The sequence below is a fragment of the Mchenga conophoros genome, linkage group LG22 (genome assembly GCF_057382185.1).
Source record: "Mchenga conophoros isolate Kocher_MC1m ecotype Shallow Benthic linkage group LG22, M_conophoros_male_GT1.1, whole genome shotgun sequence".
NCBI classification, from domain to species: Eukaryota; Metazoa; Chordata; class Actinopteri; order Cichliformes; family Cichlidae; genus Mchenga; species Mchenga conophoros.
In genome coordinates this window covers 28,903,257-28,975,345 of record NC_140546.1, presented here as the reverse complement: position 1 = coordinate 28,975,345, position 72,089 = coordinate 28,903,257, and the positions used below count along the sequence as shown (strand labels likewise).

The window sequence follows — 72,089 nt, the reverse complement described above, 5'->3', positions numbered from 1 at the left end:
GGTCAAATTTTCATTCGCAAATGGTTTCCATGCATGACGATCACTGGTGATTGTCCTGGCCTCGTCGAGATTTATTCTGCGATTTCTGATGTCATCTTAGACCTGTTTTAGCCATGTTCTGTTCGGTGCCGTTCGTTGGATTCTCCACTGGGTAGGTTGTTTACGCCAGAGGAGTTGGTGTGGTAGTTGGCTCGTGTCCATTCAACACACATGGCCAAACCATCGCATTCGGCATATTGGTTTCATGTCTGTTTTCCACGGTCTCCGGGTTCTGGTCACTTAGGGAGGGCGACCTCTTCCTTTTGCAATTGGGCTTAGGACTGACCTTGACGGAGTTCTGACCTTGACGGAGTTCTGACGTTAGAAAACTATAACCTAAAAGACATCATAACACTCTGTTAATTTAAACCACTGATTATAGAGACTTGCTTTAACATTGGAGAAGGAACATGTTCTAGATCTGTCACTTAAATGTGGATTTTAATGAAGATAAAATTGTATATGAAGTAGGGCTGGGCAATATGGCCTAAAATTCATATCGCGATATAATTTGAAGTATGTGCGGTAACGATATATATCACGATATATTATTTTCTTCTGTATAACGTATTTTCCACACTATAAGGCACACTTAAAATCCTTTAATTTTCTCAAAAATCGAGAGTGTGCCTTATGTATGAATTCTGGTTGTGCTTACTGACCTCGAACTGATTTTGGCGTGCAGAAATCTGTTAAAAAATGTTTTAGTACAACTTTGGTAAGCTGCACTGCTTGATTGATTGTCAGAGCATTACGGCTGCTGTAGTGAGGAGCTTCGCGGAGTAATCTGGGTCCAAAACTCCGTCCCTTTAGGTCCCAAAGTCAAACAAACACTAAGAGTTAAAAACGGTCTAAATTCTTTCATCTGTAATTAAATCATCAGCGTTGCTGCTTTATCAGGTGTAACAATTAAATAAATTCTGTTTTCATGGATGCATGGATGTAAAAATCCATGCATCCATGAAAATAGAATTTATTTAATTTAACCGAGTTAGAAGTTAACAGGAAGTTAGCTCGCTAGTTTACACCTAAACATTTCATACCATGTTCTGACTGAGAGATTTTTGAAACTAATTCAAACGTACAGCTCTGCTACCACTTCCAACATAAATGAAGACAGAAAACTAAACAGCAGTGGCGTTTGCAGGGTTACTGAAGTTGGACTACCTGGTATACAATGTTGTGCTACGTGATTGCTAGTGACACAGCTATGTTAGCATAACATTAGCACAGTGAAGCTGGAGGATGAACGCCAACTTTTTTTCCACTCAATAAAAGTTAATGTGAGGGATTCTGATGGTTAGGGACAAATTCAATCGCATAGCAGGATGCTATACACGGGCCAAACTTCAGTCAGGAGAACAACTGAGATTATTCATCCACAATACGAAGTTAGTTATTAATATACTGCAACAACATAGGAATAGAACAGCTGCGAGAGAATTCAACATTAATGAATCAATTAATGTTACGGAAGTGGAGGAAGCGCAGTTTTTGGCTTTCCCCATATTTCAAAAGTGCTTCATCTCTTTGCTATGACTGTCACCCGCCATAATTTGCAGATGATAATGGTTTTAGCCGCTGCGATGCTTTTGACCAAAACAGGCGCAGCTTGATGACATCATCAACATGCGCTATAGCGATAGAGCGATATAGTCAAAATCTCTCTCGTTGGCCAAATTTATATCGTTTCTATCGTATATCGTTTATATCGCCCACCCTAATATGAAGCTGCTAGTCATTTCCATTTATACGTTTCCTTGAGCTAAACAACTAAACTTAAAAAAAAATTATCTTGGATTTCTAAAGGATAAGTAAAACCACCACTCTAATTCACTCTATTTTCACCATTTTAGGTCTATGACCGCCCATGGAGGCATAGTAAAAAACTAACAACAGGCCTTTAATATGTCTGTCACTTTTGAAGCCAAACAGTTTTGAGAGCAGATGCTGTCTTGACACCACAATCATCAGTAAAGTGGTGCTGCCAAATGACCATGTGTCCGTCTAACCAAGCAAGCACAACCAGCACAATGCTTTGACATTAAAACTAAGATCAGCGGGACAGCCATCGTGCCAGCTGCAGTCTGGTGAAATATGTTGCTTAATGATGTTGCAAGTAGATGATGTGATTTCCTCTGCCACTTTTAACACCTCCAGTGTTACTCTAATGGCCATCTAGCCTCTGATTAGCCTTTTACATTAAGTAAGACATGTAATGACTGACCCAGAAATAGCACAGAGGAACAAACTGTGAAGGCAAAGGAAGAGATGTATCCTGCAAAAAGTCCTATACAGCCAGACTAAAGTAAAGTAATAACAACAAAATAGACTTTGACCCCTCTGAACCCCAGAGAAGCAGAGCAATGAAGCAAAAGGAAGACAGTAGTTTCTCTGTAGAGTCAAGTTTCCTGACCAAACTAAAAACATTGCCACTGATTTTGTAAAATGCTGAAAAATATTGCTGAGTTGTAACTACTCAGTTTCCATAATTGTATTTACATCAAATCATAACTGCCCAATTGGAAAGCCCTAGCTTAAAAATGTGAGACCAGAAGCACTGACCATATGTTATGGCCAAAACCCAGCTCCATAACAGATCCACCTCGCTAACGTCTATTTTTCAGGAGTGTGAAAGGAAAGAAGGCTGAAGCTAATGCATCTCGACATTTCCCTCCCCACCACTCCATCTGCTGCGCCACTGATTAAGAGGCTTCCAGAAAAGCTCCCAGCTCTATGTCGGATGGCACTGTGGATTACAAGGCGCAACACATCACCATTTACAACATGGATGTAAGTTTGACAGCAGTAAGAGAATCAAAGATCAGGGTCTTAAAAAACTCCATGTACTTTCTACAGAGACAAGAAAACAGAAAAAAAAAAGAAAAAAAAAAGTTGCACACGTTTGGATTTTCCATTCTTCTGCACTTGAATTTGAAATAAATGTACATGTATCCAACATTAGAGTGCCAATCTCTGTGAGAGATATGCAATATGAAAAAGAAACTGATGAAAAAATATGCTTGATTTGTATATAACTGGTGTATATAACTGTGTATAACTGGTCTTAGCTATGATTTACAGAAAGGGACCCAATTTACCTTCGGGGTCAACCTTCAGGATCAATAAAGTTTTATTGAGTTGAATTGAACTGAAATAGTACTGAACTACAAACAGCATCAGCTCTAGCAGGCTCCTTTTGTCTTTGATTCAGCAGGTCGATAGTTTCACTACTTCAACCTGAAATGTTCTTTGGTTGCTTTGGCAATAGGATTGCTGTCCTGCTGAATGATAAATTGCTGTCCGGTGTGCTTTAATGCATTTGGATGAATTTGAGTTTACTACTGGATTACTTCTGTTACTTCCATCAGTACTGAAACTATCAACAAAGGGCCAGCTTTCTGGCAGCTCAAGCCATAATAGAAGCACCACTGCTTCTGACAGATGAGGTAGCGCTTTGGTTTATGAGCCGTTCCATTCAATCATTTAGAAATTTGTCTACAAAAGTTTCCTTTACAATTGTTTTTTTTTTGGTTCTTTATTTGTGTGTATGTAAATGGCTAACTTCCAAATGACTGCTGCTCTGTTCCTTGTTTTCCTGTGGCAACAATTTTTGTTCATAAACAACCCATGTACTTTTTTTTTTTTTTTTTTTTTTTAAATGACATCAGAAACAGCAGTATGCGACATTACGTGATGGCAGAGCTTCAGTTCATCATTTGTCTTTTTTTTTTTTTTTTTTTTTTTTTAAATAAATAGGACAGGGGGAATGAATGAGAGAAAGAGGGGGAGAGAAAGAAAGAAAACCAAAGGGGAGAAGAGACGGTGAGAAGGGGGGGGAAGAGAGAGAAAAAAAAAAAGAACTCCTGGGTCACCTGTATGGAGAAAAAAAAAACAAACAAAAAAAACAAACAGAGGAGACAGCAAACAACAAAGAGCAACATAATAATAGAGAAAACAAAGCACCATCACAATAAACTAGCTAGTCATAGATATCAATATTTACTAAATAATAAACGATATTGTGCAGCACGCAAGATAGACAGCGCACAGTGTGCTTTGAGGCAGCAGCCAAGAAAGCTTTAGTCCGCGTCTGTGAATACCCATGTGTGCATACCTGTGTGGATCAGCATGCTTGCATTCCAAAGGTTTCTCCATGTAATGATCTGCTAGGGAGTGTGGGGGGGCCACAGCCCCGTCCTCCAGGGTGTGAAGCAGGTATGGAGGAGATCAAAACTCCAGACATCCAGAGGCCCCCAGAACACAAGAGACCATGGAAGACCAACAGAGGGGCAGCCGCGCCACTGTTCCAGTAAGAGCTGAGGAGAGTCCCAGATGAGGGCTCGCCCAGCAGCCGCGGAGCAGAAGTCAGGGGGAGTTGCAGTGACGCGCCCGTGAGCTCCGCCGGCCCCCAGCTGTGCCTGAGTGACCGAGCCCCAGGCCGAGAGGCCGGGGGCACCCCACCTCCAAAGGGGCCCGAGCGAGCCCCAGGCCCCAGGCCCCGACAAGCGGCCGCCAAGGAGTGAGCCGGTGTGTACCCGGACGCCCACCCCCAGACACAAAGAACCACCAACACACCGACACCTGAGGGAGTCCGCCACCGGCAGGGGAAGTGGTGGTGGGTGGAGATAGGCCTCCAAACCTTGGAGGGCCTGAGGTGTCCCCAGAGAGGTGGCGTCTGATACCCAACCTGACATATAGACACAGACATACAGGCACACACAGACACAAACATCCATTCCCACCCTCATGCTCTCATATGCACTCACTCCACACTCAACCAACGTGGAGACAGACATAAAGAGACGCTGTACACACAATCACACTCCCCAAGCGTACTCTACAAACCGGGTCTAGGTACCCTTGCCCCTGGAGGGGGGAATTGCACCCAGACCCAGGTGGTGTTACCCTTTTCCCTGCGGTGGGGAGAGGCAGACCACCCCGACTCCGCAGCAGCAGGGAGGCCCCACACCCCAGACCGCAGTCGGACGGCCAACTCCTCCTACTAGCCCTCCCGCTCCAGCAGGCCGCAGAGAATGGGGGTGGGAGAAGACTCCAAACCTCCCTCCACCCGCTCATTGTAGTGTTGATGCATATGTGTTCTAAGGTGCAATTAAAATACCCAATTTACCTTCGGGGTCAACCTTCAGGATCAATAAAGTTTTATTGAGTTGAATTGAACTGAAATAGTACTGAACTACAAACAGCATCAGCTCTAGCAGGCTCCTTTTGTCTTTGATTCAGCAGGTCGATAGTTTCACTACTTCAACCTGAAATGTTCTTTGGTTGCTTTGGCAATAGGATTGCTGTCCTGCTGAATGATAAATTGCTGTCCGGTGTGCTTTAATGCATTTGGATGAATTTGAGTTTACTACTGGATTACTTCTGTTACTTCCATCAGTACTGAAACTATCAACAAAGGGCCAGCTTTCTGGCAGCTCAAGCCATAATAGAAGCACCACTGCTTCTGACAGATGAGGTAGCGCTTTGGTTTATGAGCCGTTCCATTCAATCATTTAGAAATTTGTCTACAAAAGTTTCCTTTACAATTGTTTTTTTTTTTTTGGTTCTTTATTTGTGTGTATGTAAATGGCTAACTTCCAAATGACTGCTGCTCTGTTCCTTGTTTTCCTGTGGCAACAATTTTTGTTCATAAGCAACCCATGTACTTTTTTTTTTTTTTTTTTTTTTTAAATGACATCAGAAACAGCAGTATGCGACATTACGTGATGGCAGAGCTTCAGTTCATCCTTTGTCTTTTTTTTTTTTTTTTTTTTTTAATAAATAGGACAGGGGGAATGAATGAGAGAAAGAGGGGGAGAGAAAGAAAGAAAACCAAAGGGGAGAAGAGACGGTGAGAAGGGGGGGGGAAGAGAGAGAAAAAAAAAAAGAACTCCTGGGTCACCTGTATGGAGAAAAAAAAAAAACAAACAAAAAAAACAAACAGAGGAGACAGCAAACAACAAAGAGCAACATAATAATAGAGAAAACAAAGCACCATCACAATAAACTAGCTAGTAATAGATATCAATATTTACTAAATAATAAACGATATTGTGCAGCACGCAAGATAGACAGCGCACAGTGTGCTTTGAGGCAGCAGCCAAGAAAGCTTTAGTCCGCGTCTGTGAAAAGCCATGTGTGCATACCTGTGTGGATCAGCATGCTTGCATTCCAAAGGTTTCTCCATGTAATGATCTGCTAGGGAGTGTGGGGGGGCCACAGCCCCGTCCTCCAGGGTGTGAAGCAGGTATGGAGGAGATCAAAACTCCAGACATCCAGAGGCCCCCAGAACACAAGAGACCATGGAAGACCAACAGAGGGGCAGCCGCGCCACTGTTCCAGTAAGAGCTGAGGAGAGTCCCAGATGAGGGCTCGCCCAGCAGCCGCGGAGCAGAAGTCAGGGGGAGTTGCAGTGACGCGCCCGTGAGCTCCGCCGGCCCCCAGCTGTGCCTGAGTGACCGAGCCCCAGGCCGAGAGGCCGGGGGCACCCCACCTCCAAAGGGGCCCGAGCGAGCCCCAGGCCCCAGGCCCCGACAAGCGGCCGCCAAGGAGTGAGCCGGTGTGTACCCGGACGCCCACCCCCAGACACAAAGAACCACCAACACACCGACACCTGAGGGAGTCCGCCACCGGCAGGGGAAGTGGTGGTGGGTGGAGATAGGCCTCCAAACCTTGGAGGGCCTGAGGTGTCCCCAGAGAGGTGGCGTCTGATACCCAACCTGACATATAGACACAGACATACAGGCACACACAGACACAAACATCCATTCCCACCCTCATGCTCTCATATGCACTCACTCCACACTCAACCAACGTGGAGACAGACATAAAGAGACGCTGTACACACAATCACACTCCCCAAGCGTACTCTACAAACCGGGTCTAGGTACCCTTGCCCCTGGAGGGGGGAATTGCACCCAGACCCAGGTGGTGTTACCCTTTTCCCTGCGGTGGGGAGAGGCAGACCACCCCGACTCCGCAGCAGCAGGGAGGCCCCACACCCCAGACCGCAGTCGGACGGCCAACTCCTCCTACTAGCCCTCCCGCTCCAGCAGGCCGCAGAGAATGGGGGTGGGAGAAGACTCCAAACCTCCCTCCACCCGCTCATTGTAGTGTTGATGCATATGTGTTCTAAGGTGCAATTAAAATACCCAATTTACCTTCGGGGTCAACCTTCAGGATCAATAAAGTTTTATTGAGTTGAATTGAACTGAAATAGTACTGAACTACAAACAGCATCAGCTCTAGCAGGCTCCTTTTGTCTTTGATTCAGCAGGTCGATAGTTTCACTACTTCAACCTGAAATGTTCTTTGGATGCTTTGGCAATAGGATTGCTGTCCTGCTGAATGATAAATTGCTGTCCGGTGTGCTTTAATGCATTTGGATGAATTTGAGTTTACTACTGGATTACTTCTGTTACTTCCATCAGTACTGAAACTATCAACAAAGGGCCAGCTTTCTGGCAGCTCAAGCCATAATAGAAGCACCACTGCTTCTGACAGATGAGGTAGCGCTTTGGTTTATGAGCCGTTGCATTCAATCATTTAGAAATTTGTCTACAAAAGTTTCCTTTACAATTGTTTTTTTTTTTTGGTTCTTTATTTGTGTGTATGTAAATGGCTAACTTCCAAATGACTGCTGCTCTGTTCCTTGTTTTCCTGTGGCAACAATTTTTGTTCATAAACAACCCATGTACTAATTTTAGATAACCAACTGCTAACTAAATATATTTCTTTAAACTGACCATATTAAACCATACCAGGAACTTCAAATACTTTGTCACCTTCTTTACTCTGTCAGACAACTGCACTTCAATCTAAGTAGCACCTCTGAATCAACACTAAGCCAGCGTTCATTTTTTATAGCTATATGTGAAAAGGTTCCACCTTCAAGACAGTTTTCTCTATATATTTATAACAAAGTTATATAAAAGCTAGGAATTGGTTCCATAATGTGAGACTGCACTAATAAGTCCATGCTGTGCATTTAAAATCCCTCAGAGAAGCACAATAACCCTGAGCAGAGTTTCAAGAGGAAATATGAATATACATTAAATGGACCGGCCTTGATGGAAGAGAGAGAAGGGAAAATTACAGCGGGCCGGATAGCATTCCTCTTTCTATTCAAATCTCGTAATTATATTTGCAACAATGCAACTCAACCACAAAATGATCAGCTCGCGATTCTGGTGTTTTTATTCTACTAGCTGCTAATCTAGTCTCTAACCTCAAAGCTGCTGAAGAGATGAGGCCCAGGCCAAAAAAGATGTCACCCCCTGAACTGTTTGTAAAACTCACCCACAGAGTTCGGTTAAATTCCTTCAGGCACTTCTTCTAAGATCACTTTAGTCTTTGTCCCAAACATTCCAATAATAGAAACTACTTTTTTCATATGGTGTAGAACAATCAGCACAGCTTTCCTTTAATTATGTGGCTCAAAATGTTTTCCTCATAAAAAGTCATATTTATTTGAAAGGAATACTCAGAGATACTGAGGAGAAATATGAAATGATTTCTAGTGGCTTTTTCAAAATGGTACATTCGTCACCTATTAAATGAGAAAAAGCAAAACTAGCAGTGCAGCCCCTTATTCATTTTTTCCAATTTACCAACGGAGACAAATGAAACTGAAAGCTTAATTTAACTTTAATAACACCCAAAACTAACATGAATTGTAACACTCATTATGAAAGGTTAAAGTTTCTACTGCAAAATATGTTTTAATAAATAATAAGAGGGAATTCAAAATCTCAATCCTAATTCTAAATCCTACACCCCGATTTTGTTAGGAACAGTGTAGAGTAGGCTAATGTGTATTATTTGTTTTGAGAATTAAAAGGTAGTGATCACCTAGCGCTCCAAATGTAACCTGAAAGTTTCCATTTGTCATTGAGCCTGAGTCTGAAAACAGACCTCTAGCTATTTGTCAGTGTAAGTCCATTTTTTTCCTTTTTATACAAGTAACAGAATACATGTACCTGTGTTACGTATTTAAAATACAAAATATGAGTAACTGTATTCCGTTACAGTTACCGTTTAAAAAGGTGGTATTTAGAATACAGTTACTTTGTTGAAATAAATGGATTACACGGCGGTACTTCCCTGTTTCATAGTGTGGCAGATCAGGACTGTTTGGGTTTTGTTTGACAGCTACGTTCTGTTGTTCCAGGCGGCAGCGTTACGGTTGCCATGGTTACAGGGTGACGCTCTCTCTCTGCGTGTTTCCTGGGTGAGAGAGCACCTTTTTGTTGTTGTTGTGCTAAGCTAATAGGCAGAATGCTACAAGCATAGCTCTAAAGAATGTAGCATCATAGGCAGTGTAGTCCATGCTGCAGGGAGAATGGACTGCCATACACGTTATGTGTCTGTGAGCGAGGGAGGGAGAAAAAGGAAAAGTACGAGCTGTCATCGAGCAAAAACGGGATCTGGAAGCATGTAAATATAATAATAACCACTGCAGCCAAGAAGAGAGCCTGACAAGCCCAGTTGTAAGTAAGCTATTAAGACTCGACTGTACACCGTGTTCATGTTTTCCTCTGAAAACAATAAGTTCCGTTGGAGCAGTCTTTCAACGCCTCTCTCTGTCTCTCGCAAGCAAAGTTGACCCACACAACAAAGTAAAGCTATTTTTTGGCTACGAGCCTGACACAGAACCCGACGTATTAGTCAGAGGTCCCTTTACTACGGTTCGGAGCCGCGGTCAGTAACAGTAATAAATCACAGCAATAGTACATTCACGTAGTTGTAAACAGCATGATAATATATTAAGTAATCCAAAGTATTCAGAATATGTTACTCTCATTGAGTAACGTAACGGAATACGTTACAGAATACATTTTGGGGCATGTATTCTGTAATCTGTAATGGAATACATTTTAAAAGTAACCTTCCCAACACTGATTATATGGCACATAAAAGTGAGTAGAACTCCCAATACAACTGTGCAACAGCCAACATGTGCAGTGGGACATATTGATCATTTTTGATGTTCATTAAAAAAACCCATGATGGATGCACAGGAGTGTAGTTATTGATTCAAAAATAAATGACTGTTGGATTGTATTAGATTGATCTAGGATTCAAGCAGAACTGAAAATGCCATTTAACTTGGAATTAAAAGCTTCCCTGTTGGGTACTCATGTTCCACTTACATTCAGCATTACCCACCAAAAACACTGTGTTTATTGACCTTTTGTCAAACCAAGATCGATGTATCCTGGAGAGATAGTCTGAAAATGTGCAATTATCTCCGCTGTTAAACTATGTTGTCTATCGCCCTCCTTCAGTCTTGATGAATGCTGGCATAAACCCATTAGATCTGATTGAGCTATGTTTCATCATGCTAACATGCAAAGGTAGAATACAATACTGTAGGTATATGTACAAGTCTGTTTACATCTTTATTCATGTATCTGGCAGTAAGTGAGCTGGTAAATTGAATAACAAATCCAAATGATCTACATCATGCAATTATAGTTGTGTTATTGATGTCTCCAGGCAAGAAGTTAAGATATTTTGAAATACTCCAGCAAAATGAATCTGTGAATCCAGTTTCATTTATGCCTTCTAAAGGAAGGAAACTATAGGTAATAGACATGGTATATGCCGCACTTTTCCCTTGTAAAATTGATCTAAACTTTGCACTCTGAGTTCTGCAGTTATGAACAGCAGCAGCACAATTAATAATCAAGGTAGTGTATCATATTCAGTGTTTTTCTGTATGTTGTGTTCAAGTCTTGCAAGTTCTGCTCTGCTTTAACTACTCAGTGATACGTAGCCAATCATCTTACAAAAGTAGGTAGCTGCTGTCTGAGCACTTTCATGCTCTTCTGACAGCAATTTCACGTCCCGTTTCCTGGCAACATGACTTCCATAACTAAATGGTATATGGACCACTTATTATATACTGCTTTTCTACTCTAACTGAGTATAACATGTGATAGGTTTGTAGCTTAAACCTATTCGCTGGAACGTTCAAGACAATTCAACTACACAGCAAAAGCATTGAACACCAAGTAGGCAAAGTTCTTTGTGTTAACCATATATGAGGGAGAGAACCACGACAAGCGCCGTTCCTTCGCTTGACCCCACTCGCCCTCGTCCGCTCCCCCGTAACACTGATCTTTTATTGAGGTTACATGAATATACATAGGTTCATTAACATATGACGTCTACATACAAACAAAGAGTACCTTGCCTGTGCGTTGTGTAAGTATCTCTGTGTGTGTGTGTGTGTGTGTGTGTGTGTGTGTGTGTGTGTGTGTGTGTGTGTGTGTGTGTCAGAACGTGAACCTGTGAAGCCCCCCCAAAGCTGGTGCCAGGAGTCTAGCAGTCCATCTAAACAAAAGGCTCTTATACTTAACCAGATATAGAGTAGGTGTCCTCCTATACCATAAATACCTGACCTTAAGTTCTGTATGCATGCCAAAGTGCTCTGGGAGGCACACAGAGTCTCCAGAGACTACTAAGGATCAAACCTCTACCAACATGACATTGATTATAAAACTCTAACCATATATGAGTAAATATTTCTAAGTATAAATGACAATCAACAATACAAATCTAACAACATGGCTCACACACCCATTCACACAAGCACTTTGTCTCTTAAGTCTGAACAGTACTTATCTCGGCGTGAAGTATCTTGCTCGCGGATACTTTATAGACAGGAGCAGCCAGGGATCAAAACACCAACTTTCAGTTAGTAGATGATCTGCTCTACCTCCTTAACCACCACCCATCCCCCTCTTTCTCCCATATGTTTTGACTTACATTTAAGTTGTTTTCAGTTTTGCAAGTGGTTGCTGATTCACATCCTCGTGCTGGTGCCTCATGCCAAAAACCTTTATACGTTTGTATTTTTTCCAACATATTTTTACTTGCACAGTAAGAATACAGTCTTACTGTGCATGTATTTATTGGCAACATGATTTTATAAAATCACATCCAAAAATATTCCTCTCAGTCCTAAATTTGAGACCAGTCTGTAATGGATACTTTAGCTGTTTTCTCTCAAACTCAACCTGGCAAGAATTTAGAAGTTAAAAAGGAAATGAAAAAACGAAAGAACAAAAAACACTAAATGCCACAAGGCATGTGAGCTATCCTGGCATGAAGGTGTAACTTGAAATGTTTACCTTTTTTTTAGTGAACCTGCCTGCAGGCTGTTGAGTCTGTATAACACAATGTCTCTCTGTTTCAAGAGCAAAAGGGAAAGTGATATACTGAGCTCTGACATGGACTCAAAGTGCCTGCTGCACTTGTTCTTTCTTTTAAATATTGTTTTTTTTTTTTAATATTTAAATATCTGCATGTTCCCCTAAGTATAAAGTTGCAAAAGTTCTGCGTAACCTCAGAAAAATACTGTTATTGGCAACACCCAAAGGTGTTAGCTAAACTGCAACATCACTCTGTTGTATGAATCTAATTTATTGAACAACACCTGGAAGACCAGCATCCATCAACTGGATTAGCATAATAACAATGAAGATGACTTGGATGTGGAGCAAACACACGCTGGAGGAAACTGATTACTAACTTCTCAGGTCAAAGGCACTGAGGACAATTTAAAAAAGAAATGGTTTAAGGTCCTTCTATGTCGCCTTCGCTTTTTAGACCTGTGAGCTTCATCTATCTTTTAAAACTTTCTGCTTGAAGAATGTTGTAATTTGTGTTTATACTGGCCTTCACTTTCTTGCTCATCAAAAACTGGATGTAATAGCACTCAAGACAACTATGAAGATAATTGCTAAACGTAAAATTGTAAGCGACAAATCATTAACAGGAGCTGAAGCTGTGATTGTTGCTTAGCTGTTTGTAGAGTTTTCTTTTGATGCCCCTGTGTTGGTGTTGTTTCTGCATCAACATAATAATGTTGGTCTAAATGTGAAATTGAGCTTTAAGCTTATTGTTTTAGGATCCATCCAGAGTCCGTAGGTCAGTTCCAAATGGAGTGAATAGAGTGTTTTTTTTTTCCGGCCATTTTAACAATCCTGTCTGGGTGTTTTAGCAAATGACTGTTCAGTTCAGAGACTGTATGATATTACGAAAAAGTGGAGATAAAAATTCTGATATTCTGTGTCACAGTGTCTGCTTAATTATTTCGACGGGGTGAAGACAGATTTTCTGACATGAAGAAGAAATGCATGTGCACAGAAGGTAATGAATCTGTGTTGGAAAGTTATTTTCTGTTGAAGGTAATTAAAAATTGAGACGGTGTCACTGCAAAGGGCTGTGCTCTGTTCAACAAATGGAAAGTGTACTACAGATAGCAAAACTCAATACTAGGTAAATGATACAAAGGCTTACTGGAGATATAGACAGTTTCAATCTTTGGTAAAGCAGGGGCTGTCTGCAGAGGAGGAGAAAGTGATGACCATTATACATGTATTCTGTTCTGAAAAGGCTGTCAAAGGAGGCTAACTCATGATCTCTGTGGTTATAGTAGAGATTGATTGGGAAAGTGAAGAACACAGTGTGACAGGATACAGGGGTTAAGATGAAAGCTTGATCTGAAGCATCTAATGACCTATCTACTGTGTATTCCAGAACAGGTAGGATCTAAGCATTTCTGTTCCCAGTAGGGGTAACAGAGCAATCAGATGAGCAACTGGAAACTATCCATGATCAATGAACCCCAGTTCTCCTAGAAGATCACACTGCAATTGCTGTGTTTCTGAACTTCTAGCTGATCGATCTTATAGATGTGTGCATTAGAGATCTAGGCAGCCAGGACAAAGATTATTTTCATTCGGAGATGCGACATTAAACTGAGGAGAAGATTAATGCAGATGTTGAACACATTTTTCGCATTTTTCGATTTCTTTGAAACGTAGAGTTAAGAATTTCAAAACTTCAAAACTTCCATCTTACCATGTCCTATGTTATGGCAACATCATGTTAAACAGAAACTTTTAGTGGTAGATGAACATCACCCAATGATCAGTGTACATTTAACGTCCATCCTACTCACTGATTAAGCCTAGTCAAAAACTAAAATACTCAATGACAATTTCCCACAAATAAAGCTTTTAGTCTTAGTGTTTAAATTTAGTATGGTACAAAGTTGTAAAAGATGTGCATGTATAAAAGAAGTAAATGGCAGGCTTCAATTGAGCTCAGTGGGTGAGCAGGCAGCCATATGTCAGATGGCTGGAATGCAGAGGCATGGTTCAAGTTCAAGTCTGACCAGCGTCCCTCTGACTTGCTGTGTCTTTGCCCTTCTCTTTCTCCCCACTTTTCTTTCCAGATCTATGTATCTGGCCAAGGATGTATTTGCATTCTAAGCATATCCAATTAAGATTGCCATCTCTAAACAAGCGGCCATAATTAAAGATCAGTCTGTGGCTACACATTTCCGGAGAGCTTAACATGTAATCACTAACCAGCACTTTGGTTGGCTTATTGAATTAATTGAAGCAATTCATGCTGAGGTATTTTCCACTTCCTCCTCAGGTTCCCTGGTTCCAACTCTGCTCTACTCGGTTTCAATCATTTTCCATTACAATTCAGATACCACCTCAGTGTCGATGGGATCTTTATAGCAATGCATCTGAAAGTCTGTGACATCATTTGCATGTGACACAAAAATAACACAACAATGGAGTACGTCATGGCAATCGTGTACCCACTGCTCAGTCTAGGGCTTTTTGTCAGAATCCAGAACCATGGTGTTGGTTTGTGAGTAGTCATTTTCCCCATTGTCGGGTTTCAAACGTGTTGGTTGTGATTTTTGTGAATGAGTTGATTTCATGACTAACTCGATGAGTCACGAGAACCCTGGCCAAACAGGAGCTAAAAAATCTACTAAGTACCAGGTACTACTACTAAATGGAAAACTAGAGATGGCACGATACCACTTTTTAATGTCCGATACCGATTCCGATATCATAAATTTGGATATCTGCCGATACCGATATGAATCCGATATAGCGTATTTTGTAATCAATAAAACTTTTTTTTATAAACACACAGCAAATTCAAAAGTGTTAAATGTTTTGGTGTTAATAGTCTTCTTGCAAAAGTAGAGTTAATTTTACTCTAAGCAGAGTCACATTCTTTTAATGTAACTCTGAGGTGTAAAATGATAGTAGTTAAAATCGAGTGTTAAAAATGAGTGTTTCTCTGTCAAATCTGGAGGTGTTACAATGGAAACATTAACTCTTGACCTCTTAACTCTGAACTCCTACAGGGGCTATGACACTAATAGAGTAAATTCACAGACTCCGCCCCCAGCACCATAGGCTCCAATCGAAGCTGAAGTGAAGCCGTTTCAGAACATTTTGCTCTACATATTTGAGTTGTTTGCCATGCTTGGTAAGTCATTTTTTCAAAGATTGTTTCAATTATTATTATGAGCTTTTACTTCTGTGGCTCTTTGGAGTTGAGACACAGCTGTGTGAAAGGCATTAGCCATGTTGCTCGCTGATAGCATAATATTCTGTTTTAGCTAGCTGAAAGGTATTGTTTGCAGGCAAATACCACAGCCTTGAAAAAAAGCTTGCATGTGAATTTTCAGTCACATTTTTGGTCAAATACACCTAAAACAATGTCTAGAATGTGAAATGTTGGTATAATGGTGCTACTTGAAGCCTGAAAATGATCGCCCATAAAAAAAAACAAAAAAAACGAGCAAACAGCAGTAGCTGACGTCCTGACTGGATTCTACGTTAGCATAGATCCCTCCAGAGTTTTGCGCACACGGTTTAGGTAAAAATGAAAAAGGTTGAGGTTTTACATTTAGTTCAGTATTACCTGTTGCTTGTGTCTTTGTCTTTTGGGAAAATACTTTACACAAGTAATGACTCAAAGAGGATTCCTTTTTTATTTTTCTGTGCTGCAATTGTTTACTGGATTATTTGTGCCATTAATTAGTGTCAACTAATTTTTATTCAATCTCCGCACAGGATATGCTTGTAAAGATGGAATATGGGGGAGAGCAGAAGTGCGTTGAAGTTCCACAAAGGGATGAATGAAGGACATGCATATTGTATTGAAGAAATAAGTGATGAGAACGCTGTTATTTGCATTTACCATGTCAGACCTTTGATAAACAAAATTCTAATGAAAGTGAGAACATGTACACTGTTACATCTTTCAGAAAATGTTTTAAAATTGTGGTGCACAGTTCAGAATAAATGTTTTTCAAAAACCATTGCATCTTTTTAGTAAATGTTTATTTCCAAAAGAAATTTCTAGAAGTTCAGAACAGTAAAATTCCCACTTTTTAGAATGAATTAGAAGATAACTCTTACGTAGTTAAACTAAAATACTCTTTGAGAGTTAATATATAAACTCTTAACACAATGTGTTAAATTATCAACTCCAGACAGATTTGGTGTTTAACACTAAATCAGAGTTAACGTACCAACTCTCCAAAAAGAGTTAAATTAACACTCTCTGGTGTGGACCCATATAGACACTTTAATAGTGTTGAAATCAAATCCGACAGTGTTAATTTGGACATGCTGGATTTGCTGTGCACACAGCAAAATCTCCAGTGTTAAATTAACACTAGAGAGTGTCTATATGGGTCCACACCTCTGAGTGTTAAATACAACACTGTTGAGTGTTAAATTAACACTTTTGACAGTGTTATATGTTTAAAAGTAACCTAGTCAGTTTTGAAGATTAACAAAGACTAACACTGAGCAGTGCTGATTTTCTAACACTGGAATATTTCTAACATTTTGAGTTATTTTCCAGTGTTAAACAATCAGCACTGCTCAGTGTTAGTCTTTGTTAATATTAAAAACTGACTAGGTTACTTTTAAACATATAACACTGTCCATCCATCCATCCATCCATCTTCATCCGCTTTATCCGAGACCGGGTCGCGGGGGCAGCAGCCTAAGCAAAGAGGCCCAGACCTCCCTCTCCCCAGCCACCTCCTCCAGCTTATCCAAGGGAACACCGAGGCGTTCCCAGGCCAGCCGAGAGATATAATCTCTCCAGCGTGTCCTGGGTCTGCCCCGGGGCCTCCTCCCGGTGGGACATGCCTGGAACACCTCACCCAGGAGGCGCCCAGGGGGCATCCTTGTCAGATGCCCGAACCACCTCAGCTGGCTCCTTTCGATGTGGAGCAGCAGCTGCTCTACTCTGAGCCCCTCCCGGATGGCCGAACTTCTCACCCTATCTCTAAGGGAGAGGCCAGCCACCCTTCGGAGGAAGCTCATTTCTGCCGCTTGTATCCGCGATCTCGTTCTTTCGGTCACTACCCACAGCTCGTGGCCATAGGTGAGGGTAGGGACGTAGATCGACCGGTAAATTGAGAGCTTCGCTTTTACACTCAGCTCCCTCTTCACCACGATGGACCGGTGCAGCGTCCGCATTACTGCAGCTGCAGCCCCAATCCATCTGTCGATCTCCGGCTCCCTTCTCCCATCACTCGCGAACAAGACCCCGAGATACTTGAACTCCTCCACTGTCAAAAGTGTTAATTTAACACTCAACAGTGTTGTATTTAACACTCAGAGGTGTGGACCCATATAGACACTCTCTAGTGTTAATTTAACACTGGAGATTTTGCTGTGTACTCTATATCTGGTTAAGTATAAGAGCCTTTTGTTTAGATGGACTGCTAGACTCCTGGCACCAGCTTTGGGGGGGTCTTCACAGGGGACGGGGCGATCGTGGCTCAAGAGTTGAGAGTTCGCCTTGTAATCGGAAGGTTGCCGGTTCGAGCCCCGGCTCGGACAGTCTCAGTCGTTGTGTCCTTGGGCACGACACTTCACCCATTGCCTACTGGTGGTGGTCAGAGGGCCCGGTGGCGCCAGTGTCCGGCAGCCTCGCCTCTGTCAGTGCGCCCCAGGGTGGCTGTAGCTTGCCATCACCAGTGTATGAATGTGTGTGTGAATGGGTGGATGACTGGATATGTAAAGCGCTTTGGGGTCCTTAGGGACTAGTAAAGCGCTATATAAATACAGGCCATTTACCATTCACAGGTTCACGTTCTGACACACACACACAGATACTTACACAACGCACAGGCAAGGTACTCTTTGTTTGTATGTAGACGTCATATGTTAATGAACCTATGTATATTCATGTAACCTCAATAAAAGATCAGTGTTACGGGGGAGCGGATGAGGGCGAGTGGGGTCAAGCGAAGGAACGGCGCTTGTCGTGGTTCTCTCCCTCATATATGGTTAACACAAAGAACTTTGCCTACTTGGTGTTCAATGCTTTTGCTGTGTAGTTGAATTGTCTTGAACGTTCCAGCGAATAGGTTTAAGCTACAAACCTATCACATGTTATACTCAGTTAGAGTAGAAAAGCAGTATATAATAAGTGGTCCATATACCATTTAGTTATGGAAGTCATGTTGCCAGGAAACGGGACGTGAAATTGCTGTCAGAAGAGCATGAAAGTGCTCAGACAGCAGCTACCTACTTTTGTAAGATGATTGGCTACGTATCACTGAGTAGTTAAAGCAGAGCAGAACTTGCAAGACTTGAACACAACATACAGAAAAACACTGAATATGATACACTACCTTGATTATTAATTGTGCTGCTGCTGTTCATAACTGCAGAACTCAGAGTGCAAAGTTTAGATCAATTTTACAAGGGAAAAGTGCGGCATATACCATGTCTATTACCTATAGTTTCCTTCCTTTAGAAGGCATAAATGAAACTGGATTCATAGATTCATTTTGCTGGAGTATTTCAAAATATCTTAACTTCTTGCCTGGAGACATCAATAACACAACTATAATTGCATGATGTAGATCATTTGGATTTGTTATTCAATTTACCAGCTCACTTACTGCCAGATACATGAATAAAGATGTAAACAGACTTGTACACATACCTACAGTATTGTATTCTACCTTTGCATGTTAGCATGATGAAACATAGCTCAATCAGATCTAATGGGTTTATGCCAGCATTCATCAAGACTGAAGGAGGGCGATAGACAACATAGTTTAACAGCGGAGATAATTGCACATTTTCAGACTATCTCTCCAGGATACATCGATCTTGGTTTGACAAAAGGTCAATAAACACAGTGTTTTTGGTGGGTAATGCTGAATGTAAGTGGAACATGAGTACCCAACAGGGAAGCTTTTAATTCCAAGTTAAATGGCATTTTCAGTTCTGCTTGAATCCTAGATCAATCTAATACAATCCAACAGTCATTTATTTTTGAATCAATAACTACACTCCTGTGCATCCATCATGGGTTTTTTTAATGAACATCAAAAATGATCAATATGTCCCACTGCACATGTTGGCTGTTGCACAGTTGTATTGGGAGTTCTACTCACTTTTATTAATGTCACCTAAAAGGTAAACCTGTTTATCCATCACCTGCTCAGCTCTAGTAAGGACGTTTAGTAAGAACATCTCCTGGTTCCATCTTCATGTTTCCCTCTCACCACATATCCAAACAGACATCATGACCAGCAGCTTTTACAGCTATGCCTCCAGCAAACCTCAGCTGATACTAGAAAGTAATATTAAATACATTCTAACAACAGCTGATCATGCTTAAACGTGCTGCTGTTGTTTATCCGCTGGTCTCCTCTTTCTAGCGCAAAGTGAGCGATAAGCAAACAAGAAAGACGGGACTTGCGACAGAAAAGCCAATCAGCTGATCATTGATCAGTTTCATGTTTGAAGTAATAACAGGAGAGGAAGGGGGAGAGAATGAGAGAAGTAGATGCAGCTGCGCAGCAAAGACAGAATAACGCCAGCTTTGTGTCTATTTTTTAATTCTAGCTGAAGTACAGGACAAATCGCTTCCTTTCCACCTCAATATGGAACTCCGATGGCCAGTCCAGCTGTGGCTCAATATATCAGTTGTTAAGCTTAACGTGGAAATACTATGCAAACATTCAGGGATGAACTTACACACTTGCTTTACTTCTCTGGGATAGTTTTTGCCGAGATGAAATGCCGCGGTTAGGAAGCATGCAGCGAGGCTCCAAATGCTCCAATAGACCGCCGACAGGTCTCGCAGACAACAGCCGCTCTATCACGTGACACATACTGCTCCGATGTGCCGAGCTGAGTTTCGCCAAGTAGCGCGTTTTGTGAGGTGATTCTGTGATACTTTGGATTGGATTACATTTTTTATTTCTCTCCGATATCCGATCCAGTAATTTAGATCAGTATCGGACCGATACCGATACATAATATTGGATCGGTCCATCTCTATGGAAAACCCTAAAAAGCTGAGCCAAGTTGAGCAGGTACTAGTGGAAAAGAGGCTAAATGGATTGTGTGTGGCCTGCGATGTAAATGGCCTGTATTTATATAGTGCTTTACAAAGCGCTTTACATATCCAGTCATCCACCCATTCACACACTGGTGATGGCAAACTACATTGTAGCCACAGCCACCCTGGGGCGCACTGACAGAGGCGAGGCTGCCGGACACTGGCGCCACTGAGCCCTCTGACCACCACCAGTAGGCAACGGGTGACGTGTCTTGCCCAAGGACACAACGACCGAGACTGTCCAAGCCGGGGCTCGAACCGGCAACCTTCCAATTACAAGGCGAACTCCCAACTCTTGAGCCACGATCGCCCCATAATGTAAGATGAGTCTGACATTCCAGCTGTAGATATTGTGTCCAATTGTGGTCTTACAAGTTTGGAAAACTTTCTGTATGGCTTTGGGAGACCAAGGCAAGCTTCAGCTCATGATACCACCCTCAGTCCAACGGCCAGACAGAAACACTAAGTCAGGAGTTACAGGCAGCCCTGCTGTCACTTCACCCCTCTGAGGACCATTCATAGAAATGCAAGTAAGCTCTGCGCGTTCATACCTCCACACTAATCTCTGTCACCAAAAGCTCTTTGTACTGGCTCAAACACTCTTCTCTTTGTCGTGTGTATTTCCTGCCTTTTCTGGATCTGGAGGGCTTTCTCCTGACATTCCCAGTGTTTACCTTTGCTCCATAGTAACAAAATCAATAAAGACTGTAAACATTTCTCTGAGTGTCTCTTGGTTCTGCATTTGGTTCCAGTTTGCCAACCAGACACACGGCACTCAAGATCAAAATTAGAAATTTTTTTTCTAAATATTAAAGTCACTATTTATTCCCGTTTAAAATGATTCAGTCAGAGGGATGCATTTTAATTTCTTAGAATCTGAAAATATGAGAAGTAGTTGTAGGAGGATAATTGTTAGAGTATCTAAGACATTACATGTCATGTAATTGAGAACACTCTAGTTTGAATTTCTTGCCAGTTCTCTCCTGAACGGGGCAAATCTTTTTCTTGGCATAAAGTATCTCACCACCTGGAAGAATTTGGACTGAAAATCCACTCTGCAGTGGCCAAACTAGGGTCAGCGCCAGTGCATAAGGACTGGACAGGCAACCAACTCTGACAGAGGGGCATTTGGCCCCCTTTACTTTGGTGTTTCATGAAAGAAATAAGCTATGACAGATGGGCGTACATTCATACTGTCATTTCAACTGACAAAAAAGTGTCAGCTAAACAGAGGTTATAAATGAAGACGCATAGTAGGAAACCCAGTAAATTTACATTTAAAACAGTATGACAAAGTAAACCTATAACCACCACCATAATCAACTGCATAGTAAATTCAAGCCTATTTTAAATTGTCTTAAACTGGTATGCATAAATACAACTAGTGTTTTTTTACGTGCGCTCAATTTTTTTTTTTACGTGCGCTCAAAATAGTGGCACAAAAATAACGCCATACCTGTAGGTGGACACATCAACCTTGCTAACTTTAGCGTGTGTTTATGTCTTCTATAATGGCTTTACTGAAAGTGCGGTTAAAAGGCAGTTTCAGTATCATTAACGTGCCCTGTTCCCAGTTTACTCGAGATAAGTGGAATTTGATTGAATCTGTTTCCTTTTCTGCGCAACTTTAAGGTTTTATTTCTGTTTAAAAGAAGGAAACCCCAAACCTTGCATTCCCGTTTATTCCAGTGTGATTTCATATAAATGAGCAGGTTTGACGTCGACGCACGGGTATTAGAGAACTGCCGGGCTGTGAGGTGGGGGTCTCCGAGAGTATAAGAGGTGTACACACAGCTAGAGCGCACAGATGCAGCTGCCCGCTTCCGGGGGGGCACTTACTCTTCGTCCGTTTGGATAGAAAACTCTTACTCAGAGGCTCTAATCTGCCCGTTTTTTGGAAACTCTCCTGCTCGCCTTTTCCACTTCTTCCCTCCAGTCTGACTAGTTCTTTTTCCTCCTGTGTCAGTTTAAATCTTTGCCTTTCTTCTCACTGTTGCGCGGTTAAGTTTTCATCACCGAGGACAGAGTGGGCAGCACTGCAGCATGGAGCCTTACACGGTCCCCGGAGCTCAGCTCTCCCTGTCCGACCTTTACTCCGTCATCCCCTTCAATGTCACCCTCCCGGCTGATGAGAGCGACTTAATGAGCGACAGGCTGCAGAACTACACCGAGCAGCAGAATCCGGCGAGGAGCCCCGGGGGTATAATCATAGCCATATCCATCACGGCGCTCTACTCCGTTATTTGCGTGGTGGGACTTCTCGGCAACGTCCTTGTCATGTACGGAGTGGTCAGGTAAACACTATCATGCTTTATTAGCACAGTTACTTTAATGAGTTTGTGGCTGTTGATGAGAGCAACAAAACCCACTTTATGCCTAATGCAAAGCTTCATTTGGGGGTTTCAGGCCCCAAATACGCGCTGATTTCAAATCAAATTCAATTCAATTCAAATGTGTTGCTTTAAGTTTTCTTCAGTTATCTCAAGAGCTTTTCTAAATACAAATAAAATTTATGTTTTCTGAGGAAATGCACACGAATTAACAAAAAAATCCCAATCAGACCCTTGTAGGATACACGTGATGTATATACCGGAAAGTTGCTTGCTAATTACCCATCGATTGCTCCTTTCCTGCACTTTTTTAGTGTCTGTGTCTGTGTTGAGCCACAAGTGTGTACTTGCACTGCACCTGCATTTGTAGGTGAAATATGCGCATGCCAAACAAGTGATTTAAGATTCCCTGCATAAACCATGAGATTGGTCTTTTATTATTTCTGCATGAAGCAACAACATGCACCAGTTTCATACTAAAGATGGTTGTTATGACTGACTCAGCCTTGCCTCAGGGAGAGAGGGCTACTCAAATAGTCTTCATGAGCTCAAACTGATCTGTGGACCTTCAGCTGCACGCTCCTCTTCACTGAGTGTGATGGAGCAGAGTAGAAATGGAAATCCTGCAGCTAGAAGGACCGACGGAGACAGCATTTGGTCTCTTTATATAACTGTAGGTTATATGCGCTAGTTTTAAGATTATTATTGTAATAATAATAATAATAATAATAATAATAATAATCCATCCATCCATCCATCCATTCGCTTCCGCTTATCCTTTTCAGGGTCCCGGGGGGCGCTGGAGCCTATCCCAGCTGTCATAGGGTGAGAGGCAGGGTACACCCTGGACAGGTCGCCAGTCTGTCGCAGGGCCAACACGCAGGGACAGAGAACCATTCGCACTCACATTCATTCGAATGAATAATAATAATAATAATAATAATAATAATAATAATAATAATAATAATAATAATAATTATTATTATTATTATTATTATTATTATTCCATTAGTGGGTGTTGACAGCATTATTGTCAGTCCAAGGTCTGACTCTAAAAAAAAAAAGAAATAAACCCTGTACGCACTTATTTCCCTGAAAAGCCTCCCAGCCCTAACCTGCATGATGAGGAAAAAATATAAACAAATAAATAGACAAGAAAAAAGAGCTTATATTGCTTGCTTCTTATCCTCATTTATACCTCCTAATCTCAGATATTCTCTTTATCCCTAATATCAGCCAAAGTATTAATCACGACTCTTGGCTGGAAAATTGAAGAAGCAGGTAAAATTAATTTGAGTCACACTGTGAAGCGATTTACTTTACAATGACGTCACATATTTCAGACAGCACCCACACCTCCATGAGACGGGAAGCTCGAGCACAGTAACCCAGTGAGAATGTATCATCTCCTGTGGAACATCTGTAAGCTCTGAAAGTAATGATCTTATTAACAAAATCTTAGAGTTGCCTTCAAATGAAAAGTTTGGCATTCTGTAATAGCTGTACTATGGATTTATGAGCTCATTAATACACGAAATAACAAAATGCTTTAGGTGAATTTGTTTTGTAGTGCCTTCGTGTTTGCAAAAACTGGAGGCATGAATAGCAAAAAAGCAGGGGAGTCTCCAGAACTATAATATTTGACAGATTACATTTTCCTTTTTTCTTTTTTAAAGCTGCATTTTAAAGCACTGTTTTTATCAACACGATGTTCGGGTAAAGAACCCACGACTTCTAAATTTATCTCACTCTTCTTACATTTTCAAAAAAAAAAAACCCCAAAAAAGATCCACAAAATACGGTTAAACAATCTTGAAGAAAACAGTAAAGGGACCTTGTGTAAGTCCATCCACTGGAGGGCAGATTGCAGCCTGATCGTCCCTGGTCAAAATATCATCTTTGTGCACTTCTACTTGATAGACAATCAATGCGTGCTTTTCCTCATTGTTTTGTGGAACAAATACATTTTGTATAATTTCCATTTGACATAAATTGGCTGCAATTCAACCAACATTTTAATTAAAAAAATACAGCATTAATAATATGGCAGTTATGTCCTTTAATTTTTCTTTCAGGAATTCTGTTCATAAGAGGCTAACATCCTGATTGATTTAAGACTGCTGACTGTGTTAAGAATAACTGCACACACTGCCTTAATGCCACCTGTACTACAAATAATAACCGGATGTTAAGCCACAGGAGAATTTTCCTAAAAAATTCAGAAATTTAGAAAAAGTAGGATTTCTCCATAATGTTAGGCTTGAATCCCATCTGTTTTATAGAACAACAGTAATGGAGCGATTTAGAGAGTAAAAACTGTTATAACCGACAGTACTGTTTTATTATTATCGAAGGTGTATTGGAGTAGATTTTGTGTTGTATATATTTTGCTGTATTTTCCGAATGTAGGGCCAGTGCATTTATATAGCTGAAAACTGTGTATTTTTATATCCAAAATTGCAAAGGTGTGGACCCAGGAATCAGGACAATGCAGAATTGAAGTAAACATTTGAGGAACTCTAATTTGATAACATCCATCCATCCTCTTCCGATTATCCAATTGAGGGTTGCAGGGGGCTGGAGCCTATCCCAGCTACCACAGAGTGAGAGGTGGGATACTTCCTGGACAATTTGTTGCAGGGCAGTTCGACTATATGAAAGGTTTTTAATGTCATGTTAATGTTAATGTCATTTTATTGTCTTTTCTCAAAAATTCTAAGTTTTCGCCTCAAAATACTAATAATACTAGCTATAAATTCAGAATTCCACTTTTAATTTATAATACTGTATAATGATTTTCTTTTTGCCATCTCAGATAAATGAAAAAGAGCTTAATTGATATTTATTTATTTAATAGTGATGAACTCTGATGGAACAACCAAATATCACAGCAGTGTTTATTGGACATGCTGGTTTAAGTTGCAGTACCAGCAGAGGGCGATATTTTATTACAAGACAACATGAATATGGTTAAAGAGACATTCCGAACACATTTACATGTAAATACATATTAGCCAAGAAGCTTCATTGTTTCTGGCATAGAAGGAGTCTGCAATGTACTTTATACCTTCCTTGGTCACTAGCCAAGTGTTGGCTTTAATTACATTATCTCCCCCTACTGGTAATACAACTTAAGCATGCGTGTCTATTTCACGGTTAAGAAGATGCAAGGGGTGAGATCCACATGGTGAACCAGTGTGTCCATTACACTCAATGCTGTGATAATTGAAGATGGGCACAGTGACTGTTTCAGAGGAATGCATTGTTTTCATGATCCATGCAGAAAGTTACAGCCAAGTTCAACAGTTATATTGTCATCACTGTTAAAGTGACTTGGTGGTGCAGTACAGTGTTACTACAGCATTTCGTGTGACGTTTCAGCATAATACCTGAAAGTCCCTGGTCCCAGACTAGAAAGAGACACAACTTCCTTTGGGGTTGTGTCAGGGGCTGTGAGAACCTCTTATGAATAAGTAAACAGTAGCCTCTGTTCCTTCTGTAGCAGTATTGCAATGAAATATTTGAGAATTTTCTGCCATACATGGGGTGAGATCGATGCAGGCTGAACAGAATGGCAAACAGTACTGGGGGTGTTTTGCCGAGGGGTGACCTGCATGCATGGATGAATAAATCAATAACTAGAACTAGTTTATTTACTGCCACGTGTCAGCTTTGATAATAATAAACCAAAAGCCCATTTGAAAGCATCCATCTATTTTTTTTTTAATATAATGAATTTTGAATTTGTGCCTCCACTTAGGTCCTTCGATAGAAACACACACACGCAAACATGCTCCACATTTATAGCAGAGTCTCCCTGGATGCTAGCGTCATTGTGGATGTCACACCGGTCTGACGTGACCTGACAGCCTGTTTTCTGATGGAGAGCATGACGCAGACGCAAACACACGCTTCAAGCGATAGTCCATTCAGTTACACAGGGCAGGATCCTTTTTATCTTCCACAGGTTTTCCACCTTCTTGCTGCTGCACTGTTTAGATAAGAACCAGTTCAGTGCTCATGCAATATACTGTCAAGTGGGCTAAATTTGAAATCAGATCGATATGCAGGTAATGGAAGCTGGGCTCAGTTTGTGTGAAAATAGACTCTTACTGAGCTTCTTCTTGTGGATTATTGTTCAATCTCTACTGAGACAGTAGGTTTTGAAAACATTTACAATTTATGTTTTGGACGTTCTGTAATGGGAATATTGTGTAATGACAAAATTTAAAGTTAATTACTGGGATTTGAAATTTTCTTGGAAATATTGTAGCTCGTTGCCAGTAGGAACATGACTGTGTGTGTCTGAGAGATGGCAGTCAGTCTGTTCATTTCCTGGGCTGAGTCAACATGGCGACTGCATCCCATGGCTTGTCTTGCATCTCACACAGCAGGGATTGATGTCAGTGTGCGCTTGTGTTTGTGTCCATGTGTACCCTTCAGGGGAGAGTCGAAGCTGACTTTTGTGTCAAAACTGAAAGGACTGATGTAGTCACAAAATGTATTGTAACTTTAAGCTGCACTGAGATGAAAGATAAGGAATTATCTAAATGCAAATCTTAAGTCTCTGTAGCTCAGTGTATCAAGAAGCACTTCAAACTGCTGATGGTCATGTAGTAGTGTGGAGGAGATTTTCTTTGCACACTTTAGGTCCATTGGTAGTAGCTGAGGATCAGCACAGCATTGCCGCACCAGCCTGTGCTAATAATTGTCATGATGTGTGTGGAGTTTGGAGCCAAAATGCAGACTAGAAAAACAGATTGGAATAAATGAAAATGAGCCCTTATTCAGGTGAGCCAGCAAATCCAGATGACAGAGGGAAACTGAAAGCAAACCAAAAGAGAATACACAGCAGGACCAAACAGTATGACTCAACAAAGCACAGTGGGAGACAGAAACAATATACACATGCATAGGATAACGAGAGGATGGGCAGCAGGTGGGAAAACAGCTGACAACAATCAAGGGAGACTAGACACGAGAAGCAAACACAGGATGAAGATAAAATAAAAAAGGAAGTACCAAACTATGCCAAACTATGGAATCGCAAACAGGGACAATGACGACTTGACAAGGAACAGGGAACACAGGGAAGGGCTGATAACTGAAATAAGGGAACTAATACAAGCCAACGAAAGTCAAGAAAATAAACCAGGTAATCATGATAGTAAGAACAGCGAACAAAGCACACATTATCACTGCCAGATAAAACTTGAAATACTAAATATGAAAGAGAGCGCAACCAAGGCAAAGCATAGTATTAGATCAAACTTAAAATGTGAAACACAGCAGACAGAAATGAAAGGTCCCAAAGAGAAAATCCTGAGGTAAAACCCAGGATCATTGAAAGAACAGTGTACCAGTCTTGTAATGGCTGCCTTAAACACATGGTCCCTTTTCCCTTTTACATATAGAAATTATGTAAAAAAAAAAAAAAAAAAGTAAGCTTTTAATTCCAAGATTTATCTTTAAGGACAAAATTTTAAAAACCTTAAAGATGAGACAGAAGCAGAGATGTTTAGCTGTAATAGACCATATTTTCTTGCATCATAATAAACTTAACTAGTATGTTAGATAAATGGATTACCAATTACTCATTATTTGTATCTATCCAAGCATAAATACACGAGCAGTTATTTTGGGCCATAAGATTGAATAATAATAATAATGGATTGGATTTATATAGCACTTTTCAAGGCACCCAAAGCGCTTTACAATGCCACTATTCATTCACTCTGACATGAACGGGTGCCTAATGAGGAACATACAAGCATAATCATTTTATTACTTCTTTAATAATTATGAGCCCAAATCCAGAGTTTGTGTTGTTCATAAAATAATGTTTAACCCTTGGTGTTTTAATAATAATCTTCTCAGCAACTTGCGGCACATATGGTTTGATTGTTACTATACAACTGGGTGCCATATTTCATGTTTTTGTACTTGGACAAAATGACGATACAATAATATATAGATGAATAATTAAAGCTTTAATAACAATAAAATAAAAATGTCCCAAGTAGTGCTACCAGTGTTAATCTCGTTAAAATGACATAACTGCATTAACACAAATCTCCGTTAGCGAGTTGGCGTGCGCGGGCCTGCACGGGGTCAACGTGTTAGCGCGGTTAGCTCGTTAGCGCGGTTAGCTCTTTAACACGTTAGCGCCATCCAGCCCCATGCACGCTACCTTGCTAACAAAGATTTGCCGCGTTAATGCGCTTATGGCGTTTCGTCATTTTAACGAGATTAACGCTGACAGCACTAGTCCCAAGTTTGAGGTCTGAGCTGTGATGGAGCTCAAATCTCAACTTTTGGACAGCTACTGAGTATCAGATCCTTTCACTATAAAACTCTCACAGTATGTAAAGCCTCACCTGTCTGAGGTGAAGAAAAGTGCAGACAGAGAGTTAAGGTTTGGTTCTGATAGGTCTTGTCGCTCCGATATAATGAAAACCACATCTGTGGGTTGCAATTTACTTGCTTTCAGAAATCTCACAGACTCCGCTGTAGGTAAATTTAAAATAAACCTTTAGTGTTTTTTCTAAATAATCTCACAGGAAAGTGAGTAGAACTCAGTAGACAGCAAACATCATTTCCTGGAATGACAAATTTTTTTATTTTTTTTTGCCTGTCTCGTTTGGCTCTTTTGCCATCAGAATTATTGTCTAAAGGCAAAGAAAGATGCCCAACTGATTTACTTTACCAAATTGACCATCCCAGCCTTGCCATAATGGTCCATTTGATTCACCTTTTATTGTTTATTTTATTTTCACTTGCTGAATACGGGACAGACTTGACTGGGGGAAAGAAGGGGAGAAAGAAAGAGGGAAAGAAACAGCTGAGAAGAGGGACGGGGGAGAAGGGCAAAAGACAAAAACCAACAGAACGGGCAGAAAAAAAAAGAGAAGAAAAAATGCATATATCGATCACCTGGGTCACCTGCTGAGAAAGAAAAAAGAAAACAAGCAGAAGAGAACAAGAGTAATAGAATAAACAACATCACAATGATATATGGGAATATGACAGTAAATACTAAATATTAAACATTATTGTGCAGCACATAAGATCAACAGAACACAGTGTGCTTTGAGGTAGGAGCCAAAAAGGGTGTAGTTTGTGGGTGTGATCACCCGTGTGTACACCTGTGAGCATGGACGCGCTTGTTTTTTTTAAAAGGTTCCTTCATGTAATGATCTGCTAGAGGGTGGGGGGGGGGGCACAGCCCCGTCCTCCAGGGCATGAAGCAGGTATGGAGGAGATCAAAACTCCAGACATCCAGAGGCCCCCAGAACACAAGAGACCAAGGAAGACCAACAGAGGGGCAGCCGCGCCACTGTCCCAGAAAGAGCTGAGGAGAGTCCCAGATGAGGGCTCACTCAGCAGCCGCGGAGCAGAAGCCAGGGGGAGTTGCAGTGACGCGCCCGTGAGCTCCGCCGGCAGCCAGCCGTGCCTGAGTGACCGAGCCCCAGGCCGAGAGGCCGGGGGCACCCCACCTCCGAAGTGGCCCGAGCGAGCCCCAGGCTCCAGGCCCCGATAAGCGGCCGCCAAGGAGTGAGCCGGTGTGTACCTGGACGCCCATCCCCAGACACAAAGAACCACCAACGCACCGATGTCTGAGGGAGTCCGCCACTGGCAGGGGAAGTGGTGGTAGGGGGAGATAGGCCTCCAAACCTTGCATTTACTTTAGGGGAAATATCTACATTTCTAGTTCATAAGCTGTCAGTATCAAAAATGGATGTGCTCCTCAGAACATCAGTAATATGATCTTTCCTTTTTTGCAATTCTTGTTCATCCTCCCAGGCTTTCAGTATTATCTGCATCATTATTTTATAGCAGCGTGGGTAACGTTATCCTAATCTTCTAATATTTTCATTAGTCTGCTTACTCATATATGATTCTCAAATTCTTAATTTATCATCACACAGATGTGTCTCCATGTACATGATTTGTGTTGTGGACAGAGGGGGTTTTCACCTGCCCCATATGCAGTGTTGGGAAGGTTAGTTTTAAAATGTATTCCATTACAGATTACAGAATACATGCCCCAAAATGTATTCTGTAACGTATTCCATTACGTTACTCAATGAGAGTAACATATTCTGAATACTTTGGATTACTTAATATATTATCATGCTGTTTACAACTACGTGAATGTACTATTGCTGTGTGATTTATTACTGTTACTGAAGGTTCGCGGCTCCGAACCCGTAGTAAAGGGACCTCTGACTAATACGGCGGGTTCCGTGTCGGGCTTGTAGCTGAAAACTAGCTTTACTTTGTTGTGTGGGTCAACTTTACTTGCGAGAGACAGAGAGAGGCGTTGAAAGACTGCTCCAACGGAACTTATTGTTTCGGAGGAAAACACGAACACAGTGTACAGTCGAGTCTTAATAGCTTACTTACAACTGGGCTCGTCAGGCACTCTTTTTGGCTGCAGTGGTTATTATTATATTTACATGCTTCCAGCTCCCGTTTTTGCTCGATGACAACTCGTACTTTTCCTTTTTCTCCCCTCCCTAGCATTTAATTTAATTAAATGCTTAAATTAAGCATTTAGTTTAAGCATAATTTCTTAGTTTAATTTAAGCAAATTAACTAAGAAATTATGGTACTATAATTTCTTAGTTCTGTTGTGCTTTCAGTTGACATCATTCATATGATTTAGGTTGTACCTTGGTACGATGTGAAGGTGGTTCACATCGTACCAAGGTGCACTGCCATTGTGACTTATGCTGCAGGCCTAACCAGCACTGGAGCAGGTTCTGTTCCAAATTAAAGAGGTATGGGATGTACTAAACAACCAGTCCTCCACAAAATACAGGGAGTGCAGAATTATTAGGCAAGTTGTATTTTTGAGGAATAATTGTATTATTGAACAACAACCATGTTCTCAATGAACCCAAAAAACTCATTAATATCAAAGCTGAATGTTTTTGGAAGTAGTTTTTAGTTTGTTTTTAGTTTTAGCTATTTTAGGGGGATTTCTGTGTGTGCAGGTGACTATTACTGTGCATAATTATTAGGCAACTTAACAAAAAACAAATATATACCCATTACAATTATTTATTTTTACCAGTGAAACCAATATAACATCTCCACATTCACAAATATACATTTCTGACATTCAAAAACAAAACAAAAACAAATCAGCGACCAATATAGCCACCTTTCTTTGCAAGGACACTCAAAAGCCTGCCATCCATGGATTCTGTCAGTGTTTTGATCTGTTCACCATCAACATTGCGTGCAGCAGCAACCACAGCCTCCCAGACACTGTTCAGAGAGGTGTACTGTTTTCCCTCCTTGTAAATCTCACATTTGATGATGGACCACAGGTTCTCAATGGGGTTCAGATCAGGTGAACAAGGTGGCCATGTCATTAGTTTTTCTTCTTTTATACCCTTTCTTGCCAGCCACGCTGTGGAGTACTTGGACGCGTGTGATGGAGCATTGTCCTGCATGAAAATCATGTTTTTCTTGAAGGATGCAGACTTCTTCCTGTACCACTGCTTGAAGAAGGTGTCTTCCACAAACTAGCAGTAGGACTGGGAGTTGAGCTTGACTCCATCCTCAACCTGAAAAGGCCCCACAAGCTCATCTTTGATGATACCAGCCCAAACCAGTACTCCACCTCCACCTTGCTGGCGTCTGAGTCGGACTGGAGCTCTCTGCCCTTTACCAATCCAGCCACGGGCCCATCCATCTGGCCCATCAAGACTCACTCTCATTTCATCAGTCCATAAAACCTTAGAAAAACCAGTCTTGAGATATTTCTTGTCCCAGTCTTGACGTTTCAGCTTGTGTGTCTTGTTCAGTGGTGGTCGTCTTTCAGCCTTTCTTACCTTGGCCATGTCTCTGAGTATTGCACACCTTGTGCTTTTGGGCACTCCAGTGATGTTGCAGCTCTGAAATATGGCCAAACTGGTGGCAAGTGGCATCTTGGCAGCTGCACGCTTGACTTTTCTCAGTTCATGGGCAGTTATTTTGCGCCTTGGTTTTTCCACACGCTTCTTGCGACCCTGTTGACTATTTTGAATGAAACGCTTGATTGTTCGATGATCACGCTTCAGAAGCTTTGCAGTTTTGAGACTGCTGCATCCCTCTGCAAGATATCTCACTGTTTTTGACTTTTCTGAGCCTGTCAAGTCCTTCTTTTGACCCATTTTTCCAAAGGAAAGGACGTTGCCTAATAATTATGCACACCTGATATAGGGTGTTGATGTCATTAGACCACACCCCTTCTCATTACAGCGATGCACATCACCTAATATGCTTAATTGGTAGTAGGCTTTCGAGCCTATATAGCTTGGAGTAAGACAACATGCATGAAGAGGATGATGTGGACAAACTACTCATTTGCCTAATAATTCTGCACTCCCTGTAGTGTCAACATCCCTGGAAGATTGCCAGGATATCAGTACACAGATAGTACAAGGCTCCACAGTTTTTTACTGGCTAGTAAGTCTTTGTCATCCCCTGATGTACATCAGTAAGGAATATAGAAAATAGTACTGTACTCCTTAATTTTCTTTTTTTCTTATTTTTCTGTTAGCTGGCCACAACTACAATTTTAGTGTTCTATGCATCACAATACAGTGCAGAAACAAGTAGTAAATACAAAGTAAACACAAAGTTTTTAAGGGTTTTATTTTTTTTTTTTAAAAAGAAAACTATCCGAATCAACTTGGCCCTAAAGTAATAAAAAGTAATTGTCCTTCCACCTTGTTAAATCATGAATTAAATGTGATTAACCACATCTTTTATTAAAGCTGAGCTCAATTTCACTACCCACACCAAGGCCTGATTATTGCCAAAGCTGTTGAATAAAAAATTACTTGAACAGCACCTGTGAAATAGGCTAAAAGAAATCAAATAGCAACACACCGTGCCTTCGTGAAATCGCTCGCTCTGCTGCAAGCAGACCTACCCATGCTTGTGACTGTTCAGATGCTGCCAGTCCCACCAATTTCATATGAATACGCTTGTACCCAGATTGGGAATCCCTGGGTTGACTTTTCAACTTAATTACAACCTTCATATGCCACTTAGCCTGATTGCTGATATTAAGATAAATGAAGGCAGATTAAGTAAATATATCCAGGGTATGTTGAAACTGAGTCATAGTATAGGCACCTGTACAGGTACATGCTTGTAGGGATGTCATCATCATACATTTCTAAGCATGAGAAAAAAAATGATATATGCAGGCAAAAATGGTATAAAGATCTTAAAAAAGTGAAAAAAAGAAATTAGAAGCCCAAGAAATCATGATAATTATTTCATAACATGTCTTTCTTTAATGGTTAAAAGTTGTTGAAAACACGCAGTTCTTTGAATCTTTGGGCTGAAGGAAGGACAATACTCGGTGTATCAATGCTCAATCAACAATCATTTATTTCCATACAATTCAACAGTCAGAGCATTACAACGTCCGGACGGGAGAGATGCTACCAGAGGGTCAGGCACATGTCTCAAAATGGTGACGGGTTGCTCAGCTTTTTATAGTCTCTAGTGGCCCCCAGCTAGTCGTAAAAGCCAAAACATCACATTTTTTCTCTGTTACAGCGCCTAAGTTATGACCTCAGCAGTTGTTTCTCTGCTTTCTGTAAGGTGGGGGTGTGGAATGTGGTCTATCTATCTCCCCTGTCTTTAGACACAGAGTCTCCTGCTTACAACCTTCTCTTCATGATTCAACAATTAAGCATGTCAAGAAAACAGTGTAACACATTCCCAGCAGATCAAGGATACAGAGTGATGCACATTTATCTAATGAACTAATATGTGAATATGTTCTGTTAACTCAAAAGTATAATGAGAACTAAACTACATACAGCTCACACACTCTATATTAAAGGGTATAATGTGATCTACAGCAGTATTCTAATTCAACTACTTTGATTACATATATAAGGTAACATATAATAACAGAATAATCTAATAATTCCCCCTTTTGATCTCTGAAAGAGATCACTTACAACATGCACTCCAGGGTCGCAAGGTCCAGGTTTTCTTGATCCTGAGGCCCTCTGTCCCCCTTTAACGGGTGGACCATATGTGGGATGACCTCTGTGTTCACGCAGTTCAGATGCAAGCAAAGTTAGATTTACGACCATAACAGCAGTTACAGATGACTCTCCCATCACTCCCCAATTCTCCCACAGCTTTATTTTGGTGCTCCAGTTTTCCACTCCCATTTTAATGCCACCTTATACCTTTCAAATGTACTTAGACTAGAACCTCTGTCTAAGGAGCTTTTAACCTTTATTTTTATTGCTGCAGCTACCAGTGTCTTCCAGTTGGGTGATTCTCAGCTTCTTTCTTCGACCTCCGGGGTTAGACCACCCTTTAGTCATTGCACAGTTCTGGGGATTATTCTGCCCCGATTTCAAACAAGGATCTGTGTGTTTTGGGTTCACCGGCGTGTCCCCCTTTTTGCCAAGAGCCTCTCGAACCTCGTTGGTCTGGTGTTCCTGGTTTTCGCCAACCCCTTCATGGTTATTGCTGTGTTTGTGGGATCCATCTTCTCCAGGAGCCCAAACGTCATGACACTTGACCCCAGTTGCTGTCTCGGCAGTCCCTACATCTGTCCCTACTGTGAAGGGTCCTCACATCTCCGTGTCCCCGTCTGGTGTCTGTTCTTTTCTCTGCAAGAGACAGAAAACCAAAACACCTCTCTCCCTAGCCTTGATAATCTAATATTGTTATCCATTGTTCTTCTAATGATTCAAATTTGGTTTAAAATATTATGTTCAGGACTTATTCTAATCATAATCTATGTGTGTGTAAAAGAAATCAAAAATTAGTGAACCCTTTCTAAGTCTAACACATTATAAGCTTAAGTTTTACCATAGCTAATTTATTAAACACAAAAATAAACTCATAGAAATTTTCATATCACCATTGTTTGATGTTCAAACTCAACTTCCACTTCCCCCTTTTTTGACACACTCCCATGTGTCAATTCACCGGAGCTAGACACTTAAAAGAGAAGGTTGGTGACATCATATCTCAGAAAGTATCAGAAATTCTTCTCTCGAGTACCGTTGCTCCAGCCTTGTCATCCCTGAGGATCTTCGATCCCGAAAATGTCCCTTCTCCTCATGTAATAAAGTCTGTCATCCTTCCATGCCCTGGTAACTGGTCCATCCAGAGTTGTAACATTTTGAAATGTACATACAACAAGCCAAACCACACCTTGGTCACACCAACCCTCTTCCGCCCCGAAGATGTCCAATGCCATCCTAGTATGGACTGTCAAAAGTGGCTTTAACGCTGACTATCCTGACAATCCATTTTATAACGTTTCCTGGTCAGATTTGCCAATCTCTGCACCAGGATTTTAAACTTTTCGCCATTTCCATTAGTTGTTATTTTTATTTAGTTTCGACTCCAGATTTTCAATTTTTACCAGTTGTAATTAGTTTTTACCAATTCTTTGCTAGTTTAGTGTAGTTTTTATTTTCTGAAAATCCTTAGTTTCAATTTAGTTTTATTTGTGTTTTGCAAAAATTAAGTGTAACAAAATCCCAGTTCCATCATATCAGTCATGCTCTTCTGGTTATCCTTGGGTGTTGAGACTATTAACTATTAACTCTTGCCGCACCGAGTGGTCCTAATTTTGGTTCAAGTGAATTGATAACCTTTTGAAGGCGATTGTTTCACACCTTTATTTAGATGTCCCAGTCCTGTTGTCTCGGGATACATCACGCTGCCTTATCTGGGGTTAGCTGTTTTCTGGGGATGCGGGTTGAGTGGGTGAGCTCTTCAAGGAGGGGGAGTGTGCTCCCCCTGATGAGGTCTTCTAGGTAAGCTAGGTTAACCTTCTTGTGTGGGCTTTTCAAGTGCACTTTAAGGTTAGTGGGACTTTTAGTTTTATAAATGTCCCTCATGACCCCCTGATGACCCAGTATTTCATTTTTGCACACTGTAGTACACATTTTAGTTTTTGCTTGTAGCTCGCATACTCTACTTGCCACTCCTCTAAGTCCTGATGTTTCTTAGAGAGGGCAACAGTACCTTTAAAATTATATCACACGTGTGGGGGTGTGGCCTTGCCAATTGTTTTGCCCACCTTTTCAAAATGGCTGGCGTGCCCACAAGCACATTTCATGGAAAAAGAAAGGTAATCTTGATATTTACATTTAAAATGTTTTGTTAAACTCAGATTTTTATTCTATTCTTTTTGCAAGTACCCCTCCCCGGTGGCGAGAAACTGTTGGTGTGGTCAAGTGGGTGCTCTAGAAACAAACGCTCAGGACAGAACAGTTACCAGTCATGTACTTCCTACAAATTTTGCATATGTTTTATTTCATATTGATCCTCTGAGTGTAATGGTACATTTTAATTTGAATTTATCCAAACTAAACACAATATTTTCTTTATTTACTTTGCTCTTGTTCTTTTTCAGTACCACATCCTATCAAATGTCCCTGTCAATTATATTCTACATCTAATAACTTACTATTTCAAGTGAGAACCTAAATCACGTGGACCAATGTTTATTATTGCATATCTCTATTCTGAATGTGGCCAGTCATTCATAGGTATTGTTCAATTTTGGCGATTTTCCTCTATAAAATTTAATTGACTTTTTTACAGTGGCCTGCTGTGGTTAATAGTAACATATTCCAGTCATGAGTGATATCAATAGTTATCTCCACTGTAGCATTTGGCATTCCCAATAATATAACATGATACCTTAATCAAAACACAGCTAATATAGCACAGTTTTCTTAATGCAAACATCAGTAACTCAAAATCAGCAACCACAGTGTTAAGTCTGCAGTTCATACTTATGTGAAGCTAGAGTCTCCTCCTCCAGTCTCTCTTATCCTCCTGCTCCTGAAAAAACAAAACAAAACAAAGCGAAGCATCCACCCTTCTCTTGTCGGCTGGGTGAATTGTTTATGAATTGTTTATTGGCATTTACTAATCCTAAAGTGGGTGCAGTCATTGTCTCAGTATCAAGTCAGTCAAAGCTTTTAGTCGTCAGTCCATCACAGTCCATTCACATGCATACCTCCATACACATTCATACCAGATGTTGCTGATAATGGAGTCTTACGCGCAACCTATTCGAGCATCCATCACCAGCAAGATGACGTCATCATTTTAAAGGAAAACAATTCCTTGTTGTTTTTTGGGCCGGATTGACTCGGTGCAATCCTTTTAGACTCAGAACTTCTCAGTGTTCCCTATAAGTGAATTTCTCCCAAGCCAATTACAATCATGGAGAAGCACACTTTGCAACTGTTTTTGTAAGAATATTTCATAGCGCTTTAAATTTCAATCTTTCAGGCCTGGTTTAAAGAGCTGATTGTTAAATCATAAACTCACAAAATATCAACATATCACCACCGGTGGATCACACCTCTCAGATGTTTTTTCTCCAGTGCACTGTAACAAAAACGAAAACAGACATAACCAACAAAATACTACGAAAATAACACAAACTAGGGCCCGTTGCAGACATGTCCAAGCATAAAACTATCCCTCTCTCGCTTACGAGAAAGAACACAAGCCAAAGCTCACTGATAAAATCAAGCTAGCACTAAACAAAACCAAACAATCAACCAGAAATTCACAGGAACATTTTGCTTCCTGCCGGGACAATATTGTGTGGGAATGAGAACCTCAGGTGCCGTAACACCTTTTGTTCCTCCTTGAATTAAAACTCAATCACAGAAAATGCCGTACTCCGACCTAAAACTTACACTATTAATTCATCATTTTCACTCTGTGCCACTGTTCCTCATCGGGGCTGTGTGAAGCACAGCAAAGAATTCAGTCAAGGCCTTGAGCCATAAACAGACATCACGCACAGACATTGTTTTCATAACCAAACTTTTTTAGACCTTATTCCTAAAATCTACATAAATGCCCTCTGGGTGACATATAACACATTCTAAGTATTTAATGGTAATCAATGGCTCCTCATAAAAATTATGCATTGGGATGTTTGTGTGCAGCATTTTGCATATCAGCATAAGCAAAGCATTCTTCATTGCATCAGCATGTGTGTGTGTGTATATGTGTGTGTGTGTGTCATTTCTCACTCACTCAACGAGTGCACGTGTTCATGTGTGTATTTCACTTCATTCTGAATCTGTGTGTTTGGAGACGTGTGTGTGTGTGTGTGTGTGTGTGTTTCTCTTCATTCTGAGTCAGTGCATGTAGATGTGTGTGTTTGTGTGGGTGTTTGTGTTCATCACTTTCCTGTTCTGGTGTTCTGGGTAAACCACTGCCTGAAGCATGGCCTGGGGTCCTGCCCCCCTCCTTTTCAGTTTGTTTGCGACCATTGCTGCTGCTGCTGCTGCTCAAAATTCAGTCCGTCCTGGTTCTGACCCCAATTGGGGCAGTCCTTTCTCCAGTGTCGATGTTCACCGCAGGTGAAACCTGCATCTTCTTCTGTGTTTTTGTCCATTCTGAGGTGCCTTCTGTCCTCAGTTACTCCTCTTGTCTCGGTCACGCCCTTTTTCGCCACCCGATCATCCGTGTTGGTCCATCACTGTCCTGCACAGTGTGAATGCAAAGTTATCAAGGTCAGCATTCTTTCGCTCGGCCTTACTTTTCATTCGGGCTTGGCGGGCGTCTCGTCACAGCTCTGTCAGCTGACGCAGTCTGGGAATTTTCCCCCGTGTAGTGAAACGGGCCTTAGGTTTAGTGCTCTCCGTCTCGGCTGCATGAGATCACATTCCTGCAGGTCTGTTGACATTCTCAGGTCGTTGTTGTGGGTCCAGCTGTTGCAGCATTTGGTCAGTGTCACGTATGGGGGAGAGCAGGAGTCCAGTCAGCCTCGGCTTTCAGGGCCGGCAAAGCAGCCTGTAATTAAATATGTATAGAAAAAACAAAAACAAACAAAAAACAAAAACAAATGAACAGGAAAATGATGTTGTGTTGGCTGTGTTATTCAGAGGGGAGACAACGGGGCCAGGCCCTGTGTCAGCCTTCTCTCCCCCTTTTTTTGTTTTTTGTCTCCCGATATAATCAACTCCTAACCCACCAAGTTGACAGGACAACACCGGTATATGTTAAAATTCTTAAGATCATGTTTAAAAGCCCAAAAAAGGAACTTTCTTTCATTCAGTAATCACTTTTATTAATCAATCAACAGAAAACATGTCACAATTTGAATCTTTTAACCACTAAATTTGTTGTGTCTTGCCTGGTTGGTTAGACCAGTGTTCCTTTTTTTTTTTTTTTTAGTTAAATTGTTGTCCTGCAACCCAGAGGGTTTCTTTGTCAGTAATGTATAGACTTCATCATTTAAGTATGTTAATTTTTCTTTAACCTTGCTGGAAAATCTTCACGTGTTCATGAGTGTAAGCTGTTTCTTCATTGCGTGTATGTGCATTTGTATAAAAGCAGGTTAATTTTATCTTTTCTCAAACTAGGCGTTACCTTAAAAGGAGCCTTTCTCTCAGATTTCTCTGCTTGTGTGTGTTTTTGTTTCACCTTTTTGTTGTGATGCTCCGGACGCCTTCCCAACCTCCACAAGTCCGTTGGCCCCAATTTTATGTGTTAAAACTTCTCTTAATTTCTCCTCTAATTCTCTCCTCGCTGCTGTCTTTTTCACAGCTGCTGATTCGTGCTGGGTGTGGTTCCCATTACCTATAATTTTGCTTCGGCCGCTGTGCTTGTGGGGGCAGTTGGTCCAGGTCCGCAGCTTCCTGTATTAACACACTAAGAGATTTATTTAATTTCGTTTTCATCACATGTTAAAACAGATAAGCAGGCAACACGCCTACCTTGACAGCGTAAACTGTACGCCAGTCTCCCAACACATTCCTCTCTCTACTCCTCCATAATTCTCCACTGCACACCTCTTACTATCTCTCCTTTTTATTTTTATTACACCACAGAGTAATACACCCAATTATGCCCGTCTATCTCTATGTGGCTCCAAATTCCCTCTTTATTTTAATTTCACACTCGTCAGGGGACAGGCACACAATAATTTCAACCACTGAAACGAGGAATTCAACCTTTTTATTTCTTTACTAATCTAGACTCAACGTTTGTTCGCAAAATGTGTCTTGTTCTAGTCCGGAATAAATGTGAACCCGTGATTACACGGCCGTTCCAGTGTTATTTCCGTAGCTATGCGGGGGCCCTCACCTCCCCAAGTCACCACCTCGGCACCCGGACGCCGCCGGTCCTGGCCACGCGTCCACGAACAGGAGGGTCGCCACTCCTAGGGCAAATGTTCCACAGGTACACTAGGCATCAACCTTTGATCCTAAAATGTGTCTTTGCTCTAATGTCCTCCTAATCAAACACATCAACCGTCACTGTCACTGTGTTCAGACTTCACACACACAAAAAGCACACTCAGAGCGCGCCTCACCCACGGCCAGAGCGCGCCTTACACACACAGCGCGTTACACCATCAGTGTGACACACAGAGAGCGCCTCTCATCAGCAGAAATTTGCACAGAAACCTCTGAGCTCAACTATTAGATCTTCTTAAAGCACACTGCACCATAGACCAAAATACCCCTTTCTCTGCGCTTATGACCGCCACAACGGGGCAAAGTCGCATCATAAAAGTGATGCTTGCATCCCCGAAGTTATACCTGATATCATAAACCAGGTTTTGCTCTATGTACTTAAAATTTTACTTTGTATTATGACCGCAGCCCTTAAAACTCGACTGACGCCACAAACCACCGTCAAACCTCTGTTCAATGTACTAAAATTAGCACCAACCACTACTGCACTTCACGGCCGCACCACCGGAACACGGCCGTATCATAAACCAAACCTACGGACGTGTTTCGCTCTCGCGTTGCCAGTGTTCAACCGCACCGTGAAGCCAGCATCTGCTTTTCCTTAAATCAACTTCTATTTCACAGCCGGCAAGAGCCAGGACGTAACCGACACCATAAACAAACTTCAAACCTCGACTTCAATGTACTGGACTAATGGCCGTGTCTTCAGAAGAAATTCTAATGTATTATTGCTACAGAAGCCAGTATTAGACAAAATTAAATGTGGAAGGTAAAGTGGCTGCAACTAGCTCAACGTAGTATCTTATTAGTTTCTCGGTAGAAGCAGTTTACTGCAACTAGCTCAACGTAGTGTCTTATTAGTTTCTCGGTAGAAGCAGTTTATTTAACACACTGGAATTCAGCCTCAACTTATGTTGTTAGTATCTTGCGCCAAAAACCAGACACCGACAAATTTACTGTGAAAATACATGTGACTCAGCGAACAGATTAATTTGGAAAGCCCAATATGCACATTTGGTATTTATAATACAACAGGCTGTGCTTACCTTTTTATTTTTTGGACCGGTCCTCTGTTCACCTCGCCTCACGATCTCACCAAAGGTCAAATCTGCACCTCCTCAGCACACCAAAGATCCGGGTCACACGGCACCAAGTTGTTGAAATCTCCCAATTCTTTGAATCTTTGGGCTGAAGGAAGGACAATACTCGGTGTATAAATGCTCAATCAACAATCATTTATTTCCATACAATTCAACAGTCAGAGCATTACAACGTCCGGACGGGAGAGATGCTACCAGAGGGTCAGGCACATGTCTCAAAATGGTGACGGGTTGCTCAGCTTTTTATAGTCTCTAGTGGCCCCCAGCTAGTCATAAAAGCCAAAACATCACATTTTTTCTCTGTTACAGCGCCTAAGTTATGACCTCAGCAGTTGTTTCTCTGCTTTCTGTAAGGTGGGGGTGTGGAATGTGGTCTATCTATCTCCCCTGTCTTTAGACACAGAGTCTCCTGCTTACAACCTTCTCTTCATGATTCAACAATTAAGCATGTCAAGAAAACAGTGTAACACATTCCCAGCAGATCAAGGATACAGAGTGATGCACATTTATCTAATGAACTAATATGTGAATATGTTCTGTTAACTCAAAAGTATAATGAGAACTACACTACATACAGCTCACACACTCTATATTAAAGGGTATAATGTGATCTACAGCAGTATTCTAATTCAACTACTTTGATTACATATATAAGGTAACATATAATAACAGAATAATCTAATAAAGTATAAGGCTGTGTGCAATGGATTCTTCATGATCCAAAAAAAAAGATATTTAATTTTTATCAGTGTCTGACTCTGTGTTTCTACATCCTTCCTGGTTTGTTGGGATTTATATAATTCTGAGCTGTCAATATTTGATTAAGGGATCTAGGTAAGCTAAGGGATCACTTGTTGGGATCACTGGTGTGCTGACAAGGTGAACAAGCAGAAATTACCTTCAGAGCCCAGGAAACAGGATGGATAGCATTACTAAGACACTCTCAGTGTGCATCATCGTTTGCTTAGAAGTGAAGGTCAGGGACCCCCGCTGCAGCCCACTGCTCTGAGACTTCTTTTTTCATTCTGTGTTTCATTACTGTTGAAGAGGAAATGATTGGATAGCTGTGACAGCCACTTAGCATGATGCCCGTGGTTTTAACCCAAAACAAGCAAACAAACAAAAATGTGATTAAACTACAGGAACAAGATTTTCCGCCTGTCACCTTTATATGCTGAAAGCTGACTGTGACTGAACCTCAGGACCACTTGTATTAGTGCCTATCAGAAAAATACTTCTGCATAACAACCTGTCAGTGTCTGGTGTAAAATTTATGTTGAATGTCAATGTGTCTTTTGCTTGTTGCCTGCTGAGAGCATGCATACTGTGCAGTCCAGACCAAAGCAATAAAACTAAAACAGAGCCTTCCATGCAGGCGCTTTTCCCTTCTTCGTGACATTTTGTTTTTTGATTTCTTACAATCCAGCCAAGCTAGTGCATACTAGCATGGATCTTTTTTTTTTTTTTTTTTTTTTTTCTAAATGACATCAGAAACAGCAGTATGCGACATTACGTGATGGCAGAGCTTCAGTTCATCCTTTGTCATTTTTTTTTTTTTTTTTTTTTTTTTAATAAATAGGACAGGGGGAATGAATGAGAGAAAGAGGGGGAGAGAAAGAAAGAAAACCAAAGGGGAGAAGAGACGGTGAGAAGGGGGGGGAAGAGAGAGAAAAAAAAAAGAACTCCTGGGTCACCTGTATGGAGAAAAAACAAACAAACAAACAAACAAACAAAAAAAACAAACAGAGGAGACAGCAAACAACAAAGAGCAACATAATAATAGAGAAAACAAAGCACCATCACAATAAACTAGCTAGTCATAGATATCAATATTTACTAAATAATAAATGATATTGTGCAGCACGCAAGATAGACAGCGCACAGTGTGCTTTGAGGCAGCAGCCAAGAAAGCTTTAGTCCGCGTCTGTGAATACCCATGTGTGCATACCTGTGTGGATCAGCATGCTTGCATTCCAAAGGTTTCTCCAAGCTAATAAATTATACCCAAATAACTATATGATTTTCAGTTCAACAGCAGCTGCAAGTAGACTGGACCAGGGAGGCAACTGTGAGATGATCTGAAATAACCTGTTTTTGACTGGGGAAAAAAATCGTTAAAAAATATCAGTTTCTTTTTAACTTTTACTACACCTTCTGTCTACTTTGTGACCACAACCAGATACACCAAGATGAACACTGCCACAAATATCTACATCTTCAATCTAGCTCTTGCCGATGCCTTGGCCACCAGCACGCTGCCCTTCCAGAGCGCCAAATACCTCATGAACACCTGGCCATTTGGGGATGTCCTCTGCAAGCTCATTATTGCCATCGACTACTACAACATGTTCACAAGTATCTTCACCCTCACAATGATGAGTGTAGATCGCTACATCGCCGTGTGCCACCCAGTCAGGGCGCTGGAGTTTCGGACGCCTGTCAAGGCCAAGTTGATCAACATACTCATCTGGGTCCTGTCCTCGGCAATTGGTGTGCCTGTCATGATCATGGCTGTGACCAAAGTGGCAGACAATGGTAAGACTGCAAGTCCATGTTCTTTACCTCTTGGTAATATTTTAAGATGATTTCTGAATTAATTTATATTGTTTCAAAAATAAGGCTGAATATGTATGGTTACTGAGTGCTGGTTGTCGTAGTGGAGAACAAAGGTAATTCTGCATTCATTTGAATAATTTGCATCTATCAGGCAAACCTTGTGGTCCTTTAGTTGGAAATGAAACTGTACACAAGGAAATGCAACAATAGCGGCAACTGATTCTGAATCAATACTCTGAACTGTCCATTGTGTATTCTAAGAGCAAGGAGAAGAGCCTCTGAAGCATCTACACTACTTGATACAAAAACTGTCTAATGAAACCTAAGGTAATATGTTCCAGGAGACAGATTCTGTAGTTGAGGGTAGGTCCTTTTGAACTGCTTTTCCAGATGTCTTCTTTTGTTTGGTGCCACAAAGTAAGTACAAGATTGCATGAGGATTACTCATTTTTCCAAATAAATGTATTTGGTAATGAAGTCACAGCCTTCTCTGATAACCTTTAGCACATCTTTGAAGGAACATAATGTAGAAAAAAAACAACTATGTATCGCTGAAATACTATTGCCGAAATATAGTTGCCGGTATAGGAGGTAGTGTGCCCTTTATTTAGCAAAGTGTGTAATCCTCAGTTGTGTAATCCTACTAGAGACTTCACAGTGTGTTCCAAAAATCACATATCTGCTGCCCAAGGCAATTAAAATTTTAAAAAGTAATCTAACAGACATTTAGCAGTGACAGCTGAGAAGTTGTGTCTGACAGGATGCATTGAAGTGATAAGTTTAAGGTAGTTTAAGGTGTTTTAAGTGTGACGTCATTAGCCGTGTCTGCAAACTCCGCTGCAGGTCCATAAGCCAAACGATCACTGCGGCATCACTGAGAGTTAAAAACTGTTTAAATTCTTTCATCTGTAATAAAATAATCATTGTGGCTGCTCTACCAGATGTAACAATTAAGTTTAGCATCCAGACATCCATGAAAACGGAATTTATTAAACTTAACGGAGTTAGAAGTTAGCAAGGAGTTAGGTCACTAATTTCCATCTAAATATAATATAGCCCGTCCTGACTGAGAAATTTCTAAAACAAATTAAGACGTACAGCTCTGCTATCACTTCCGACATAAATGAAGACAGGAAAGTAAACAGCAGTGGCGTTTGTAGGGTTACTTTAGTTTGGCTAGCTGATATATAACGATGTGCTACGTGATCGCTAGCGACACAGCTATGTTAGCTTAATATAAACAGTGAAGGTGGAGGATGAATGCTAACTTTTTTCCACTCAATAAATGTTAACGTGAGGGTGGGAGAACAACTGAGATAATCCATCCACAATACGAGGTTAGTCATTAATATACTGCTGCATGGGCTGGGCCGTAGTTACATCGTAAGATTTTAAAAACTGAGCGTTAAAATGAACAGTGACAATAAACACCGAGAGAGGCCGACAGTGATCACTGCCTGTTTTTAGGGGCTTGTTGAGATTAAATAGAACAAGATACAAATCATTAAAACATGTTAAAAACACAACAGCCTTATTAAATGCAGAGTAGTTTGGGCCCTGAAGCAGGATTCATCAATTATAGACCGAATAGTGTGTTCCTGAGGTGTTCAGAGCCCATTTTATATAAAGTGAAGAGCACTGGTCCTGACCAAGCATTAAGAATTGGCACTGAAAAATAAAACACTTCCACTTTCCATATGAGGAAGTTACATTTACATAGAGTGAATGAGCTACTCCAAATATGCACCTTGCTAACCCAAACTAAAGCAAGAAAAGCATAGAAAATATCATTAATGATTCTAACTTGTGATTTTGTAATATCTAATAATTACCACCAAAACAGTTTATTCTCCCACAGAATCAGCTAAATTGATTATACTAGTATTAATTGGAATTTTTCTTTTCTGTCTGAAGCTAATTTGGTATTTGTTCAGTTCGCTCTTGATGGCTTATAGACAATATGATAATGTCTGTGAATTCTCTGAAGATCAGTCTCTGCTTTGCCAAAGATTGTCCTCAGTGCCAAAAAGTAAGGACAATTAGGGATGAAGCATAACACATTTTATAGCCCTATAAAGTAAATACAAAATGTGGGTGGAGGAGACGCTTCCTCTCTCATCTAACACTCAGTCTTGCAACGAGCTGCCTGAAAATCAGTACATAAAATTACAGCTTAATCAGTTGTATTGTTAGAGTATAGCTGTTGGCCATTATGAGGTATGTCCCACTATGATGTGCAATAGAGTGATAATGAGGTGATCTTTTTATCAGACAGTTTGGAGAAACTGCTGTATCTCTGCACCTTAGCTGATGTTTCTGTGAAAGACTCAGAGGGGTGAAACAGAGTTACAGCAAATCCAGACTTTATCCTTGGGTTCACATCTTATTTTATTTAGGCTCCTGTACATGTTATTGGGTTTCTCGCAGTCTGTAGCTACAGAGTTAGCAGCTCAAGGCTCACCTTGTTGTGTGCTAAAGTCATATAAAGTCACTGCTGATCCTTCAAACCATGCAGCAGACAGTCAACACATAGCTATTAGTGCTGCACAAAGACAAACATTGTAACAAATGCACCAGCTGTAACAAAGTTGTGCCATTTCAGCTTAAGCCTTCGTTTCACTTGGACATTCCTGTACAGCTTCTAACGCTGAAGACGGCGTCTCGTGTCATTTAAAGGGTTTAAATTGAGCAGACGCTTTGCAAGCAGCTGAGCGTACACAGCAGTGAGGAGTTGACTGGGAGATTTTGTCTCTGATTAGGAGGAAATGTCTACCGCTGCCATTGGATGTACAGTTTGTGTTTACCATGGTCAGCGTCGCGAGTGGCGAGATCATTTAAAAGTAGTTGAATCTTCACAAAAAACCTAGAAACGTGAGCATTGCTCTCATTTTCAAAGAAATGCCTTTCTTTGCTTTGTTGAAGACCTCTTTTCACTTTGTTAATACATAATTAGACTGCTTGACCGTGAAGGTGTTGACGTTACAGCTTTATTGATTTTCATAATTTAATATAATTTAAATTCCCCTTTGTTTTTATTTTGATTCAGTGTTGCTGCAAATCAGACATGCATGCCAATGAATAAAACTGGAAATAGTTGAGTCTAGGCTTAAATTTGGTTGATCCTGACTTAAAACCTATTCTATACACTGCTCTTGACAAAGATCAACTGAAGACTACCATGCCAGAAAACTTTGAAAAGATTGCGAAAGTCTGCCACCCTCTTACAGCTAAAAACAATATGTTATTATCAGTCAATGTTTTCAGATATAACCTATTAGATTTCTCAAAGATGGGGGCTCTTTGCAGGGTCGCTGATTGCAAGACTACAACTAAACTCCCTTTCAGATTATTTTCCATCCTGCTCCAGGGAGAAACTGAAAAACTGTTGAACAGTGGAGCAGAAACATAAGGAGTTTTTGGCCACAGTCTCCCTCGTGTGTGCAATGTTCTATTCTGTTCAGACAAAAACGGGTTATAAAAGAACAAAAAGAGGAAGATGCTGCAGAATGTGAACATGAGGCTGAGAGAACAGAGAGTTCAACTCAATTAGTCAGTCGATCGATATGTTCAGTCCTGTTCCCTCTCCGGGGATGCAAAAGTGCAGTGATCAGCCTAACAGCAAGGAAACGTGAAATGTGCAAGTAGTGACTAATCTTCCAAAAAATTAAAATATAAAGAGTGAAGGGATTGTACAGTAGTGTATTCATTGTGATGGTTGAAAAGACAAACTATAAAAATAACTGGGTGCACATGCATAAAATGTGTGTATAAATTCAGTGATGCAGGTCTGTACTGGGATGATATTAAAGTTTGAGTTGCCCGCACAAGTAAAATCCAGCTGTAAGTTTACCTAACCTTATTTTCTATAAGTGTGTGCCTAAAGTTACACGTAAATTACATGTCACTACATGTGTAATTGCTTCTATAACTTTTGAAAAGTTATTAGCTTTTGCTTTATTCTCTCTTCTTCAGCACTTTAGGGGACTTTTTATCTCTTATTGTGTGAACAGTTGAGTGCAACATTATGAAACCTTCCATGACAGACTGTCTGAATTTAAAAGTCTGCACCACACACGAAAGGTTCTTGATCTTGTACCACAGCCTTCACTGCAGTTTTTTGGATTTGAATCCTGTGGTTTTTGCTCTGATCTTTCACAGATGTTAATTAACATCAGCCCTATTTTGTCTAACGCCATCAAAATGTAACTGTTCTTTTTTTTTTTTCAGGTAAAACCACTTGCATGTTAAAGTTTCCTGAGCCTGACTGGTATTGGGACACGGTGACAAAGATCTGCGTCTTCATCTTTGCTTTTGTGGGGCCTGTGATGGTCATCACCATATGCTATGGTCTGATGATCCTGCGTCTGAGGAGTGTTCGTCTGCTCTCAGGCTCCAAGGAGAAAGACCGCAACATGCGCCGCATTACCCGCATGGTCCTGGTGGTGGTGGCGGCCTTTATCATCTGCTGGACCCCCATTCACATATTCATCATTGTGAAGACCATGATAGAAATTGACAGCAGGAATCCCTTTGTGATAGCTAGCTGGCATCTGTGCATCGCTTTGGGGTATACCAACAGTAGCCTCAATCCTGTCCTCTATGCATTTTTGGATGAAAATTTCAAGCGATGCTTCAGGGATTTCTGCCTCCCCTGTCGGACCCGTGTGGAGCAAAACAGTCTGACCAGAGGCCACAACACCACCAGGGAGCCAGTGTCCATCTGTGCTCCAACAGAAGCAGGAAAGAAGCCGGCATGACTAGGCATGGACCGGGTCCCCCATTGCTCTCGTTCAAGGAGGATCCAGCAAGATCTCCAATCAGAAGTCACCCAGATCTCCACAACAGAGTTTTAAGAGATATTTTCAAAGGAAGAGTTGACATAGGCAAATCTTGTTTTATTCTCTCTAATTTGGCTGTCAAACGAGACATTCAAATGAATAATTAAAGGTAATGGAAAACAAGTTCCACTATCTATTAAAGTTCTTACTGTCCCCCCTCAAAGTGATGCCTTACAGAGGCACTGAGAGTAGAATGATATTGATGGCCTAAAATGTTTTATCAAGATAATGAAACAGTTCATAATTTAGGGATCGAAAGCTGAACTTTCTGATGACGCAAAAAGGGCAAAGAAATCCCTGAAGGAGTCTGTCTCAAAAAATGTCATTCATATGGCATTTATCTTGGTACTATAATCGAGCAGAGAATGACTGATGTACAAAAAGCCAAAAGTTTAAAACAATGGCCTTTTCAAATCCGACTTTGCCATTTCATCAGAGACATCTGATGTGGATTAAAAAACTGAAAAGTAAGAATTTTGGAGATTAACTCTTTCCATTTGTACATTTAACATCATCTCATAATAAGTGAGCCTTACAGAGGAGAATCACACAACTCTTGCCCACCGACAGCTGGATGATGAATTACAGTGTAGTTTGTTGCACAATGGCAGCAACTCTCTACATGGAGAAGCAGGGAATTCTTGTTTGGTATTCCGTGTGATTCAACCACCCTTTGGGTATTTTTTTGTATTTTTCTTTGTTTTAAAAAGAGACACGTGGTGTGTGCTGAAAGACAATTTTGGACTCAGTGGATTTGAAAAAGGTCTGTCATAACAGATGTAGAATCAGAATGGAGCCCACTCTATGGGGTTTGTGCTTAGAAAAAGACAGAATAGCATCAAACCACTTGTGTTTGGATTTCCATGGGCTTCTTCTCTGCTTACCTACTTGACTTTCTGTAGTGGTGTCAAGCGCACAGAAAGCCTCTGAGCAGAATCACTAAAGGAGGATAAAGCTGCCAGTGGAAGAACACTGTCGGCAGCCACAACACTTCACTCATTGTATTGGTCTATTGTTCTGACTGAGACTGGCTTTATCTCATTTTCTAGACTTCCATCCTGATGTCAAACTAACTGCTCCAAGGGTTATTAAGATTATTGATCATTTTTAAATTAGAAAACTGTTACACTGAATATCTGTAGCACATTTAAGACAAGTAAGATGGCATTAGCCAGAGCTAAATCATTCGTGGTGATTTATGTGCTATGACGGGACTCGACATGAATCAAACTCCGTCAGTGTGAAGGTAATGATCATTTCAGCTTTGCATACACAAAGAGTTGTGTTAGAGATAATAATCTGAGTTTATATGAATTTGCTCTCATGTGGAAATATTTCCGAGACAGTCACGGTCACACTGGTGAGTGCTGAAATGCATAGTTGACTAAATGAGGTTAATGTAGCAGTAAAAACACATCGGAGCAGACTGTGAATGAAAAGATAGTAGAAAATGAATCAAAAATGTAAATTTGTACATAATGTTTAGCTTTTACATTACAACACATTTGGCTTCAGTCACAGATAAAATGACCACAAGGTACGTCTGTGGTTCTGTATTTTTCCTTTACGCTTTGCTTATATTGACATTTGATAATTCTTGATATTTCATCACCTTGCTTTTGATCTATGTGGCTCTAAAATATTTAAGAAAAAAAAGCAAACAAGAAAGAGAAGCAAAATAAGTGTTTACAGTTTGTTTGGATATGAGTTTGTGTTCCGTTTACAGATTCAGCAATTTCCCTTTGGACTGGCTGTGGACTTCCCCACAGAGATATGGTCAGAAGAGAAAAACAAACATACAAACAAAAAATCTGTTTGCAGCAGGATATTGATACTTTTTGTAGTGTATGTTTTCTTACAGTGATAATGTGTGATATAAAGTGTAATGTGGTGTATATATCTGCTCTGCTTAGCTCTAAGTGCCAAATCTGTCAGGTGTGCAGAATACATCTGAGCTGCTGTTATCTTTGCAAAATCAAACGATATCTGGCTGGAATGTACAGACGTAGCTATCCCAAAGGATGACAAGAGTGTGTAAATTTCTTTTTTGACTAAATTAGCAATTACTACAAAAAGCAAAGCATGAATCATGTGAATTCAGGGTATGAATAAGTAAAATGTATGTGCATGATTTACACTGTACAACCAGGATTAGCCCTGCTTATGAGGCTTTGTCATTCTTTTACACTCAGATACTTTCCATAGCTCGATACAGAGAGCTACAAAAGGAATTGTATTTTCTCTGTGTGAGTCCAAACCTGAAAAATAAGTAATATACTACCACCATCTTTATTTGTCCATTCTAGTCATCTAATATTGCTTCAATGGATGTGGAGGCTTAAAGCTTTACCAGGGAGATGGTGCTCAGGCAGTTGAGCTGAACATCTGACCACTTTGATAAACCATGAAGGCATAGAGCCAGGCTTTTTTTGTCTTAGCTGGCCTGAAAAAATACCTTTAAAAGCTTAAAATACCGGCTATCACAAAAGCGGCTATCAACTTTCTTTGATAAGCCAACCTTCAGGGTCTGTGCACACTCTCATAAAAAGGGGCGTGTCAAGGGCATACCAGTAGAATTGTGGAATGACAGAGACTGGGAGCATATAGTACACATAAGCATACACAGTCGCAAAAAATGACGTGGTATTCGCAGAGACCTGTGTCTACTGAGCAAATTTGGGGTCATTCGCTCAACCAACAGTCACTGCAGTGCATGGCGCTTTCTATGTGAAAGGGCCATCACAGAACATGTGACTGTTTTTCTGCACAAAGTCCCAACTTACTCCAGTAAGAGACATTATTAAATAATGATGATAAAATGGTGATAAAACTCCTTAATTAGTATACAAAATATAACAGCACAATGCAACCCAAGTCCAAATATAACTCAAGTTCTAATGCAGCTGAAAATTATTAAAATTATTAAAAATATTGGGGTTTAGCTCAAGAGTAGTAGCGTATTTGTTAATTATGTTTACACTGCAGGTAATTTCTAATGTCACAACTGCACATTAGAGCTCTTTAAAATCGATACATCTGAACATTAAATGTTACTGTTCCATAGCCTACTATAAGTAGACATGGAAATTACTTTGGTTTAGTTCACAGTATTTACTTTTGTTGATTTAATAGGTCATCTTAGTTATAACAAAAGCTCTTTTTAATGTTCTAATCTGTGTTTTAGTAGCTACAACTCCAGCAGTGTAAAAGTCAAATAAAACAGCAGCAGATTAGAGCCAAGGATAAAAACCTTTGTAGAGTTTTTGCATCACCAACTGACAATACGACACAGTTTGTATCTTGAATAGAATAGAATTGTCATTGTACATGTACAATGGCACTGTGGGTGCTCCACATCAACTGTGCAGGACATATAAGTAGTGACACAACAGGAATAAATAACAAACAAGAAGAATATGTGCAAAATAAGAGGAACAGCAGGGTTTCATTCAGGGGTTTTAGCTGCATATATACAAGAAGTTACAAATATAAACCATATTGCTACAGCTGGAATCGTATAGCTATATAACACTAGCAATATGCTGTGAATAATAGGAACATTGTAACACAGAAAACACTGACCTCAAGCTCCACACGGTTTGCTAACCCATTAATCTCTTTGCCATTAGCCCTGTAAACCAATCAACTTAGTCTATTTTAGGTGCAAAGCAATATTTATTATTTGTTGCCTTTCAGAATAAATACTACTTTTATTTTTGGAAGATTAAGTCAGAAACATTAAATCCTTATTTTGGCACAAAAAGAAACATTTCTGTCCTAAACCACGCCTCCTGGAGCTTCAGGACTCCAAAACTTGAACATGATAGGTCGTGCCGGGCTATGATTCCAGAAAATTATGAGTCTTTTTTGTAATGGAAGGCACTGAAACAATATCCTGTTAATAGTCAAAAGGAAGCCTAAATTCTCCAGAGAGGAATTACACAGAAGTGTGTCCTGTGTTAGATGAAATAGGGTTGGCTACACAGCTTCTTTGGTATGTGGAATTTGGTATTCCCAAATGTAAATTTTAATACAGAAAAGCTGTGTGGCCAAAGATGTAATTTCAAAGATGACAAAAGGGTAAGCGATCCCTGCCTCTAAGTTATTCTCATATAACCTGCTGGGCTACTGATTAAAATCAGCAAAAAAGACTACACTAAGAGTATTTTTACATTGATTAATCAACTTTCAGAACTTTAACCACAGAAAACAGACTTGTCAGACTTTTATGTTCAGTGCACTGTCTTTGATCCATTGGTTTACTTTGGTATTATACGGAAACTGCGTGGAAATGCCCATTACATATGGATATTTCCACATCTCCAACATTTTTTTTTTTAAAGTTTGATTCTCGAACAAAATTCCCTTGCAAATACAAATTTTAGTAATCATTAAGTTACATACAGTGTTGTGACACATGAAACTAAAGCAAACTGAGAATGTGACGCAGTGTGCTTTCACTGTTGGAATATGAAATTAACATAATACATGCAATCTAAATCACCATTTAATCTTCAATCTTTTGTAAAATTATATTGCTGTTAGTGATCATAATATGTGTGATAAAGTCCATGCAAAGATTCGCTCAGATTGGCACCGTGTTAAGGAGATACAGACATATATACATAAATACACTATGATGATCACGGCTATGCAGCAATCTAAAGTTTTTAAGCTTCACGGTTACTTCTGTGACTTTCGGTAGTACGATCTATGTTGTCATAGTAATTTATCATGGGCAATTTAATAATTCCAGCTTAACTGGTTAAATTGCAATGATCAGTTCAATTCACCAAATCACAACAACAGTAGCCTAAAGGCACTTTATATTGTACAAACAATAAACAACGTCGTTTGAGCAAGCATTTGGCAACAGTGGGAAAGAAAAACTCCCTTTTACCAGGAAGAAACCTCTGGCAGAAGCAGGATGAGGGAGAGGGAGATGAGAGGAAGACAGGATAAAAGATGCGCTGTGGAAGAGAGCCAGAGATTAATAATAACTCATAATTAAATGCATTAGCAGTTCACTCCTGATACAGAAGATAATCAATAGGGAGCCTTGTAAGATGTGAAATATTAGTAAATGCTATTACTGATTTATTGTTCAGAACAGTTCATCTGATTCATTTCTTACTCTTCTGTCAGGTTCTATAAATTTTTTGCACGCCTGTCATTTACATTGTATCAGTATTGTTAGCTACTTTGACACTTTTGACATTGATACACTACAGCTTAACACTGTAAACAGAATATTAAAGCAGCCTTTGTGAATTTAATAGATGTAGATTTGTGTTATATGCTAATCTGTTGATAACCACTGAGTGCAATATCAAATGCAAGGCTAATCATATTTAACACTATACTGCTTCTTTTGCAGTGTTAACATATTTCTTGGCTTTTTGGTGCAAATGTTGTTTAAAACATTTATCTTGCAGCTACTGTGTTTCTACCGTAACTTCAATTGTAGGCAAAAGTGAAGAAAACAAAATAAAGCTTTCAGTGAACTTTGTGACCTTTTGGGGTTTTTTTTGTTTGTTTGTTTTTTGTTTTGGTTTCCTGGTAATGAGGAAAAGAGAGGGCATAATATTTCCTTTAAACTGATTTGTTTCATAATGGAACAATCCATCTTGCATGAACATGATTGAGGTTAACAGCTAAGAGTGCTTCTCTTTGGTCAGTCGTGGCAAAGTGCATTTCCACGGGTGCATGGATAAACACGCAAGAGGTGACCCAAGGCTCTTCTGAGTCCCAGAGTGTGCTGCTCACCGCCAGCAGGAAATTAAACACCCAACTTTGCAAATACATGTCAGCAGCTTGCAGTTGCCATGGAGACTGACAGTCACCTCAGCCAAAGAATACTCTAGTGAAAGAGCTGAAGAGTTTCAATTTAATGATGACTTTTTCCTTCTGTAGCAGCCACTCATCAATTACCCACAACAACAGCGACACCTCTCTGGTGATTAGCCAAGGGCTGACCGCTTTAACAAGCAAGGGGACGGCTCAAATCCCTGACGTAAGTATTCAAAAGAGTATTCTGACATGCAGGATAGCCTTCTGCCATTCTACTGTCAGAATAAAGACTCCTGAACTTGATGAACAATCCTGTTTATTTAAGATTACCACTGTAACTGTGTTTTGAGAGAAATATATTAGGCAGCTAAAATAAGTAATTATTATTTAAATAATAACAATTTTAATAAACTGGGACCTTTTTAAAAAAGTGTGTCCATGAGGACATAAAGGATCTTTTCTCTACAATATACACTCTAACTCAACTAGATCATCATTTACATTTGTAATGGTTATGTTTAGAGATGTATAATAGTTTCCTTTGAATTAGGAAGAGTGATAAATGACTCATTTTACCAACAGTAATATTTATTTTATCAATATAAAACCTCAAAGTCAACAGCGTAGTAGCAATTCTGTAAGCTAATATAAGGCTGTGTACACTGTGAAATTTTCACTTGAGATATCGAAGATTCACTACCTCACATACCTTGTCCCTCAATGTAGTGTAAAAGTGAGTTTTAAATTGGTGCTATACAAGACTAAAGATATGTGAAGAATTCATAGTTTTCCACTAAAAAGTGTAAAACTGATGGGTGTGGTATAACGAGATGAGAGTGAGGGAAAAAAAAGATCACAACTTTAATATATTGGCTACTCTATATTGGCCCCCAGAATTTAATTTCAAAGCCCTCTCCCCTCATCCAAAATCCTGAATGATCTATCCCTATTGTATCTCAAAAAGGCTGCCTCAAAGTACCCTATTATCCTGATGGCGCTTCCAAAACTACAATAGAAGGCAGAGTGCTCAGACTGTTGAGCCTGGTTGGACATGGTGTGTCCATCCTTTTTAAGCCAGTCGGTGTGAAAAGCACAATTAACTTGCAACATACAGTGTGAGAGACAATATATTAAAATACATGACATTAAATATGCATCTAATTTCTCTTATTGTCTGTACTGCTAAAATTGTTTGTTATGCAGCAGATTTAATCTGCCGGTGGATCACTGACTTCCTGACGGACAGGAAGCAGCACGTGAGGCTGGGAAAGAATGTCTCGGACTCCCGGACCATCAGCACCGGCTCCCCTCAGGGCTGTGTTCTTTCTCCTCTGCTCTTCTCCCTGTACACCAACTGCTGCACCTCCACCCACCAGTCTGTCAAGCTAATCAAGTTCGCAGATGACACCACCGTTATTGGACTCATCTCGGACGGGGACGAGTCTGCCTACAGGAGGGAGGTTGAACGTCTGGTGTCTTGGTGCAGCCACAACAACCTGGTGCTGAATGCCCAGAAGACAGTGGAGATTATTGTGGACTTCAGGAAGCACACAGCCCCACTCCCCCCCATCATCCTGACTGACACCCCCATCACCTCTGTGGACTCATTCCGCTTCCTGGGTACCACCATCACCCAGGACCTGAAGTGGGAGCCCACCATCACCTCCGTCATCAAGAAAGCCCAGCAGAGGATGTACTTCCTGAGGCAGCTGAAGAAATTCAACCTGCCAACACGGACGATGATACAATTCTACACTGCAATCATCGAGTCCATCCTCACCTCCTCCATCACCGTGTGGTACGCTGGAGCCACTGTCAGGGACAAACAGAGACTGCAGCGTGTTGTGCGCTCTGCTGAGAAGGTGATTGGCTGCAGACTCCCATCTCTGCAGGACCTGTACACCTCCAGGACACTGGGGCGTGCAGCCCGGATCTCAGCTGACCCTTCTCACCCTGGACACAGTCTGTTTGACCTGCTCCCCTCAGGCAGGAGGCTCCGGTCCATTCGCACCAGAACCTCTCGCCATAAGAACAGTTTCTTCCCCTCTGCTGTTGGACACATGAACAATAACCACATGACTGTCCCCGCCACTAACACATGACCCTACGCTGTGTCACTGCATCATTTCATGTTTGGCACTGATCACCACCTGCACTCATGTATATATCTTTCTACGTAGCACTCATAATTCTTATTCTCATGTATATATCTCATGTATATCTCATGCACATATCTTTCTTTCTACATAGCACTTTAATTCTTATTGTCTGCACTGAAGCACCGCAGCAATTTCCTAATGTTGTAAACCTCAACATCTGGCAATAAACCCATTCTGATTCTGATTCTAATCACAAATGTTGAAGCCAATTGGCCTGGCCTAGTGCATGATGATCAAATGTATCAGGAGTGTAGCTTGAGCAACAGATTTGCAAATGTAAATTCAATATATTATATTTTCTTTCCATTCTTAAAACAATCTTAAAATGTATCCAGTTATAAATACAGGAGAGCTTGATGGCTATCTACTTGATGATAGGGGACACCCATGATGTCAGCCCTCTGTGCTGACTCGTTAACCTGACCCTGAGCCACGCCCCGGTTCATGTTGGAAGAACACATTATATATTTTATTATATTTATTTTTCTTCATTCACTACAAAATCAACAAATTCCTGGTCTGTCTTTCAAATCTGACGCGCCGAGTATCTTATTTATTTTCTGTTTTTGTCTTTTTTTTGTCTTTTTTTTTTGCTGTAGTGAATCTCATCCCCAGGAAATGTATTGATTGAATACTAAGGCATATTTAAACTGTCGTGGTTCCTGGGTATGAAGTTTTTTTGTTCTTTGTTCTTGCTTAAAAGATTTTTTAACAGATTTTTCAGTGTTGTTGTAATTATGTTTTGGTTATGTGCTGCTGGTAGGTTTTTAATGGTAATCTAGTCCTCGAGTTTTATTAAATGTCTATGTCCAGTTCATGTTCTGCTTGGGGTATTTGTGTTTCCCTGCCTTCCCTGTGTGTTGTCTAGTCTCCGTCTCTGTATCTGTTGCTGCTGTGTCATCGTCTGATATGCATTCTGTTCAGTTGTTTAGCCTTGTGTCATTAGTTTAGCGGTATTCCCAAGTATCTCCCTTCATCCTTATTAACTCGTGTGTATTTAAATCCTTGATTTTCTTTGTTCTTTGACATGTAGTCGTCAAACATCCCCACATAGTTGTGTTCCCTGTAAGTTTTGTGGCATGCCCTTGACATGTACATTAGTAAGTTTCTGGCTCCAGAGTTACCTGGGTTTCATAGTAAAATGTTTTAAAGAGATTTCTGTTAAGTTTAAGTGTTGTCTCAAGTCCCGCACTTTGATCCACCTACAGGCTGAGGCAGCCTGCAAAGTAAATTAAAGGCTACATAAGTTTGAAAATATGCCAATACACCAAGAAGGGTCATTTCAGTGATGAAAAATACTTTTAATGGAAATAAATACAGTAATGCAATGTCTGTGACCTAATGGTGTTTTGAAATCAATATCAACAAATGAAAAGTGAGAGAGGCTGGGATGGACTTAACAGTATTTTAGGGCCCTAACGAAGCGGAATAAAAAATACATTACACATCAGCTTCACAACCCAGAGTGCTGAACTATAAAGGAAATGTGGAAGAGGGGACCCACCACCAGGTGTTTCTGTCAAAAATCTTTCAGCACTATGGACACCCAGCCCAAGACCAAGTGCCTAACAGTCATATTAAATAAAAACACTAACATTTATTCCAAAACCAAAAATGCTAAATCCACACACACGTACACCAAACAGTATTAAAAATTCTCAATAAGTCTGCCACCTGAGCTGTGTAGCGCCAGTTTTACCTTCAATAGCTGTAGCGCAACACTCCGTAATCACTCTGTGAAGGCCACTTCCCTCAGCTACAGCCCAAGCTCTGGGGGGGCTGTAGCTGAGGGGGTAGAGCAGGTCACCTACTGATTGGAAGGCTGGTGGTAGCAAGATACTAAGCCCAAGTTGCTCTCTGATGCATCGATCGGAGCATGAATGTTAGATACAGTCCATATATAAAAGCGTATCAAAAAAAAGTGCTTGTGTGAATGAGGCAAGTTGTGTAAAGCACTTTGAGTGCTGAGATAGAGTAGATAAGTGCTATATAGGAACCAGTCTGTTTATTTACTCTCAGAGAAAAGGCCACTGCAGGTTATACAGTTATACATACAGTGGGGCAAAAAAGTATTTAGTCAGCCACCGATTGTGCAAGTTCCCCCACTTAAAATGATGACAGAGGTCAGTAATTTGCACCAGAGGTACACTTCAACTGTGAGAGACAGAATGTGAAAAAAAAATCCATGAATTCACATGGTAGGATTTGTAAAGAATTTATTCTTAAATTAGGGTGGAAAATAAGTATTTGGTCACCTCAAACAAGGAAAATCTCTGGCTCTCACAGACCTGTAACGTCTTCTGTAAGAAGCTTTTCTGTCCCCCACTCGTTACCTGTATGAATGGCACCTGTTTGAACTCATCATCTGTATAAAAGACACCTGTCCACAGCCTCAAACAGTCAGACTCCAAACTCCACCATGGCCAAGACCAAAGAGCTTTCGAAGGACACCAGGAAAAGTATTGTAGACCTGCACCAGACTGGGAAGAGTGAATCTACAATAGGCAAGCAGCTTGGTGTGAAAAAATCAACTGTGGGAGCAATCATCAGAAAATGGAAGACATACAAGACCACTGATAATCTCCCTCGATCTGGGGCTCCACGCAAGATCTCATCCCGTGGGGTCAAAATGATCATGAGAACGGTGAGCAAAGATCCCAGAACCACACGGGGGGACCTGGTGAATGACCTGCAGAGAGCTGGGACCAAAGTAACAAAGGTCACCATCAGTAACACACTACAACGGCAGGGAATCAAATCCTGCAGTGCCAGACGTGTTCTGCTGCTGAAGCCAGTGCATGTCCAGGCCCGTCTGAAGTTTGCCAGAGAGCACATGGATGATACAGCAGAGGATTGGGAGAATGTCATGTGGTCAGATAAAACCAAAGTAGAACTTTTTGGTATAAACTCAACTCGTCGTGTTTGGAGGAAGAAGAATACTGAGTTGCATCCCAAGAACACCATACCTACTGTGAAGCATGGGGGTGGAAACATCATGCTATGGGGCTGTTTTTCTGCCAAGGGGACAGGACGACTGATCCGTGTTAAGGACAGAATGAATGGGGCCATGTATCGTGAGATTTTGAGCCAAAACCTCCTTCCATCAGTGAGAACTTTGAAGATGAAACGAGGCTGGGTCTTCCAACATGACAATGATCCAAAACACACCGCCCGGGCAACAAAGGAGTGGCTCCGTAAGAAGCATTTGAAAGTCCTGGAGTGGCCTAGCCAGTCTCCAGACCTCAACCCCATAGAAAATCTGTGGCGGGAGTTGAAAGTCCGTGTTGCTCGGCGACAGCCCCAAAACATCACTGCTCTCGAGAAGATCTGCATGGAGGAATGGGCCAAAATACCAGCTACTGTGTGTGCAAACCTGGTAAAGACCTATAGTAAACGTTTGACCTCTGTTATTGCCAACAAAGGTTATGTTATAAAGTATTGAGTTGTATTTTTGTTATTGACCAAATACTTATTTTCCACCCTGATTTACGAATAAATTCTTTACAAATCCTACCATGTGGATTCATGGATTTTTTTTTCACATTCTGTCTCTCACAGTTGAAGTGTACCTCTGGTGCAAATTACTGACCTCTGTCATCATTTTAGGTGGGGGAACTTGCACAATCGGTGGCTGACTAAATACTTTTTTGCCCCACTGTAATTAGTGTATATTTATCAACTGTCATCTAACAAGTACACCAAAGCCACTCAGTAAAGTGAAAGGACACTTTATTGCAACTATTTCTAGTTGAAATAGCTTAAATAAATAGACAGTGTATCAGTTATCTGTCTTTTTACATTACCTTGTTAATTTTATTCACATATTCAACTTTCTGTTTTCCAGATGTTGCATCTCCAGATTTATCATTTTCACATAATGGTTGCCTTTATCTACCAGTATGTTAGTTTGACAAGTTTAAGGACCTTGGGGGAAAAAATCTATATTATCACATCTAAGCCTTCTGCTTAGTCTCATATCTCTGTTTCTGTAACATAAATCACAAGCTGAGATTTTCCCAAGATACCACCCATCAGCTCGATGGAATCTTGCATACCTTAAAAATTTGTTTGATAAGGACTTTTTTATTCAAGATGTTACCATAAGAGACATTAAAATGAATGCAGTAGAAGAAGAAAAAACAACAACAAAAAATATACAATAAAATAGAAAAAGATTTTATGTGGCATACAGCTGGCATTGGTTTACACACAGGAACAGCAAAAGAAATCCTCAATGGATGTTTCACAAACACTGCCACAAAAGACTGCCAAGAACAGTCGACTCATTGCTGTTAATTCACATAATCCTTGTGTTTTGTATAACACCATAAATTCTGCGTTCTGAGGAAAAAAATAGTTCACACTCAGCTGATGGACTATCTAAGTTTCAATTTTCAGAAGCTCTTCCGTCCAGCTTAAGCTGTTTTACAGCACAGCGACAGCTCTCGTAAAGGTTATGAACAACATTTTTTTAGTGACATACTGTGGTAAACATGTATTGCTTGTTTTGTTGGATCTGACTGCTGCATTTGACACGGTGGATCATGGATCTCTTGACTACAGCTATGTGTGGGAATTTCTGGCTTGGCCTTTTGTGGATAAAATCATCTCTCTCTAACAGGAGCTTTTGTGTTAGGTTGGGTTCAGTCTCATCCTTGGTCCCCCTTTGCCATGGGGTGTATCGCATGGGCCACAACTGTTTTCATTGTATTTCCTGCTGTGTCTCTGGAATTTCATGTCATCTATATGGTGACGATTGCCAGCTTGATCTACATTTTAATCACTCGGATAGCTCCTCGATTAGACTCCTGTTTGATTGTCTTAGCGATGCTAAGTCATGGATGGCTCAAACTTGAGCATATTACTCCAGTTCTGTCCACCTTTTACTGGCTTTTAGATCCTTAAATTGTCTGGCGCCTGTATATTTGTCTGATCTGCTGCAGCTGTTGCTCTCAGTCCCTAAATCTTGGCGGAAACTTCGAGGCCACTATTAAGAATGCAAGGTGTACTCTAAGCTTTGGAATGACCTTCCTCTTCACATCTTCTTCCTACTTCAGTGGTGGTGTTTAAATCCTGGTAAAAACTCAGTTTTATTTGTTGGCTTTTGACTCACTGGGTAACTGACACTATTATTTTATTGTTATTTATTTATCTATTTATTGTATTTGTTGTTCTCATTGTACTTTTTATATTTCTGCTGTACAGCACTTTGGTCGGCCATTTGTTATATGAAAGTGCTTTATAAATAAATTATGGTATGGTAAGGTAAGGTATAGTAAACACATGTGCAGTGGAACTTATTCCCACAAAGGGTGCACTCAATCTGTTAGAAAAAGAAACATCAGCGACATTGTAAGCTACTTCTATGATGAACACATCAACTGCAAATGTTCCCAATAATAAACCACTTTTGATTTTGATTCTCTAAAACAAAAATTGGAATGTGGCAGCCATGGTGACATCCCATCACTTTCACAATGACAATATAAAATAACTAGGCAACAGTATTTCTCCCAAGCTGTCAAAGCTGCACAGCCCTAATTTCACATCTCTACTTGAATCTTGTACAACCTGCATCTGGGGTCTCATCTGGTCTAGTAAACCCCATCTTGTGCTTAGCGCTTGTTCCTGTGCTGCCATGATTACTGCCTCTGTGCTTTCAGTCCAACTTTGTCCAGCCATTGGAGGATTTTTCAATATCAGCCACTTCTTTTATCTCCCAGTTGTACCTGCCGGCAGTCCACAATGGTTCCTGTTCTTGCTCCTCTTCTTTATTGGGTTTCTGCTGCCGAGGGTATTCACTAAGTACACAGCCAGTTGTGGCCATCTTCCTGATGTACCCATGGATATTTGTTCTGACACTCACACTCACTGGTACTTGGCCTCCTCCCTTATGCTTAGCATGTAGTCTCAGCGTGCTGTATTTGGGGAGAAACCCCTTTATGTATGTTAAGGAGCTTTCTTGTCTTGATGTCAATGGCTTCTATTTCCTCCTTTTGTCAGCTTATTATTGCAGCAAGGTATCTGATGACTGGCAGGGAGTAGGTGCTGATTGCCTGTGTCTTGTTCTTCCAGTACAGCTGACTCCTCAAGACTTGCCTTATTCTCTGCAGGTATTTCTTGACATTCCCTTTTGATTTAGTATCTAATGATTTCACCGTATTTATTTCTAAATCTGTAATGGTTGTTAGTTCTAAATGAAGAAGAATTAACGTATATGGCAATTAGACAAAGATTACCTGTCAAGACAGAATGTGATCTCAGCAGTGATAGGATTTAGGACAGGAACCACTGGATTCTAGATTTTGATAAGATAAGATAAGATAAGATAGAACTTTATTAATCCCTCGGGTGGGTTCCTCTGGGAAATTCGACTTCCAAAAAAAAGCACAGCAACGACCGAAGTTACAGTTACAGAATTGTTATATATATATATATATATATATATATATATATAAATACAGAGACAAATATAAATAAAATATACAAAGGGGATAAATAGAATAAATAGGAATAAAAAATAAAAATACAAGTGAATTGCACATTTCAAGTATTGAGTCTATTGCACTGTTGACTATTTACAAAAAGTATTGCACAAGGTATTGTACAGTGAGGTGAAGAGGCACTACAGCTTAGTTGTTCCCCCCTCCTTTGTCCTCCTGTTTCCTGTTACCCCTCCCTCTCCCCTCCAGAGAGGAGTTAAACAGTCTGATGGCGTGTGGGACAAAGGCGTTTTTAAGTCTGTTAGTTCTTGTCTTGGGGAGAAGCAACCTGTCACTGAACAGACTCTTCTGATTGTTTATGGCCGTGTGCAGAGGATGCCCAGCATTGTTCATAATGTCCAGCAGTTTCTTTAATGTCCTTTTCTCTGCCACTGTCACCACAGTGTCCAGCTTCATGCCGACCACAGAGCCAGCCTTCCTGATCAGTTTCTCCAGCCTGGATGAGTCCTTTGCTGTGCTGCTCCCCCAGCACACCACAGCATAGAAAAGTACTCCAGCAACCACCGACTGGTAAAACATCCTCAGGAGCTTCCTGCAGATGTTAAAAGACCTCAGCCTCCTGAGGAAGTACAGTCGGCTTTGGGCTTTTTTATACAGGTGCTCTGTGTTGCATGACCAGTCCAGTTTATTGTCCACCCACAGCCCGAGGTACTTGTACTTGTTGACCACCTCCACCTCCTCCCCCTCTATCTGAACCAGCAGTGGACCTTCTCTGGACCTCCCGAAGTCCACAACCAGTTCCTTAGTCTTTGAGGTGTTGAGTTGCAGGTGGTTTGTGTGACTCCATGCGACAAAGTTCCTCACCAGACTTCTGTACTCCTCTTCTTGATCATCCCAGATACACCCCATGATGGCCGTGTCATCTGCAAACTTCTGAATATGGCATAATTCAGAGTTGTAGCAGAAGTCAGAGGTGTACAGGGTGAAGAGAAGAGGGGACAGCACAGTTCCCTGTGGTGCTCCTGTGCTGCTGACCACAGTGTCAGACGTGATGGTGGTGAAGATAATGCAGAGGCTGATTGGCTCAAAAAAGGCAGGCGAGAAGATGATTGGACTAGAGTAATGATGTCAGTATTGACACTGAGCGTGTGAGAAAACGGCAGTCACGCAAAGAACAGGAAAGCAGCTGAACATCCGGGAAAGCAGGCAGAGGGATGATTACAGATTTTCCATACTGAACTTACCCATAAGCTTAATTTAATTATATTCTGCTTGGAAAATTATAAATAGGTTAATCAAGTTATAGAAATCAATATTTGGTGTGACTGCAGCACAGTCTGAATTCTCCTCAGCAAGTTCTTCAATTAGTTTTCTGTGATTGTTCTCAAGGCTTCTTGAAGCACTCTTCTTTGAAGCCCTTCTTTGACATATGCTTTTATGAAACAGGTGTTTATTGATGATGTGACTAGTGATAGAACCATCAATCACAGTGAATTGTGAGATGCATAGGTGTCAGACTGCAGCAAAGGCATTTACTGCAGCTACACACCTGTATGTGTGTAATTTCATTGTTTACAAATGATAAGAATGACACGAATATAATGAAGATAACCTTTATAACATCCTATGGTTTAATTTTCATAAAGCTTAAAGTTAAATATGAACTTAAATTTGAATGAATGAAGAGGTTGACAGGTGTTTTTTAACAGGCCAGTGTGAGCTTCTTTTTGCCCCACACCTTTAGAGCCACCCCTGTGGTTTTTGCAAGTTGCTCTGTCAGCATCAAGCAACAGCCACAGACAGGCGAGAGTAAAACACTGTACTGGTCTGATAAGCTGCTCAGAAAAATGTAAGCTGCAGTCTGAGGCCTTTCATTATGCTCACATGCACTCTGTTGTAAATGATTAGGTCTATCTTCAGATTTCAGTCCCTCATACAGGAAAGCTCCATGGATTAAAGTAATCTTCGATCCAGCAGGTTATGCTGACCTGCCTTGGTTGTAGATGAGGAAAGCTTTCTGTAGTCATGACAATATAAGCTGAGCCAATGACTAAACTGAAATACTATCATGTGCTCCAATATTAAAGTAAGGAAAGGCATTAGTGAACTTTACAAACGATTTACTTCTGGCCTCTGAGAGTGAACTCATCTCTGTGCTTGTCCTGCTAGACCTCAATGCAGCACTCTGTACTGTTGACCATAATATTTTTTGCAGTAATTAGAGTTATGCTATAGCAGGGGTGCCCAATCCCAGTCCTCGAGAGCTACCGTCCTGCAGCTTTTAGACGCATCCTTCTTCTGACACACCTGAATCAACTGAATGGCTTGTTATCAGGCCTTTGCCAAACTTGATGGCATGCTGAAGAGGTAATCACACCATTTGATTCAGCTGTGTTGGAGTAGGGATGCATCTAAAAGCTGCAGGATAGTAGATCTCGAGGACTGGGATTGGGCACCCCTGTGCTATAGGTATTAAAAGTTACTGCGTTGAGTGGTTTGATCTATCTATCTAATAGCCTGCAATTTGTTTGTGTAAATCTTGAATTTCTACCAGAAGTTCTACCAGATTCGGTGCTGGTAACATTTCTGTTTCCATTATACATAAATGGATGGCATTACCCTCGCCTCCAGTAATACTGTGAGGTTTGTTTTTGACCAGGATATTTCCTTTGGTTTGTACAGTAAAGAAATATGTAGGAGCCTTTTCTTCAAATATCTCTAAAATTAGAAATATCCTGTCTCAGAGTGACACTGGAAAAATAGTTCAGCATTTATTACTTCTAGGCCAGAGTAATTCATTATCAGCATGTCCTAAAAACTCCCCGAAAAGCCTTCAGTTGATCCAAAACGCTACAGTTAGAAGACTAACAGGGACTAGAAAGCGAGCATATTTTGCACATACAGGCTTCTTTTCTTTGGCTCCCTGTTAAATACAGAATTGAAATGAAAATCCTTCTCTTAACATGCAAGGTCTTGAATAATCAGGGCGCATCTGTTTGTACTCCACTCTGCTTTAATCATTAGTTGTTATTAATCTTTGGCTCTCTGCCACAGCATGTCTTTGTTCTGTGGTCCTCCCCTCACCCCCAACTGCTCATGGAAGATGGCCACCGTTACCTGAGCCTGGCTCTGCCGGAGGTTTCTTCCTGTCAGAAGGGAATTTTTCCTTCTCACTGTCACCATAGCACTTGCTCATATGGGGTCATCTAAATGTTGGGTTTTCTCTGCTTTCTTTAAATCATTGTAGGGTCTTTACAGTGTAAAGTGCTTTAAGGCAAGTGTTGTGATTTTGTGCTATTTTAATAAAATTGACTTGAACCGAACTGCTGTTCTGCATAGGCCTGAAACCCGTCAGCAAGATCATTAACAAGACTGGCTACAGATACCGACTACGGAATGGAGCAATCGTTTCTCACTTCCTTTACATGGATTGCAAGAATTTACAAGGATCTACAGCAACGACATCTTAAAGCAAAATGCCATTCAGACAGGAGAAGTGTATCGAGTGGTAACAAAGAGAGGGAAGGTAGTCAGAACTGAGGAGATTGTGCTCCCAGAAGCCAAGATTGTAGACACTAAGAGTAGATACAAGTACCTTGGCATCTCACAGGAAAATTGACACCATGAAGAGACCATAAGGAAAGCTGCAACTAGCAAATAAACATTTCATTTCAAATGCCATTTTCTATAGGTGCTGGTTCAGCCAGGGATGAGGGTGGTGGGTGCCTAAACAAGGCTGAAGAAAGATGGTAAATGGGAGAAATAGATGTTTGCATCACTGACATTTATATCTTGTACCGCTATTATGCCCACTTGGTCCATTAAAAAAATCTTTCACTGACATCCTCATTAATTCACAATCCTCAGTAATCATGGTGATGAATGGCAATGGTGAATATATCTACACACACACACACACACACACACACACACACACACACATATATATATATATATATATATATATATATATATATATATATATATATATATATATATATACATATATATATATATATATATATATATATATACATATATATATATATATATATATATATATACATAGTTTATCCTGCAGAGTAAAATAAGAGGGGACTGTTTAATCATTTTTTTCATCTTTCAGTGCACATAGTTCCAATCCATTTGTTTTTGATGACTTGCAACTTAATGATAGACTTCTAACATCTTTAAATTGCCATTAACCCTATCATTTATTTTTTTCGAACATGGTTGTGTTCAGAAGTTTCTGCACTTCTGCAGCCCAGTGCTAAAACTCCATGAGTCATTGAACAGAATCCCCACTGTGACATTTAAGTGAGTTCAGCTGTGTTGCTTTTTTGTGTGTGTCTGACGCAGGGTGCATCAAATCTATACATATGAAATCAGATTATTGATATGTCTGTAGTAAAATGTCTATGGTGTGTCAGAGTAATCTCTGTTTTAGGTTCAGGCTTTCCTAATTTAGAATCACTCAAATTATCAACAGTATCTTAAAGAATGGATGCCATGAGTTCTAATTTTATTAAAGTAGATGGAAAGATTGTAAAAAGACTGGTATGACTGGCACTTTTCTAATCCTACTCACTACTCTAAGTACTTCATAGTAGCTTCATAGAATGGTTTGTTCTATACTCTTTGAAGCACTGTCTTTGGAGTTCAGTATCTTACCCAAGAACATATGGAGACCGGGTGAGCAAACCATCAATCCTCAGCCCATGATTCACACTTTCTCCTGAGCCACAGCTGCCCCAAAGACATAAAAAATGTATGTGGCAGAAGGCACAGAGAGGAAATCATTAAAACTACTAACAAATAAAAAACATGTAAAACATGGAGGATGGCACAACAAGAAATATTTATGTCAAAGGTCAAAAACCGAATAAAAAAAAATACACTGGTTAATGTTTAACAATAATATATGCAGTAAGTTTTACATTAAAAACTTGCATACCATATTTTTCGGGCCATAAGGCGCACTGCATTATAAGGCGCATTAAGAAACAAAATGGTCATATAAGTCAAACTTTACTCAACTCATTCTTCTTACTTCCTCCACTTCCTTACCATTGATCCATTGATGACGAATTCTCTCGCAGCTGCTCTATTCCCATGTTGTTGCAGTATATTAATAACTAACCTTGTATTGTGGATGGATTATCTCAGTTGTTCTCCTGACTGAAGTTTGGTCAGTTTCCACATCCTGCCATGCGATTGCATTTGTCCCTAACCATCGGGAACCCTCACGTTAACTTTTATCAAGGGGAAAAAAGTTAGCGTTCATCCTCCAGCTTCACTATGTTTATGTTATGCTAACATAGCTGTGTCGCTAGCGATCACGTAGCACATCATTATATACCAACTACCCGAACTTCAGTAACCCCACAAAAGTCACTGCTGTTAGTTTTCTGTCTTCATTTATGTTGGAAGGGATAGCAGAGGTGTACGTTTCAATTTTTTCAGAAATCACTCAGAACATGGTATATTATGTTTAGGTGGAATGTAGCAAGCTAACTTCCTGCTAACTAAAAACCTAAATTAATTCATTCTAAAATTTATTAAATTTAACAACTTCTATTTTCATGGATGCCTGGATGTTAAACTTAATTGTTAAACCTGGTAAAGCATAAATGCTGATCATTTTATTAAAGATGAAAGAATTTAGACAGTTCTTAACTCTCAGTGATGCCACAGTGTTTGTTTGGCTTTCGGACCTGAAGGAGACGGAGTTTTGGACCCAGATCACTCCGCGAGGCTCCTGACTATGGCAGCCGTAATGCTCCGACAATCCATCGGCTTTGCAGCTTAGAAAAGTTGTACTAAAACATTTTTAGACAGATTTTTGAGCGCCGTGTACCACATAAAATCGGTTCGAGGTCAGTAAGCACAACCAGAATTCATACATAAGGTGCACCGGATTTCAAGGCATGCTGTCGATTTTTGAGAAAATTAAAGAATTAGAAGTGCGCCTTATTGTGCAAAAATACAGTACATGCATCTACCATTTATTTTATTTTATTAAATGTATCAAACTTATCAGATACACCACTTAAAAAATATTAAAACATATATAATAAATATACACATGAAAAAGGTTTAAATCAACAACAAAAATATAATACAAGATATTACAAGGCCCAAATGACAAAAAACAAGTAACAGCAGATCGTTCATGATGACCGATTCCTCTTAAAACTGTTTGTTTGAGATTAAAATGATCAGTCTCTTCACGATGGACTCATAGACTGATTTTCCCCCACTTTTCTGTCTCATATATGTGTCAGCCTCGAGCTGCTAACTGAATCATACAAAAATATTACATTGGAAACCAAGCCTATAATATTACCAAAACTCATAATTATGATGATGCATGGTCCTTAGTTATTGGTGCACACACCCAGGTGCACTGGGAGACTACTTTTCCCTTTCGCATTTCTCTGCATGAGATTTTGTGAATATTTTAAATTCACTTATTTTTATCACTATCATTCTATCATTATCACACTGACTGTAAAACAATGAGTTTTAGTGATCTAATCTGTACCATCATACATAACCGATTAAAATTATTTTGTTCCCAAATTGTTGCAGTAAAACACAATTTAATTTCTGTTTCTCATTTCTTTCTATTGATTATTATTCCTTAAAATGCTCCAAATGTCCCTCCCCCCTCCTACAACAAGTTTGACAGAAATTTTAAACATAAACTCCAAGTTTCCTGTTCCAGAAAATTGTAGTTAGTTCACTAAAAATTTGTATGTGTGAATGTGGATAATGGAGGAAAGAAAGAAAGTCATCAAAATGGAGCTTTGACACAAGGATTCACCATGGTAACAGGTAACGAGCAAAGCCTCTATGTCTATTCAGCAGTGAAAGAAATATAAATGCAATTCAACATGCACCAAAAAAACACCCATGACCCATGTCATCATTCAGCTAGACTGAATTTTCCTTAAAAGCTAAAGCTAGAATCTCGTTAGACTTTATAAATGAATTATTTGGTTGTAAACTGAATAGAAAATTATGAATCCAATGGATAAGATACAGTTTAGTTTTGGGCTTGAGATATTATTAAAATCCAGTAAATGATTTTGGGGTGATATACTTCATAGTATGGCTCATCAGCTTTATCCTACTGTAGTTACAACAGTTCTGTAAATTAACATTAGTCTTCTTCATTCCTCAGGTGTCCCCTTACTCTGCAAAATTGTGTTAAAGTCTAGTCAAAAGATCCACCGCACTTTGCACATCCTTTTCAGCTCAATCTGTCTGCCTAGCAAGTCAATCAATCAATCAATATAAAAGCTAGTATAAGCCTTTTCATTTGCCACTTTTCTCTGTTTTATGGCCATCTGGAAACTCTTTCTTGCCACCCAAAGCCTGCTTCCTCTATGTATCATTTTTTCCTCTTCAACTTCCACCATTTGATCATGTCTCTGCTTTAACTCACTTCGTCTTCTTAATGTCCAAAACCATCAGACTACCGTCTGAAGCTGCCTATCTACATGTCCCCCTGCCACCTACTTAAGTCTCCTGTCTTTGAGATTACACCTTCTGCATAAGATGTAGTGCACCTTCCTAAACTCTTATGTAACTATACATTTCTCCCTCTTAAATTATGTGTTCAGCACAGCCATTTCCATCCTTTTTGTGGAAAAATCTCCCTTGGGGACACTACTATTTTATCCAGCTTATTCCACAATTCCTCTTTCACTTCTGATATCAAAATCTAGGGCATGTCAGGGCATAGGCAATGACAACATTTAGCACCATGCCTTTTTGTTATAACCCAAGGTCATGTGGGTTATATGTGTGTGTGTTTATGTGTGTGACTCCTCTCACCAGATGACGGTTGTAGGTTTTTTCTCTCTTTTCTCTCTCATAGGTGTGGGCATGGGCGTGTCTTGATGGAGACCAGTGCCTGCTGAGTGGTTGGATTGACTTCATTCCTGGTCCAGGATTGGATAATTGGTTAACCAGCAAGTTTGTAACCACTAGACAACAGCCACATTGCCCCTGTGGCCTCCACCACCCAACAAACAGACTGTACCTCTGATCATTGCTTTGAGTGTGATTCTCTGAAAATCTTTGCAGAATAATGTGTTAGTAAGTATAAGTTGATTTGTGTGTCTGGCACAAAAATATTATTATTATTATTTGTGAATTGGGTAACTTGTAGCCTTTTCACTGTATATATTGTCCACTGCAGCAGCCTCGTAATAGTGAGAAGTCCTGTTGAAATCAGTTTCCTCCTGTTTTTCAAAATAGAAGTTTAGGTAAGCAAATTGTTTTTTGGTTTACTTTGTTTGATAGGGGACCTTTAGAGATTTTTTCTTGGTTATTTTGGCATTGCTTACGCTCTGAGTCAAGAAAAAATG

At 40.4% G+C, this 72,089-nt stretch overlaps 1 protein-coding gene across 1 annotated transcript; it reads left to right on the top strand.

Annotated features, from left to right (window-relative positions):
- The first annotated feature begins 22,100 nt into the window (after nucleotides 1-22,100).
- On the top strand, nucleotides 22,101-54,823 carry oprd1a (opioid receptor, delta 1a). Its single transcript, XM_085261793.1, has 3 exons — nucleotides 22,101-22,556; nucleotides 44,105-44,460; nucleotides 48,709-54,823. Exons 1-3 carry the CDS (start codon nucleotides 22,306-22,308, stop codon nucleotides 49,236-49,238), a joined length of 1,137 nt encoding a protein of 378 aa, XP_085117919.1. The 5' UTR covers nucleotides 22,101-22,305; the 3' UTR covers nucleotides 49,239-54,823.
- Nucleotides 54,824-72,089: the final 17,266 nt, after the last annotated feature.

Coding starts and splice junctions, on each gene's coding strand:
- oprd1a (XM_085261793.1), top strand. CDS start 22,306: ATGGAGCCTTACACGGTCCCCGGAGCTCAGCTCTCCCTGTCCGACCTT. Junction 22,557..44,104: donor GTCATGTACGGAGTGGTCAG/GTAAACACTATC, acceptor GACCACAACCAG/ATACACCAAGATGAACACTG. Junction 44,461..48,708: donor GACCAAAGTGGCAGACAATG/GTAAGACTGCAA, acceptor TTTTTTTTTCAG/GTAAAACCACTTGCATGTTA.